At 33.5% G+C, this 72089-nt stretch overlaps 3 protein-coding genes across 3 annotated transcripts; 2 read left to right on the forward strand and 1 right to left on the reverse strand.

Annotated features, from left to right (window-relative positions):
* Nucleotides 1-13553: 13553 nt before the first annotated feature.
* On the forward strand, nt 13554-28501 carry LOC145037694 (calmodulin calcium-dependent NAD kinase-like). Its single transcript, XM_078986402.1, has 9 exons — nt 13554-13768; nt 13854-14018; nt 15262-15485; nt 16176-16234; nt 23853-24095; nt 24532-24661; nt 25923-26242; nt 26854-26998; nt 28050-28501. Exons 1-9 carry the CDS (start codon nt 13759-13761, stop codon nt 28305-28307), a joined length of 1554 nt encoding a protein of 517 aa, XP_078842528.1. The 5' UTR covers nt 13554-13758; the 3' UTR covers nt 28308-28501.
* A 15211-nt stretch (nt 28502-43712) lies between these two features.
* LOC145037696 (small ribosomal subunit protein uS19x) lies at nt 43713-44990 on the forward strand. Its single transcript, XM_078986403.1, has 4 exons — nt 43713-43837; nt 43941-44089; nt 44180-44237; nt 44567-44990. The coding sequence occupies exons 1-4, from the start codon at nt 43835-43837 to the stop codon at nt 44813-44815; spliced, it is 459 nt and encodes a 152-aa protein (XP_078842529.1). The 5' UTR covers nt 43713-43834; the 3' UTR covers nt 44816-44990.
* A 3223-nt stretch (nt 44991-48213) lies between these two features.
* LOC145037697 (CRM-domain containing factor CFM3A, chloroplastic/mitochondrial-like) lies at nt 48214-56668 on the reverse strand. The gene is made up of 9 exons (XM_078986404.1): nt 55749-56668; nt 54633-55053; nt 53655-53785; nt 52832-53185; nt 51350-51506; nt 50030-50322; nt 48962-49021; nt 48770-48859; nt 48214-48460 (listed from the first exon to the last, which is right to left on the reverse strand). The coding sequence occupies exons 1-9, from the start codon at nt 56604-56606 to the stop codon at nt 48344-48346; spliced, it is 2481 nt and encodes an 826-aa protein (XP_078842530.1). The 5' UTR covers nt 56607-56668; the 3' UTR covers nt 48214-48343.
* Between the last annotated feature and the right edge of the window lie 15421 nt (nt 56669-72089).

Raw genomic sequence — 72089 nt, forward strand, 5'->3', positions numbered from 1 at the left:
TTGTTGTAACTGCCGAACTTGATGCATTGAAAGCTAAATTTAATGATGTTGAATTTACATTTAATAAATTCGATGTATCAAGTGAGGGAGTTGTGTCTATGATGGAACATAATATGAAATTTAAAGATAATCAAACAAAGGGTCTAGGGTATGAAGGTGTCCCTACTCCCTATAATCACAACTACACTTGTAAACCTTTGACTCAGGAATAGATTGACCGAGAACCATTTATGGTATACGGTAAACCAGTTGTTGAACATGCAAATGAGGGTGTTGAGTTGAACGATATTAATGATTCTACTTCTTGTGCAGGTAAAGTAGTAGATGATGAGAACAAGGAGAAAGCTATTGAATAATCCAATGACTCCTTGAACTCTAAATTTGTTGCTTCTAACTCAGTTACTCCTAAGAAACCTGTTGTTGAGAAGTACAAGCCACCAAATCAAGTGAAACAACCGACGGCTTGTTACATGTATCCGTGTGGGAACAATCAGACACAATGCATGGATACGCCACCAGGGGCAGGAAGAAATAACTTCACAGTGAAGAAAAAGACTTGTTTTCACTGTGGAACACCTGGTCACATTGCCAGAAATTGTCATAATCGCGCATACGTTCCCTACTATGCACAAGGCTGGCAAAACGCGCCAAGTGGGAGATACTCCAAAAGAAATCTCTCAAGGTCACGTTCAGACAATGGTGACTGGAATGCACAGAAGGCCAAGAATCAAACCCACGAGGCTAAGAAATCAAATCCCAAGGTCAATGATAGTTTCATTTTTATTACTTCTTTTTATAGTTTATTTTTAGTTAAAAACACCTCATTTTAGTTAATCTTCATGCATATTTTCTCTTTTGTTATTTTTCTCCTTTATCGGGTGCTTTCTAGTCTTTTGAGCTTATTTGCAGGATTTACCGAAGACTATTTGTTATTGGAGGTTTGGAAGGAGTGCGGGACGATTGGAGGCTTGCAATTTGTTCATGGACTTGAAGTGGTGCAATTGGGTTTGGTGTCAATATAAGCAAGAAGCGCGTCAGACTTAAATTTCGGGCAGGACGAAGAGAATTCGAGCTATAGAAGATTAAAGGAGAATTGGAGCATCTTGGAAGAGTTTGGAATACATAATTAGGCTATCAAGAACTTGCACAAACGGACTGGACAATGGATAAGAAGAGTAATCTAGAAGGCCAATCAAATGGGCCAAAAAGCCCATTCAGCAGAATCCACGCGGTCCGCGTGGATTTACAAATGGTTTGCGTGGATCGCACTGTGAAGAACCCGAATTTTAGCCTTTTGTCTCTATATGGGATAGTTGGTGGAATACTTTAGGGCAACTTTTGGATCCGATTTTGACCACTTTTACTAAAGTTCTGAGAGGATTTTTCATTATGAAGACTTGAAGAAACAAACACTTTTTCTCTCTAGAAGATTAAAAGATTTGTGGATTTCCTTCATCTTTCATCTTGAACAATGTTTGGTATCTCTAATTTCTCTTGTTTTTGTTTAATCATAGCCATGCTAGGCTAGATTTATCAATGGTTGACTTGGATGTAATTGCTTGAATGTTTCGGTTATTTTGAAGAACTCCTTGAACTTGTGTTGAATATCTATGATTATATTTTCTATAAAAACTTCCTTGATGTTTATATATCTCTAGTCATGAATATTGATATGTGAATATTATTTTTGTTGGTTAAATTCTTGGCTAAGTAATGGGTCTTCAATTTAACAAGCAACAATTAGTTTAAATGTTTGTTTTCATTTCATTTAGACTAAGAAAATATTTTCTTCATAGTGGTAATGAAAGCAATAGATTACTCTTTGGATTTGGTGACTCTTAAAACCTAATGCTAATTGATTTTCACGTAATTACATGCTTCATTAGTTTTGTGACATTGATTTAGGAAATGGGTTATGAGCTTCTCTAGTCATTTTAATACAAAAGAAGAGTTGAGGCAAGTTATGCTTATAAATTGCTATAGCCAAATTAGATTATAAACACAAGTATTGCACCTTGGTATTCTCATGATTATTTAACCAAATGTTCAAGTAATGAAAGTCTAAAGTCAACCATCTTTATCTTATTGATTTTACATCAAACTTTTCTTTTGTTGAATTGTGTTTTAAATGTTAATGTAATTCTAGTTTTATTTTAAACATCTTAAAAGATCAAAATCCCCCAATTTTATTTTATTTTAGTTTTACAAGTGTTTGTACACCAAGATTATCATAGAAGTAACAAATTGAACCAATCTTCGTGGATACGATCCCTTTACCACTATACACTATTTTAGTGTAAAAGATTTCGGGATATTTATTTTGTTGGCCTTGACAACCACCAGTCAAGAAGGGAATACCGGCCAAGAAGCCAAATCCAAGGGATGCTCCCGTGAAGCCAAAATCAAAGTCATCTCAACGGCCAGCTTCAAATTCAAAATCAAGTGTCGAGGCACCCATCCTCTCGAAAAAGAAATGGGTTAAACACAACTTCAGATGGGTTCCAAAGGTTCAATCTCCCAAATCACCTAATGACTCTAACGTTTCCATATCTTTTGTTTGTGATAAGCAGGAGATGTCATGGGAGAGAGTACCCTGCAAAGATAACAAAGGTCAACCCAGTTTCAAAATGGACTAGGTTCCAAAGACCAATTGATCCTGCTCGGTGTCGGAACAGCTATGGAGGCATATCATCAGACTTTGGTTTGTTGATAGTGGTTGTTCCAAGCACTTGATAGGAGGCGTCTCTCAACTGTGCAACACTCAAAACTTTGTTTGAGAGCATGTGTCCTTTTGCAGGAAAGGAGGAAAGGAAGAGATCACAAATGGGGTTAGTGCTTAATGGCACGAAGAATTTTCAGATTTGTTCTGAGATTACGTGTGTTGTTCTCAGACCTTCTGGATGCAAATTCAATCGGTGAATTATGGTTTGCGTTTTCTTCTCTATACTCCTAAGTTTATCTTACTCTGATTCGTTTTAAAGATATAGTTATTTGTTTGTAAGTATTATTGGGAAGTGATATCAAGAAAGTGATAACAGGCAGTTTAAAACATGTGTAAGGGACTAAATCTGAATTGTCTAGACTCTATGTTCAATGTGTTGGTAGGCATGAAGGATTTGACAATGTGGATTTAGATAGAATTGTTTGGACTGACCATACGACGCTCGGGTAGATTAAGTAGAGAGATAAACACGGGAACCCACCAGATACACTAAATTAATACGCATCTAGAACAGTGGTTCAACTTTTCTTTGATGTACGGACTTATGTCCTTAATTCTGGTTCTGATAGGGAGACTGGAGGGTTCTGATAAAGTAGGTATGTAGAAATTATTTTCTTGCTTTCTATCTGTTAGTCATATGTTGCTTCCTCTGTGTGATTGGAAGAGATCCGACCTGGAATGTAGCATATGCAACTCTATTTCTACGCAACTTCTTATCTGTGAAATTCTTTCTATCTGTCAGGCATATGATGTCTCCTCTGTGTGATTGAAACATATCCGACCTGGAACACAGCATATGCACCATTCTACCTCTCAATCCCTCTATCTCTGTTAGCCATATGTTGTTCCCTTTGCGTGATTGACATATATCCGAACTGGGACACAACATATGCACCTATTTCTAAATCTAACTTCCTCCTTAATAATTATTTACTCACCTAAAGTAAGGAGTCCTTAGGAAGTTCTTGATAACCTGGGTATATCGGGAAATGGGGAACACGTTCTAGTGCAACTAAATTGAACCATTTAAGAGGTTGTCTGTAGATCTCGCTGCTTAATTTAAGTGGACAACAATACCCGCGGTCGTCGTCAGCTAAATGGTTTATTTAGAAAAGTTTGTCGATATCCTTCGTGTTTAAGTGGACCACAATACCGGCAATTGACCAGATCTAATCATGAAGGTGAAGGTACTGATAAACAAGTTCAGGCTATCTCAGAACTTTGATCCCAAATATTTTTGTTTTTTGTTAAATTTGTTCATAGTTTTCCTCTATGCACAAATTTAGGGGGAGAATTAAAATTAAAAATTAAAAAAAAAAATCAAACAAAAGTTGAAAATTTGAAAAAAAAACAAAAAAATTCAAAAATCAAACAAAATTCAGAAAATCAAAAATCCAAAAATATTTTTTTGTGTGCTAATTTTTCATTTAGTTTTGTTTTGTCTTGAAAAGTGATTTCAGGCGTAGATGAGACTCGTGGAGACTGTATCGAGATTTTTGAGCCACAGCTTCATCCATGATCATCGAAGAATTCTCATTCGAAGGAGCAAGAAATGAAGATGATTCTTTCGACATTCAATCCTTCAACCCCAGAAGCAAGGTGAAGCTGACTTCAAGATTATGTGACGGTTGTTGTAACGCCCGTAGATCCGGGCTAGTTAATTAGAGATGTTAAGCGTCAAAAAAATGACTTTTTGATGGAAGATTATTTTGAAGGAATAATCTTAATTAAGTTATAGTATATGTTACAAGGTTTCCGTGCATATAAAGAACGCCAAAATCCGAGGTATAACGAAGAAGTTATGACCTGTCGAAGTTTCGCGACAAAACCGACACGACACAGCGCGATGTAAAAAGTGAATTTACGTTAAAGCGATATTTAGCCTTAGTGATCTAAATGAAAGTCGTAGAATACGTTAAACCATGAGCGTGCATAAAAAGAACGTCCAAATCTGACTTCGTATGAGGAAGTTATGATTTTTCTAAGTTTCGACTTAGCGGTATGCAGCCCGAATACTCGATTTGAGATCGAGCGGTTTTTAGTCGAAACAATTTAAATGAGAATCGAAGGTCTCGTTAATAGGAGTAAAACGATAAAAAGATAGGCGAAAACAGACGTCGGATAAAGAAGTTATGAATTTATAACGAAATTTTCTGTCCCGGCCTACTAAAAATAAATAATAAAAATAAAGTCAAAATTAGCCGACAGAGTCTAAACGAAAGTTGTAGAGCGTAGTCTCACCTTCGTTTGGATATAAAGAGCGTCGAAAACGGAGTTCGTATGAAGAAGATATGAATTTCCGAAGTTTATTAAATAATTTGTATTTAAATTTAATCTTTAATTCCGGCCTTATCCGAAGGGGAGTCACTGATCTGATCCGAGGTACGCCCCGCGTACTTGTGTATTCCCTGCGTACGCCGAGAAGTGTCGACACTTCGGATGACGAACGCCATGACGACTTCGGAGCAGTACGCCCCGCGTACTGGGAGGCTCCAGCCTCCTATAAATAGGATGCGAGGCTGCCGAGTTCCTTTGCTATTTTTCTCCCTTCTCTCTCCGCTTTTGCATCGTTTTTCGTGCAAGAAATATCCCGAAGCCCCGGTATCATTCCCGAGCCCCGAAGATCCCGAGAAGTGCGATTCCCGAGCCGAAGCTCTGCCCGCGAGGAGTCCGGTTTTTGTAAAGATCTTCCAGATCTGCCGAAGAATACTACTTCTACAAGTCGTAGTGCTGTCCGATCATCTTCTAATCAAGTGAGTCTGTGGTTACTTTTTTCTAACGCATAATTATCAAGTATTTAATATAAAATACGTGTTATGTGTATATTTTGTTGTTATATGCGTGAATGTATATTCACTTTCTTCTATCTCATAGATCTGATTTATTCTCTATGAAATACGTGTTATGTGGGTATGCCTCATCTGTTATGTGGAATAGGTATTGAATGAGAAAGCTATACAGGTTTTAAACTATGTATAAAAATATATATTTATATCTACAAATATGTTGGGTAGAACATGGGTAGATGAGATAGTTGGTGTGTGATAAAAGGATGAGTTGGATAATGAGATCAAGAGGCTAGTTTTAGATCCGGGAGTATGGATTAGACCAAGAGGTAAATTTTAGATCCGGGAGTATGGATCAGGTAAAGAGATAAAACTTGTTATTAGTCCGGGAGTATGGATTAAGACTAAGTTCATTGTCCCTAGTCCAGGAGTATGGATTAGGTACAGTTATTGATCCGGGAGTATAGATCAGATCAGGATTAAGGTATAGTTAATTGTCCCTAGTCCGGGAGTATGGATTGGGCACAGTTATTGATCCGGGAGTATGGATCATATCAGGTTAAGGTATAGTTAATTATCCTTATTCCGGGAGTACGGATTGGGTACAATTATTGATCCGGGAGTATGGATCAGATCAGGATGTTAGTTTTAGATCCGTGGGTATGGATCAGGGGAAAAGGTTAGTTTTAGATCCGTGAGTATGGATGAGGTGAAAAGGTTAGTTTTAGATCCGTGAGTATGGATCGGGTGAAGATAATAGTTTTAGATCCGTGAGTAGGGATCAGGTAAAGAGGAAAATTTTAGATACGAGAGTTTAGATCGTGTCGTTGTGAGGATCGATGGGGGTGGGATAAGAGTTGCCTTTATATGGTGAAATTGTACAAGTTTGAATGTTCTATATTTATAAATATATGATATAACATTGTGGGATGAAAACCCTATATGCTCACCAGGCTCCCAAGCCTGACCCACTCAGTTTTCTTTGTATCACATGTATTAATACGAAGACATATTTCACAGAGAGATTTAAAGGAGATATAAATCAATTGTGTAATTAAATGTAAGTTCTATTTATGCTTATATGTCTGTATCGGAACATGACATCCCGAGGTTTTATTATTAAATGAAAATACATTCTCTTCGACAAATGTTTTGATAAGTTATTATCATATCTTGTTTTGGGAACAAATTCCGCAATCGTTTTCTTTAAAAGATTACTCTGATTTTATAAAACAAAGCATAAACAAATCGGTCTTTTCTGGCCGAGAAATTGGGGATGTCACAGTTGATATCAGATCATTAATTTAAGCGAACTAGGAATTTGTAGGAAATTTCTAGACTTAAACTTAGAATGCTAAGTAATGATTGTGAGGAGTGTGTCTAAAATATGTTAGGTAGTACACCTAAATTGACAAAAGCACTAGTTTGTCTTAGGAATGATGCCTAAAAAGCTTTTATGTGCTAAATGTTTTGTGTGATAGCTATATTGATGATATTATTTGTTCGGATCTATGGTCTGTTGCCGACCGGATCTGGAAACCTTATGTGTTTAGGATTCTAAGCGTATGGCTACGATATTAGAACTAGCATGTAAACGTTTCGGGGTGATAAGGAGATTTATACGTTTATCGTAATTAAAGCTTTCTTATCTTAAAATTCTCGCTTGGTACACCGAATGTCTGCTTGGATGTACAAGGGATCATGGTGAAGACTCGTAGAGCAATTGAGTAAATGGAGGAAATGAAGAAGGCTTATGATAGTGGATGACACCTATCAGAAGATATCGTAAGAGTGGTATCTTGCCTTTAGAGTATGTATTATGAAATAAAAGTACGTTTAGAGGAGTACGGTACGTCTAAAGTACACCTTCGATTGGCAGGATGATGGAACGATTGGTGAAATTCTTGAAGTTGTCTCATCGTCTGATATTTTCGTCACTAATCGAGTTGAAGTAGAGTTGATGATTGAAGATTGAGCAATGAAGAAGTCCTAGTAGAGTCTAGGGAAATTGTTTATGATTACTTGGACACATTCGTATGTGTTAAACTGTTTTGTGATTTTCTTGTATGGTGACTTGGTCGACTGCGGGACAATACTTGGGACGAGTATGAGTAGGGATGAAAGATAGTAGATGCATATACTACCGGAAGCACAGGACTCGCACTTGGATCAGGGAAAGTCACAAGGTTACCAAGAAGCTAGTAATTGATTCCACTTTATTCTGGTATGTCATTACCATTGTTTCGGTAATGACTAGTAAGATGGTTCTTGTTCCGACCCTAGTGGTCATGTTTAAATTTGAGTTCGACTACAAGGAGAATGTTACATGGTCTAGAGGACCAAGTTTGATGTAACATCTGACTTAAGTCAGAAAGTTGAAGTTAATGCGATTGATAGTGTCACGCTTATTGTTAAAAGAAGTTTGCAGGTAGAAATGCTACATGCTGAAATAGGATTATATCACATTAGAATATGAAGAAAGGTATATTCCATCCTGGAATTTAACTTCATTAAAGATCGAGTCTAAGCGTCGCATCGTGCGATGAGAGGTCAATAGAGCACGACCCATCGATTTGTTACAATAGATAAATGAAAGTAATTATCCTGAGAAAAAGAAGGAGTCCACAATAAGGACTTATTTGGTAACTTGAAGATTACGATTGAAAGTACAACATAGTACGATAAGCAGATGCAAGATTGGGCATCTTTTGCGATCAAGAAAGCCATAGAGTTAAATACTCTTTCGAGGAAACATAGAAGTTACGGTTATTACCTAGGATGAGTAAAAAACGTGTGGAATCATTATGCAAGTCCTATTTCGTTGATGATTCCGGGACGTAATCATCCTAAGGGGGAGATAATTGTAACGCCCGTAGATCCGGGCTAGTCAATTAGAGACGTTAAGCGTCAAAAAAATGAGTTTTTTATGGAAGATTATCTTGAAGGAATAATCTTAATTAAGTTATAGTATATGTTACAAGGTTTCCGTGCATATAAAGAACGCCGAAATCCGAGTTATAACGAAGAAGTTATGACCTTTCGAAGTTTCGCGACAGAACCGACACGACACAGCGCGACGTAAAAAGTGAATTTACGTTAGAGCGATATTTAGCCTTAGAGATCTAAATGAAAGTCATAGAATATGTTAAACCATGAGCGTGCATAAAAAGAACATCCAAATCTGACTTCGTATGAGGAAGTTATGATTTTTCTAAGTTTCGACTTAGCGGTATGCAGCCCGAATACTCGATTTGAGATCGAGCGGTTTTTAGTCGAAACAATTTAAATGAGAATCGAAGGTCTCGTTAATAGGAGTAAAACGATAAAAAGATAGGCGAAAACAGACGTCGGATAATGAAGTTATGAATTTATAACGAAATTTTCTGTCCCGGCCTACTAAAAATAAATAATAAAAATAAAGTCAAAATTAGCCGACAGAGTCTAAACGAAAGTTGTAGAGCGTAGTCTCACCTTCGTTTGGATATAAAGAGCGTCGAAAACGGAGTTTGTATGAAAAAGATATGAATTTCCGAAGTTTATTAAATAATTTGTATTTAAATTTAATCTTTAATTTCGGCCTTATCCGAAGGGGAGTCGCTGATCTGATCCGAGGTACGCCCCGCGTACTCGTGTACGCCCTGCGTACGCCGAGAAGTGTCGACACTTCGGATGACGAACGCCATGACGACTTCGGAGCAGTACGCCCCGCGTACTGGGAGGCTCCAGCCTCATATAAATAGGATGCGAGGCTGCCGAGTTCCTTTGCTATTTTTCTCCCTTCTCTCTCCGGTTTTGCATCGTTTTTCGTGCAAGAAATATCCCGAAGCCCCGGTATCATTCCCGAGCCCTGAAGATCCCGAGAAGTGCGATTCCCGAGCCGAAGCTCTGCCCGCGAGGAGTCCGGTTTTTGTAAAGATCTTCCAGATCTGCCGAAGAATACTACTTCTACAAGTCGTAGTGCTGTCCGATCATCTTCTAATCAAGTGAGTCTGTGGTTACTTTTTTCTAACGCATAATTATCAAGTATTTAATATAAAATACGTGTTATGTGTATATTTTGTTGTTATATGCGTGAATGTATATTCACTTTCTTCTATCTCATAGATCTGATTTATTCTCTACGAAATACGTGTTATGTGGGTATGCCTCATCTGTTATGTGGAATAGGTATTGAATGAGAAAGCTATACAGGTTTTAAACTATGTATAAAAATATATATTTATATCTACAAATATGTTGGGTAGAACATGGGTAGATGAGATAGTTGGTGTGTGATAAAAGGATGAGTTGGATAATGAGATCAAGAGGCTAGTTTTAGATCCGGGAGTATGGATTAGACCAAGAGGTAAATTTTAGATCCGGGAGTATGGATCAGGTAAAGAGATAAAACTTGTTATTAGTCCGGGAGTATGGATTAAGACTAAGTTCATTGTCCCTAGTCCAGGAGTATGGATTAGGTACAGTTATTGATCCGGGAGTATAGATCAGATCAGGATTAAGGTATAGTTAATTGTCCCTAGTCCGGGAGTATGGATTGGGCACAGTTATTGATCCGGGAGTATGGATCATATCAGGTTAAGGTATAGTTAATTATCCTTATTCTGGGAGTATGGATTGGGTACAATTATTGATCCGGGAGTATGGATCAGATCAGGATGTTAGTTTTAGATCCGTGGGTATGGATCAGGGGAAAAGGTTAGTTTTAGATCCGTGAGTATGGATGAGGTGAAAAGGTTAGTTTTAGATCCGTGAGTATGGATCGGGTGAAGATAATAGTTTTAGATCCGTGAGTAGGGATCAGGTAAAGAGGAAAATTTTAGATACGAGAGTTTAGATCGTGTCGTTGTGAGGATCGATGGGGGTGGGATAAGAGTTGCCTTTATATGGTGAAATTGTACAAGTTTGAATGTTCTATATTTATAAATATATGATATAACATTGTGGGATGAAAACCCTATATGCTCACCAGGCTCCCAAGCCTGACCCACTCAGTTTTCTTTGTATCACATGTATTAATACGAAGACATATTTCACAGAGAGATTTAAAGGAGATATAAATCAATTGTGTAATTAAATGTAAGTTCTATTTATGCTTATATGTCTGTATCGGAACATGACATCCCGAGGTTTTATTATTAAATGAAAATACATTCTCTTCGACAAATGTTTTGATAAGTTATTATCATATCTTGTTTTGGGAACAAATTCCGCAATCGTTTTCTTTAAAAGATTACTCTGATTTTATAAAACAAAGCATAAACAAATCGGTCTTTTCTGGCCGAGAAATTGGGGATGTCACAGTTGCATTGAAGCCTCCTCAATCAGCCTGTTGCTATCTTGTACCTGCTGAAGTGATCTAGAAGATTATTTCTCTCCGTTGTTCTCTCTGAAGATTCTCAAGCTGAAAGTGCTATCTTTCAAGAATCTTTTCATCAAACCTCCTCACCCAATGTGCGTTTAGAGTCAAATCTTGAAGAAATGTCCAACTGCTCAAGATGAAGTCATTCATGGAAGATTCATATGTTCATCTTGATGTTGTGAAGAAATCGAAGATAAACGCTGAAGCCAATCTCCAACTGAAGATTAACAAGAAAAGTCAGCTACTTTTTAGGGGGAGCTTGTTGGGTCAATTAGAAAAGAAAGTTATAAACCAATGGGGGAGATTGTTGGGTCAAAAATATGGTTTATACTTTGCTTTTCTAAGCATTTATTGTTTTAATTATTTGGGCCCAAAAATAATATAGGATTAATTGTAGCTTGGACCGAAAACCCACGTGTTTTCATTCTAGCATTGGATTATTTATATTTTGGGCTTGGCCTTAGGTGTGTGTGTGTGTCTATATATATATATATATATATATATATATATATATATATATATATATATATATATATATATATATATATATATATATATATATATATATATATATATAGGGTGAGGAGTGCATGTGAGGGACATAGCCAAGGAGCTTAAGTGTGTGTATTTTAAGGTGTGAGAGAAACAAGAGAGAAGAGTGTGTGTGAACTATGTGTATGGAGCATCAATCATTTCATTAATACATCATAGATTCATATTCTTCTTTTTCTCCTTCTCTTCTATTTTGATTTGACATCATCCAATTGATTGGGATTCCACACCATCAATTGGATCTGATTGATACACAAGCAGATTTGGGGACTTACAAGTTTCTATACAAAAATGAATAATTATGAATTAAATACATACTAAGAACCAGACGTTACATATTCGCTCATCCACATGTAAAGGGTTGCTTGTTGGTATTAGTCTTACACACACCATGCTTCTAACTTACCATACCTTTGACTTGTGTAAGAGCATGAGATTGAGATCTAGTGTGGAAGTATTTAAAGGAAAGATAAAGCTCACAAAAGTTGTTATTTTTCTCTTCTTCTCTTGCTAGGGCCGAGAGCTTTTTTCCTCTTTTTTGTTCCTATCTTTTTGAAGTGTTTTGATGAGTTTGGTGCTTTAGAAATGTTTCTCCTTTAAGGCTTAATTGTGATAAGTGCTCAAAGGCTTAAGAAGTATTTCGTGCAAGATGAGAACTATCATTCTTGATGACATATACTTGTTGGTGGATACATTATAGAGAAACTCTTTCTTGAGTTTTTTCCATCTTCATCAACTCTCCAAATTCAAGTGGGATCAAAGTCTTCAAAGATTGTATTCTTAACATTATATGGTTATCATAATATTTCTAATATAATGTAAATGGATCCTTGGTGGTTTTGTTAAAATGGTCTAAAATAATAGTCATTTTTAATATTTTTTGTTGTCACTTAAATTTATTTTATAAATAAAAAATGATCATTTTTAGCTTTCCAAAACCCATGAGTAAGTCCCTTCGGGGCAAAATAGCTGGAGGAAGCGAGAGTTCTGGGTTTCTGGATTATGGAGCATACTCAAGTCAAGATAGAGATTACTAAATGTGATTTGAGAATTATCGACCCGAATGAATATCGACCCGCCCCGAGCAAAGTGAAGAAACCCAACACCAAATAACAACATGATAAGTGTTTGTTGTGTGCGGTTGAAGGTCGTTAGCTAGACCCAACCATGTTCTAGTTAGGGTTTATGTTTGTACTTTGTTTATATATAACAACTCATAGTTGGGGTTTCAATTGTGTCGTGCTATTGTTTTCAAGCTCATGAATAAGAATACGAATACTTTCTTCTATAATGTAGATGTAGATCATATTAACCGAACCATATTAGCTATTATATATATGTGTTTGTGTGATTTTCTCTTTATTCTTAACAAGTTTAAACAAAAACAACTTGCATAATGCAACAGGAGTTAACAAGTTAACCAGGTAAATTGTCAACGAATTAGAAAAAAACAATAAAACGAATCTTTTATTCCAAAACAAAAATTAAGGTAAAGTATATGTCCTTTGCCATATTCCCTTAAAAGTTGAAAACTATACTTTTGTTGCTATATACTATGAGTGAAATAAACAAAAAAAAAATCCACTCCGGTTCAATCCAAACCGATCCGATTGTTTACAAACCCTTTTAAAAGTACCAACATTATGTGGTATATTGGATTTTACTAGTTATACTAGGTGTAAAACCCGTATATTACACGGGTTAATTAAAAAAGAAAATAAATATTAAAATATAAATATAAATAATTTTTAAAATAAAATTTTGAAATAATAAATAAAGAAATATATTAATTGTAATTTAATATCATGTTTAATCATTTACATATATAAATATATAAATATTATGTGATTTTTTAATTTTAAAATTTGAAAAACCTAACCATTGATATGTGGATATTATTTATTTTAAAAATATGACAAAATGATATGTATCAAAACTCATAAGAAATTCACATGTGGCAAAATATATATTCATTTATTAGAGTTCATTGATTGATGATTGATATTTTATATGGGAAGTTGAAAGATAGATCTAATAAAAAAAAATTAATTACTGAATATATATAACCTTATAGATGGTAAATAGTAAGGACGTCCTGTCCTATTTCTATATTATATGTTCAAGACTTTCTTTTCTGGCGTCTTAACACTTAATGACATATGAACGTTCTTCTCTCCAACTAAAATATTTACATGATGGATTGTTGACTTTCAGATGTTTATAAGACACACCAAGGAGACACCTCAATTGAATACCACTTATATCTCCGGCAACTCTTTTTTCATTTTCCGGCCACTCCTTTATCCTTTTCCGGCGTCTCTTCTTTTACCAACTCCGTCATGCGTAGAGGTCCTCTCTCTCTCTCTCTCTCTCTCTCTCTCTCTCTCTCTCTCTCTCTCTCTCTCTCTCTCTCTAACATCAGAATTTTGCGCAGATGGATACGGCAAGCTAGTGGTGGCGCTCTTCCTTGCCGCAACCACCACCGGGGCCGTGTTGGCCGCCATTAAACGTCGTCGCCGGAAAAACTCAAGGTCATTGAAGCCTGAAATTGTCGGATCCAGCCATGTTAGAAGGGTTGAAAAGTTTTCCAACTATGTTGGTAGGTTTATTACAGTTCTTCCTTTTCTCTTCTGTACAACTTTCAATGCATAAAGCACAATATTATAACACAAATACTATTAATATATTCTCGTACATTCTAGTATTCTACTACTTAGATTTTTGAAGCTTCGGATTGTTAGTTGTTCCAAGTAGTACATTGTGCATCTAAAACTTGTACTTTGGCATTTCTTTGTGGGACTGGAGTTGTACTATGCAAAGTACATTTCTAGTCGGTATAATTTTTGAGATTTATGAAAAAAGAAAATTATATTATTGGAATTTTTTTTGACCTTACCACATCACATAGCAGTGTTTTTTTGTTTGTTGAATTGCTGCTTAGAGCATAATATTTTTTATATATTTTATATTAAGTACATTATTTATATTATAGGAATTATAACAATGTCATCATATTATATAACAAGATTTATATGATTGGATAAAAATTCCAAAACATATTCTTTTGAATTCTAATAGGAATACTAATTTAAAATATAGTATAATTTGGTAGCTTTCAGAGGGGTTAATGTCAAAGATAACAAACTATTTAAAATGTTTTAAATGAACTAAAAAGATCGTATCAAAAGGTAAATTATTGGCGTTTTTGTTTAAAATATTTAATAATGACCTCTTGTAACTCATTTTAACTGGTAACTGAAATTTTGAGGTCATTAATGAATTAAAAACCATTTAAATTGTTCAAAAAATACATTGATGTTTCAAACACCATTTCACCACCACCACCGTATTTTTTGAACGGGTTATATGAGGTAATCATATGTATTCTTTGAACAAAAATACAAGTAACTTAATAGTTTTTTTACCTTCTGATAATAACTTTTTATTTCAGGGTGTTTTTTTGTACAATTTAAATTTTGCATTACCAGATTTTGACAATATCCCAATTTTAAAAATACAAAAAAAACAATTGAGAGTTCAATGTCATAAAAGAAAGAAATAAAAGCATGATACTATAAGATATAAATAAAACGAAAATATGTTGTTATTTCTTACATTTACTCCATAATTTTCGTTCCATCATGCAAGTTGTGTTATGAATTATGATTGATTTATCAAAATGGAATGCTCAAAATAGTTAATAAATCATCATATGTGATGTTTTTCACTTATAATCATACCAAATGATTTTTATACATTTTGAGACTATCAATGAATTAGTGAGTAAACTCCAATTTTTGCATTTCTTAAGAGACTTGATTTCATGATATGTGAATTTCCAGCAAGGCAACTTGGATTCGAAGATGGAACCAAGTGTCCCGAATTATGTAAATTGACTTCGGATTATGTGAGAGGCTCAAAAGGGTTTAAAGATGGCCTTTACGTGTATTTTTCAAACGAAAAGGATGTAGACTCACTTTGTGAAAAACTTGAAGAAGAACTTGAAAGATGCGTTCTTGGCTATTTTGCTTTCAATTGGAGCCAAACTTCTGTTGTGATCAATCAGGTAACATTAAAGAAAAAAACCATCGGTTTTAATACTTTTAATGTCGTTTTCATAGTTTCATGTAACTTTAAGAACGATTATATAAACACAAAAGGAACTAGCGTCATTCACATTCCATAATACATTCAATTTTATAAAGGTTAATGAATTGTTACATAAGTATTTCATTTTCAATACAACTTTAACCTTTAATTCTTACAATCCATTGAATTATACAAAGTTTAATGGAACAAATTTAAAAACTAAAAGTTTCATTTTTCCCATTCTACAAATTATTGAACTTCAAATTTATTACTATATGTCAATTAGCCATTTCACAAGCATCAACAATGCATTAAACTCTATTAATAGATTACCAAATCATCATTCTATTTTTCCATACGATTCTACTGAGTTTTTTTTTTCCACAATGCATTGACTTTATAAAAGTTCGATGAAATTTTTATTTTTAACTTCAAATTTTTTTGAACTCCATATTCATTGAACGTCAAATAACATCCCATTAAATTTGAATTTAATCCATTGAATTCCAAATATATATATATATATATATATATATATATATATATATATATATATATATATATATATATATATATATATATATATATATATATATATATATATATATATGGTCCATTCCATTTATGGTTGGGCATCAATATAATAAGTTATATTTATGGGTGGAAGGTGCTGAGCGATGGATCTGATGAGAGGAAGCTTAAAAACATGGTGTTGACAGCAACGAGGTGACTTTTCTTATCTCTTATTTATTTATATTATGAATATCGGAATATTGTTACGTACTTCAAATATATAAATGGCATAAGACTCTATGAATTAGTTTTTTTTAAATGAATTGGAATCGTTGAGGTAATAAAGTGGTATAGAAATAAAGAAAGTTGTATAAAGATTTTTTTTAATTGGCGTTAACACTGAATTTATAAAAGAGATAAAAGAAAAAGAAGAAAAAAATTATTATTATATTCATGTTCTCGTGAGTGAAATACACCAAAGAGAAAATTGATAATATTAACTCAAGATTTTAAATTTCCAGATAACTATTATTTTCCATGTTATATGTCTTTTTTAAAACGGTTAAAGATTTCATTCAAGTTTATATGTAATGACAAATTATGACTTTATTTCTAGATAGTACACAGTATAAAAATATCACAAAAGAATTTATTAAAATATGTGGACTATATATCTTATTGCGATATATCCTTACAATTTTTATATTCTTTAATAATATTTAAAGGATAGTGGGTGGAGTGGGATGTTTTCCCTGTATAAAAAATCGAACAAGTTGGGTAAACATGAGACGTGGAATAATTCAACTTGGATAATGTCACGAATATTAAATGGTTAATAGTTGGTACATCTAAAATTTTAATCATTGAAAAAAATAAAATCATTACATTCAAATTTGTCAAACATCATAAAACTAATTATTATAACTTAACGCACTAAACGTCTTAACCCCACAAATACAACTATACAAAATAGCATCCATAATAAAATAGGTTTTTAACAGGTTTATTTGTTATAATGATATTAACTTAACAAACCAAAAAATTCAAGATATCGAAAAAAACAATTGATAAACAGATAAAAATTATAAACACAAGAATTAAAAGAATTAACTCTTATTGTAATCCATAAAATAACTCAAAACTTGATTACAATCTTTCCTCTCTTGCTCTCTATGATAATCGAAACCCACATGTTTGATATCTATATATACCTATTATAGCATCCTAGCTTCTATCTAACTAGAAGACTAATTGCCTTATAAATGACTTGCTTGATACCTAAGCAATCCTATTTGCTTGAACCCTAAGCACCCTCTTAGAATTCCTTATTGCCCAATGAATGTTCCTTCCTACACCTCATTGTGTATGGAAGGGGTATTATCGGAAATTACTAATAACCACTCCTTAATTTCCAAATGGAAGTTGTGAGGTCTTCAACTCCTGTAGCTTTCGCATTTCAACAAACTTTATCTTAGCTAACATCTTTGTCGAAACGTCAGCTCTTTGTTCATCTCCACTGACATGCTCGATTGCGATCTCCTTGTCTTCAACTCGTTCTCCTATGTAGTGGAAATGAGATTTGATGTGCTTGCTCCGGCCATAAAAAACTAGATTTTTTATTAATGCAATTGCGGATATGTTGTCAATTTTAATTACCACTTCTTGAACTTGAGAACCGGTTATTTCTCCAAAAAGATCTCGTAACCAAACTGCTTGACAACTTGCTGCAGAACCAGCCAAATGCTCAGCTTCACAAGATGATAATGCCAGTGTTTCTTGCTTTTGACCACATCATGTGATTGGTGATTTATCAAAAGAAAAAAAAAGTTTATAAAAAGGAAAAAAAAAACATATCTGGTGGTACTTTTTCCATCATCTTGATCATTGTTGTGACCGCTATCACAATAACCAACTAGACTTGTTAAATTATTGCAACTATATGGAATCCCATCACCGATAGTACCTTTCACATATCATAATATGTGTTTTATAGCAACCATGTGTAGCTTCTTTGGAGTTTGCATATAACGACTTGCAATGCCAACCAAGTAAGCTAGATCAGCCCTTGTTGGAAGCAAGTATCTCAATCTTCATACTAGGCTTCGATATTTTGTTGCATATGTGTCTTCCTCGCCATCTCCTCTCGAGAATCTCGCATTTGAATCCAATGGAACTAGAGTAGGATTGCATTCATACATCCTGCATCCTTGAGCACCTTTTTTTGCATACCTTTCTTGCATGATTAGTATGTTATCATTCTTTTGATACACATATATTCTTAGTTCTTAGGTAATATCGCAATATTCCAAGATCACTTATGTCAAAGTTTGTTGCCATTACTTGCTTAAACTTGTTTATGATTGACACACTTGTTCCTGTAACGACCAAATCATCAACATACACTCCAACATGGATTAGATCAGATTCTATTTTCCTTCGGTATACTGCTTGTTCTTGCACGCACCTTTGGAGCTTCAGAATCCCGTCCAACTTCATGTTCCATGATTGAGGAGCTTGACGTAGACCATATAACGCGTTTATGAGCTTGAACACATAATTCTTCCTATCTTTTTCCTTTTTTTTGAAACCTTCAGGTTGTTCTACATTTACTTCCTCTTAATCCGCCATGTAGAAATATGGATTTTACATTGAGATGATGTAACTCCCATCCTTTTAAAGCAATTAGTGGTATGAAAATTCTGACAATTTCAATTTGTGATATCGGTGCAAACACTTATTTAAAATCAATATTTTGTTGTTTGGAGATATTTGTTTTCCTACAACTCTAGCCTTGTACTTGCTAATGATCCACTTACATCTCTTTTTATTTTATAGACCCATTTTAAACCAATGATGGTTGTGTTGTTTGGTCTTTTTACAAGCTTCAAAGTTCCGTTCTTCTCAATTAAGTCAATTTCTTCTTTCATTGCTTTTACACATAAAGGATTCAACTATGCTTCATTGTGATTTGTTGGTTTATCTTAATTGAGTACGAAAAGTAGCTCGTGATTCTCAATGTAGACCTCAACTTTGAAATCATCATATCTTCGTGGAAGTTGTGTATTGCGACTCGACCTTCATAATTATGGAGCTTCATCTTGTATAGCCATCGGAGGTGACATCGGTTATGATCTTGACTCACTTTCTTCACCATGCTCGGTTTCGTTTGTGACTCTGTGTGCTTCACTCGCTACCGGTCCACTGCCACGTCAACGAACTTCGACCAATGAACCCAAAACATCTCGGGTTTTCGTGTAGTCTCGTCTTCTTTTTCCTAACTCCAACTTGTGTTTTCATCAAATATGACATCCCATGACACTGTGATTCTTTGCAGCTTTGGATCATATAAACGATAAGCTTTGGAACCAGATTCAAACCCAAACTACACCATTTTTTGGATCGATCATCTAACTTCTTTTGGTGAGGAGTTGTGATTTTTACATAAGTTAGTGACCCAAAAATTCGTAAGTGTTCAATGTCATGTTTGGGACGATAGAATTTTTCATATGGAGTCAAATTCTTTAGAGCTTTTGTTGGTGACCTATTTATAGTATAGAATGCATATCGAATTGCTTCTCCCTAAAGAATTTTTGGGACATTTTTGGCTTTTAGCAAGCTCCTTGTCATCCTGAGGTTTTTACAATTTCTTCTCTCTACCACCCCGTTTTGTTGTGGTATGTAAAGATTTGTGAGGTATCGTATCATACATTCATCTTCACAAAGTTTGTTGAATTCCTGTGAAGTAAACTCTCATTCTCTGTCTGTGCGAAAAACCTTAATAGAGTTTTCGCATTCTTTTTCAACTAATGTCTTGAACTTCTTGAAATAAATTATGGCCTCGCTTTTTTCTTTCATTAGATAACTCCACATAAACCTTTAGTAATCATCAATAAGAACAAAGTTATACGTGTTTCCGGAAATAGTTGATGGTGATATCGGCCCGCAAAGATCTCCATACACGAGTTCTAGGGCATTCTCGGCTCGATATGAAGCCTTTTTCGAAAAATTGTTTCGTGTTTGTTTTCCAACTAAGCATGACTCATAAAGTTGGATTGATTTGGTGGAGGGTAGTCCTTTGACAAGTTCTTTTTTCGATATTTCTGAAATATTATCAAAGTTGGTATGCCCTAATCTAGCATGTCATAGCCATGATTGTAGGGATGTCAAAAAGTCCCGTGGGGCCCCGATCCCGAATGGGGAATATTTGTTTAAAAAATCGAGGACGGGGGCGGGGGCGGGGGCAATATTAACCCCCGTTTTAGTTTCGGGGGCGGGGGCGGGGGTGGATAGTCCCGTCCCGAACCCCCAATGGGGACCCCGTTAATATATTATTTATATTAATAAATATTAATTATAAAAATATAATAAATAATAGCAATGATTTTGAACTTTCAAAATTAAATTAAATATCATGTTTTTAAGCTTATAGTATAACATTTTTAAGATGTTATAATATGTTTATTTTAAATATATAATCTTATGCTATAAATAACTATTTTGCTCAAAAAATAACTTCTTTTAGCATAAAATACACCTTTGTGCGCCCAAAAAAAAATCAACCCAAACGGGGGTGGGAGCGGGGTAATCCTAGGATTCGGGGGTGGGGGCGGGGATGGGGAGGCTAGAGATTTCGGGGGCGGGGGAACAGAAAAATTTCGGGGGTGGGAGCGGGGGATGCTATCCCCGCCCCGTTTGCCCCGTTGACATCCCTACATGATTGCTCACTGAGATGTGTGTGTAAGAAAATTGGTTTTCACATTTTGATTTTCGTTTTGTAGAGACGGTTCGTAGAACAATTTACTTTAAATAGAAGAACAGCTATCATAAAGGTGTAGATAATCGCCCCTCATTGACACATCACACCCAATTTCGGTTGCTTGTTCTAAACTGATAATACTAGTTCTAAGCAAGGTTGTAAAAATCGTTGGACGGTAGCTCGGCGGTCAACCGACGTTAAGCGATTAATCGGACTAGGCGGGGATTTTAATCGGAGACCCTATAGATTATTTATAAATTTAATTAAAAATTCAATATATCCTAAAAAAATAAATATTTGAAAATTTAAAATTTTAAAAATTAAAAATTTTAGTGTGGTATTTCAAATTTTGAAAGCTTAAAACTTTGGTGTAATATTTGAAAATTAAAATTTTGAATTTTTTAAATATTTCCCGCATGTGACCGCCGAGGGCCACCAAGCCTGAGTTTAACCGATTTTGACCAATTTCCGCCAAGCACCCTAATAGTAATCGGTTCATGGCCGCCAAGCGATTAATCGACTGCCAAGGTTGATTTTTGCAACACCGGATCTAAGTTTTGAAATGTAATATATATATATATATATATATATATATATATATATATATATATATATATATATATATATATATATATATATATATATATATATATATATATATATATATATATATATATATCAGTTAATAACTTCTGAATTCCTCATTCACCCTCGAACAAAATAGAACATTTTCCATGTATCTCAACAAAAGAGTCATCACCAAATTTTACTCTACCTTCAATTCTTTCATTAAGTTTGATAAAGAACAATAGATTATCTTTCATATGATTACTTACACTGTTGTCCAAGTACCAACTATCGTTGCTTTCTTTATTCTCAAACTTTCTTGGTATGACACCTTCTTCGTTTAAGAATATTGTCTCGTAGATGGTTTGAACCATAATACGATGTCAATCATCATCTTCAACTTCAGATACATGCGCTTATTATTTCTTGGCTTTTCTTTCTAGACATTGTGATGCAAAGTGACCAAACTTGTCACACCTATAACATTGTCCTTTGGAGCGATCTTTTTTCTTTCCTTTTAGCTTTTCAGACTCTTTGTTATTTGAGGTCGTGGTTCAATTTTTTTGATAGTAATTGTTGTAATGACCTCCACGTCCTCCACATCCACCACCACGGCTCGATTCACCACCTCGAAAAGAAGTCTCAGTTTTGTTGAACAAGAGTTTGTTGTGTTCGTTTGTTGGATCACTTTCTCGAATGCGTTCTTCGTAAGCTTTCAAGCGTCCGACCACGTCTTCAAATCCACTCGTCTTTAGATCTAGGACTTATTCAGTTGAAGCAACAATATAGATAAACCTTCTTGGTAAACTTGTAAGAAATTTCTTAACAAGTTTACTTTCAGATATTGTTTCGCCAAGAGAACTAGACTTTGATGAGACGACGGATAGTTGACTTGCAAACTCGTCGATTATACCTAATTCCTTCATCTTCAAGTTATCAAATTCATTTATTAGGGTTCGTAAACGAGCTTCTTTTACCCTGCACCAAGGTGGCGAATTTTGATGGCTTCCCAAATCTCCTATGTTGTACTCATCATGCCAACTTGCAAGACTAAGTCTTTAGGGATTGCTTGGAATAAAACTGCACTTGCTACATTGTTTCTCTTGACATCCGTCGTTCCTGTATCAACAATGTCCCACACTTGGTGAACATTGAATATTACTTTCCTACGGATTGCCCAGACAATGTAGTTTTTCGTCGTGAGCATTAGAACGTGGAACGAGAATGATCTTCGTTCCAGACTGGATCTACCGCACATGTCATGCTTGGTGGATCAGATTTCTGCTTCTAACTCTGATACCAATTGAAAGAAGCAATTAATAAACAAATAAAAATCATAAACACGAGAATGAAAGGAATCAACTCTTATTGCAATCCAGAAAATAACTCAAAAGTTGATTACAATCTCTCCTCCCTTGCTCTCTCTGATAATCGAAATTCACATGCTCAATATCTATATATATATATATATATATATATATATATATATATATATATATATATATATATATATATATATATATATATATATATATATATATATATATATATCGGTTATAGCGTCCTAGTTTCTATCTAACTAGAAGACTATTTGTCATATAAATGACTTGCTTGATCCCTAAGCAATCTGGTTTGCTTGAACCCTAAGTACCTTCTTAGAATTCCTTATTGCCCAAGGAATGTTCCTTCCCGGGGTATTATCGAAAATTACTAATAATCGCTATTATCATTAAGTTTTTTCATAAAGGTTCTAAAACTTTATTTATTTAAAAATGAAAAGATGGAACAGGAAAACATAAGCATAATGATTTAAAATTAAAATACCCTTAGGTTATGTTTAGCGCGTCACAACTAGCTGGTAAGCTAGCTTATTTTTTGAGCTTTTTTATATTGTCGTGTTTGGTAAGCCAAAAAGTAGCTTATAATCTAACTTTTTGAAATGCTACTTAGACTAGCTTTTTAGGAGTTTTTTTTTAAAATTTCCAAATACACCCCTAAATTAATTATAGAAACACATATTTTTACATGTTCTTTTATGTAATTTTATATATTTCAGCTAATTTTACCAAACGTTATTTTTTATCAGCTAGCTTTTTAGCTATCAGTTAGCTTTTTATTTAACAGTTAGCTATCAGCTAGCTTTTCAGCTAACAGCCAGCTTTTCAGCTATTACGCCAAACATAACCTTAGTCTAGAAAGCTTTGTAAAAAAAAAAAAAAAAAAAAAAAATCTCACAATAGCTTGTTAGATTTTAAAATTTATTTTGCCAAAAAAACTATCCAATAAGCTCCTATTATGGAGACTGCTAAAATAACTTTTTGCATTTTTTTGTATATAAAAAAATATATGTAGTGATCAGGTGGTGTGTTTTCACAATTTTTCCAAAACTATTGTTGCATTTGATAAATACTTAAAATCATTAAAATCTTTCACGTCATAAAACACAACCACTCATCAACGATTTTACTTGAAGATGTTTTATGATAATAATCATATTGTTATATGCAGAAAACAAAGATTTGAAAAAATTACAAAGGACTTGAGAGTAACAAGAGCATTCTCAACAATCATGGAGGAAATGAAAGTGATCGGAACTAAAACCCCAAAAAAGGGCGATGGCAGCAATGATGCCTTTGCCTCCACGGAGATGAATGGGCCGGAGGCTCACGGAGTCAGAACGCCGGTGATTCTTTTCATGGGCGGTGGAATGGGTGCCGGAAAAAGCACTGTTCTCAAAGAAATTCTTAAAGAGTAAGTGATAATGTTAAGAACTTAAGATTTTGTTTTGTTGGGATTTTTTATTTTGTGTTATTTCATTAATTATATATTGTTAAGTTGTTAAAAAAAAAGTGATTTACTAAAAGTATTACTATTCAAGGAAAATATATGTTTATTATTTTGTATTCAACAAATTGGTAAGTATATATTTATTATTTTATATCAATCAATGTTAACTCTAAAGTATATGGAAAACAATGTCATTTTGGGGTTGTGGGATGGTTTGGTTTTTTTCAACAAAATTAAAATGCCACGTAAGCCAAATTATGAGAGGGTATAATTGAATCTGTATAAATAAAATATATATATATATATATATATATATATATATATATATATATATATATATATATATATATATATATATATATATATATATATATATATTTGATATTGGAATATATTGCAGAGGATTTTGGTCGGAGGCAGCAACAAATGCGGTGGTGGTGGAGGCCGATGCCTTCAAGGAGAGGGACGTAATTTACAAAGCCCTTAACTTAAAGGGTCATCACAATGACATGCTTCCAACTGCTGAATTGGTATAATCTCCCATTAATTTTCTAGTATAAACATATCGGATCATGTCAAATAGGGGTGTTCGTTTGGATGGATCAGTTTGATCCGATCCAATCAAGTGAATCCGAATAGATTTCGGTTTTCAAAACATTGATCCGAATAGTCCAAACTAAATTTAAATCTGATCTAATCCAACCAAATTACAATTCGGTTAGATCGGTTTTACAATTCGATTTTCAGGAGGCAATGCATTTTGAAAAATATAAAAACTTGAATATTAGCAAAATCTATAAAGAAACTATTTTTTATTTTTTTTATAAATTATAATTTATGAACAAATACTAAGATTATATATTATAGTTAATATTTCGTTGATAAAAAACTTTTGATAAGAAGTAAATTTAAAGTAATATATTTGATGAAATTTTTTAATAACTAAAAATAATAATTTAGTAAATTTATAAATAGTTAAAGATACATATGAAAATAGATAATAAGTTGTTATTCGGTTTTTTTTACTATTCGGTCCTTAGTTCATAATCAAATCAATCCGAAATCCAAAATAATAATTTAGTTTTGCTGAAAACCAATACAAAAACATCCGAACCAAATAGTCCGATCCAAATTGTCCAATTGGATAATTCGGTTTTATCTAAATAGTGAACAGCCCTAATGTCAAATTAGAACCAACAAAATTTGACACATCCCGCTAACTCAAAATTAGTAGGTAGTGTTTGAGATTTTCAGTTGGTATAATTAAATCGGTCAAATCGTTTAGTCAACACCGATTTAATTAAATATGTTAGGTTAGAATTGAAAACTCTAAGATGATAACATTTCAACCCTTTAATATATTTTTTACATTTTGTTTAATCTTGTAAAATAGAAAAAAAAAAAAAATACAAAAACAAAATCCTGATCTTATTTGGAAAATTAAGTTGTAGTTTTGTTTCTTTTAATCTAAATAGTTATTTGGCGTTTGTAACATATGACTTGTGTAGGTTCAATCTTCTATTTCATTCAAATGTTGAAATGTAAATGGGTCAGGGTTGAATTCGTTTTATCTAGGTTGTTGGTTTTTTTTATCTAATATGTCAGATTGTGACCGATAATTTCAACTCATTTAATTAAAAATGTTATATTGGTTGAAAATCACAACTCATTTAAGTAAATATGTCACGATGAACCCACCTAATTGTTGGGATGTCAACCATATAGGCTTGTTCCATGATGAGGATTTATATAATTTGAACTTAACATCTATAACTGCAATATTTTATATAGGTGCATCAAATGTCCACAGACGCAGCTTCGTCAGTGTTAGTAACAGCATTAAACGATGGGAGAGATGTGATCATGGATGGGACATTGGCATGGGAACCATTTTTTGAGCAAACAGTTGCTATGGTAAGAGACATTCATAATCATCGTTATCGAATGGGTATCGGCTACAAGGTCTCAGAAGATGGAACAATTAACGAAAATTATTGGGAAAAAGTCAAAGATGATGATGAAGAAGAAGAATTAATACCGAAGAATCCATATAGAATTGAGTTGGTTGGTGTGGTTTGTGATCCTTTTCTAGCAGTCACAAGAGGCATTAGGTAAGATCACAAACACTTTGCTATTTAAAGGGGTCGATTTGTTATACTGGTAACTTGAAGGGTGCTAAGTATAACCTCTCAAATCTTTGCAATAACAATAGTAAAACTTATTTTATCAATTTTTTTTTTTTTTGTTGTTACCAACTCAACAAACTAAAAGTTCAAGAAAAGTAAAACTTTTTTATGGATCTTATAAAAAAAACTATGTAAATGAATTTCATACTATTAGAATTGTGAAAAATCTCTATATAAAACCTTGTAAATTTACAAACAAAGTAAGAATACTTTGGTATGAAAAAATATGTCAAAGTAATTTTTTTGACTTTCAAAAACTTATTTGCCAAAATAAGTTCCCCATTAAGCTTTATTGGGGATGCTCTCAAGATTAACTAATGAACATGTAACCCCCAAAGTGTACCTTTTTCAAACCTTCCCGGTGTATTGTTGACTGTTCCCTTTAAGGGGTTGACTGTTGTATTTGTAACTAAAGGGATGCAAAGTGTAACTTCCAAATACTATTGAGTACTGACTATATCAAATATTTAAAATAACCATCAATATGATAAATAGAAGTGATCCTTGTTTTAATTTGTAATTTGTAACAAATACAGGAGGGCAATATCAGTGAAAAGAGCAGTGAGGGTAAATTCACAACTGAAATCACACAAGAGATTTGCAAATGCATTTCCAAAGTATTGCAATCTTGTGGACAGTGCAAAGCTCTATTGCACCAATGGAATTGGAGCGCCTCCAAAGGTTAGTTCATATTTTACTTATTTTTTTTATTGTTATTTTTAAAATTCTTTTTCACAATTAAAAACAAGTTCATGATATATTTTGGAACTCTACCATAGATTAAAATAATTCAATTTTATAATATTTAATCCTAAACAAAATGGTATAATAATTTACATTTTATGCATGAAATGTTGTATAGTATATAACTTCTAAACTTTGTTATCTAGTTTTGCAAAAAAAAAAAAAAAAACAAGTTTGAAGTAACAATTTTTTTTTGTCATCACGAGTCATTTCCATTTTAACTTAATGTATATAACAATATTTTTCATGCATAATCATTTATATTTAATAAAATTGTACAGTACAATATTTTAAAATATAATCTACTCCGATAAATAAAGTTTTTTTTATCACATGTCACACTCTCATTCAATTTATCAAATGTTATTTTGTGGTTATTTTTAATTAATTTTTTTTCCACATGTCATTTTATGAGTTTTTTATTTTATTAAATTCTACATAACAATTTTATGTAATAACCGGAAGAAATATTATAATAAATTGATATCATATTCATTAGTGAACTTACCTTTTAATTTCAAATTTTTCAAATTAAAGTTAATTAGTTTGTTTTGTTTATTTATTTAAATTATTTGTTTAAATTTAAAAGATAAAAAACATTCTAATTATAATAATTTATTATTTTTTTTTATTTTCTTATAAATTCAAAGTTTCCAATATTTTGATATTTATATTTAACTTTTTTTTAAAATTAACTCATGTAATACATGGGTCTCACAACTAATTGTTATATATAAAAAAAATTATTATGCACGAATTAGCTTCGTGTATAATTGAATAGTAAGTTTCGGACAAGATTTAGAATTAATAATTTAATGATAAGTTTTGGACATGATGACACTATAACTAACTTGTATTAAGTAATTTAATCCAAACTGACAAAAATGATATTATTAATTAGATAACACCATAAGTATGTGATTTATTTTATGCTAAATTTTAAATGCTATTTAGGCATTTTACCTTTTAGTTTTTGCTTAAATTTTAGCCGATCGAATGGAAAGGTGTCGATTGCAATCTAATGGAGGATGATCCTGATCAAATTCAATGTTTGAATTGTTTGAACATATTAAAAGACATTAATGATGAAGCAGATTCCATCAACGAGCTTTATGCAGACCCTAAAATGTTAACAAATCCGGATTCGGTATGGAATAAACTTGTCATGATACCGAAAAGAACAAATCTTCAACGTGATTTGAAAATTGTGATAGAGAGAATTGAAATGTCAAAATCATGGCTTTAATGCATGAGGCGATAATGTAGATTTCCTTGTATTTTATTATGAAGATTTGTGTTTGTTTTGAATATTGCATGTTAAATTCTTTTATTTCTTTTTTCTTTTTTAAATGTAAAATTACCTCATATTCGGAGAATAACGATACAAATTCTGTAATATTTTGTGTGATTACAATAAAGGCATGATGAGTTTAACAATCATCTCTAGTCCACTGCAACGAACTAGATTAAAATCGATAATCCTATATAAATGTAATCTTCTAGTGTACATCTAGAAACGATAAGGTTTTTAAAATTTGGATTGCGTGATTGCAACATCCAATACGTCTTTAACTTGTATTATTTTTAATATTTTTTATTACGTCTTTAACTTGTATTATTTTTAATATTTTTTATTAGCATCCAAATAGCTTGTGTTCCTTACATACTCCCTCCAGACAAAAAATACACAGATTAAGAAAATCAATCATCAGTTTTGTCTTTTTGAATAAAATGATCATCTTGCCCTTTTCTAAAAACAATGATAAATGTACATTTGAAATTATTCAAGTTTACTTTATTAAATGTTAGAGTAATATGGTAAAAGTGTATATCTACTTTTGGTAGTGAACAATAATTTTGGGACAAACTAAAATAGTAAGGTGGATAATAATTTTGGAACGGAGGAAGTATGAATTTCGTTCGAAAAAAAACATCTACCTATACCAAAAAAATATATATTATCTAAGATTATCTTTGTAGTGTACATGACACTTGGTTTATAAATTTATTTCATCAAATAAATACATACCACCGTTGGATGAATAATAGGTTATGAAAACATGTAAACAAATATCTAATCTTTTGTTGAAAAACATACTTAAGTGAAAAACATATTAAATTAATAATTATATTATCTTAAAAATAATAACCGAAAAAAAATATTATGATTGATATAAACCGGTCCTGATGAGTTAAATATTCTCAAAGGCCTAGGACAAACAAGAAAAAATGACCATTATCGTTATTATATAAAAATATGTAATAAAAAAAATTTAGGTCCTGTGTAGTTGCCCACCTCACCCCCCCCCCCCCCCCCCCAACTCCCCCATGTCGATTAGGATTAGTTCATAATATGATAGCTCACAATCCAATCGTTTGTGATTATCATTATTTGAATTCTAGATAATGCTTATATGTAATGTTTGGACGTGTTGTATATATATATATATATATATATATATATATATATATATATATATATATATATATATATATATATATATATATATATATATATATATATATATATATATATATACCCATTGTCTATCAATAAAGAAGTAGATTGGTGTATAACCTTTATGGTATTAAAGCTTGCAGGTTGATTGATTGCATTCTTCTTTCTAAAGCCACCATGCCTAGAGCTGATGATATCCCCAAAGCACCAGAAACCCCCCCAAATTCTCTGGTGATTCGTCTCAAAAATCAGCATTCCATCCTGCCTTCGTTGTCACCAACATAAAGAATGTTGCCCCACCTATCTTCAATCAAACTAATGATCTATTTGTATCCTGGGTTGAGATCTTTACCATCGTCGTCACAGCCAATGATGTACTCGACCACATCGATCCTAAAGCTCCTCATGACGAAACCCTTATCGAATCTACACGGAACTGATTGGATGCTCTAGTCAAACTAGGGATGAGAATTTGGCCTGGAAACCCGAACCGAATCAAAACATGATCCAAACCAAACCGAACCGAATTAGGCCCGAATTAGCTATTCAATTCAGGTTTTTGGTATCTATATTATGCTTATTCGGTTCTCTAGTTATTCAGTCCGGGTTATCCAAATAAGAGCTTATTAAGTTCTAAATACCCGACCTGAATAAGCATTCATCATCCCCCTTCTCTGATTGACATAAATCAAAATCACGATTCCCACTTCTGTCATTGTCGTTCATAACAGAAAAAAAAAAAAAAAAAAAAAAAAAAAAAAAAAAAAAACCTTACACTCGTTCTCGTCGTTTCAAATCAACCAATCTTCTCAACTATTTCCAAAGTCGAAATCAGTTCTATCGATCATTAATCTTGTTTCAGACATTCAAAAATCGACCCTTCCTATTGTCTCTAAGGATTTACGAATTCCTAGTTTGTCTAGTCATGGCAAATTGGGCTCCAACTCAAGAAACTCAAGCAAGAAATTAATTCCCATTATGTTAATCTACTATGTAAATGATATACTTTCAATGTATTATTGTGTTATGTTAGTCTTTGAATATTTTATGTTGATGTATAAATGTACATTGTTATTCTATTATTCGATTATTCGGGTTATAGAGTCCTAATACAGTTTATTCAGTTTTTTTCGGTTATATTAGGTCCTTAATCATCTTGTACATGTTATTCGGGTAATAACCGAACCGAACCGATTAATACCCGAACCAGACCGAACTTGTATTGGTTAATCGGTTTGGTTTTCGGTTCATGTAATTACCTTTATTCGGTTTTCGGGATATTCAGGTTCGGTCCAGTTCCAACCTGAATAACATCCATAGGTCAAACAATGGATCTACAACACCATAACACGAGACCTTCTTTAGGCGATCATGCAACTTGGCACTACTGCTATGCAATTATGGGACTGTCTCCAGGACATCTTCTAAGACAATTGTGCCACCAGGTCTGTCTATCTTGAAGAATAGTTCAGCACCACCAGATTGGAAGCTTTCTCCAATTTTCACCGAGTACTATGCACGCCTAAAAACTCTCTCCGGTCAACTAGCGAATGTAGGAAATCCTGTATCGGAGACGAAGATGGTTTTACAATTAATCTCAGGTCTTACTCGAGGCGATTTTGATACTATCACCACTCTCACCCAGCAATCTAACCCTCTACCGACCTTTAACAAAGCAAGGTCTCAGCTGTTCCTGGAAGAAACTTGACGCCTCAAACAGGATCAACACAACTAATACGACCTCGTTACCCAACGTCCAGACTCGTCTCAATCTCAAATCGATTTGACTCAATCTCACGAAAATTCTTCTTCAGGACGCGAATTACTGTGGTGGCGGGCGGGGTGGACATGGAAATAACCGAGGAGGAATGGGGAGATGAGGAGGTAGAGGCAAAAGACAACAGTCGCAACAGTCGACCCAAAATTAGGGAAACTATGCACAGTATGGGTGATATCCATTGATGATGTGAGCATTGTTAACTCAGTGAACCCATGTGGATTACTTGTCCCAAGGCCCACCTCACGACAACAATTGTCTGTCCAACAATAACAAGCCCATATTGTTGTCGATCCAGCTCACGGCTCAACAATGACTCCAACAAAACTCGATAATGTCTTCCATACGATGCACATGCATTCTCCCGATAACTCGTGGTACATGGCAATCGGGTTAACTACTCATGTCACTGACGACTTCGGTAAATTTTCTAAGTATTTTACTTTAAACAAGCCACATTATATCATAGGCAATGGCAATCAACTTTCGATTTTGGGTCATGACACAACAATCTTTACAACTTCGTATTTTCCCTACAAACTCATTTATGTGTCTCGCATCCCTTTTATCATTAAAAACTTAGTCTTTGTTCTAAAATTTAGTCGTGACAATCTTATAGCCATAGAATTTGACCCATTTGGTTTTACTGTGAAGGAACTGTTCAGTGGGAAGCTCATCACACGATGTAATAGCTCGGGGGACCTCTATCATATCACACAAACTTTTAACATCAAGTCACCACCATATGCTCTCCACTAGCATCATCCACAACTTGGCATAATCGTTTATGACATCCTAATTTTTCTGTTTTTCAATCTTTATGTAATAGACATTTTATTCCTGGTTTTAAATGTAATAAAGACTCATTATGCCATGCTTGTTCTTTTGGACAACATGTTCATTTACCTTTTCTTTCTTCACAATTAGTTACATATAAACCATTTGGTATTATTCATGCGGATTTATTGACTTCACCCACTACTAGTAAACTTCGTCACAATTATTATCTTATGCTTCTAGATGATTTCTCTTATTTTCTGTGGACATTCCCAATTAAAACCAAATCACAAGTCTTCTCTATATTTCTCCAATTTCAAAGACACATCAAAACCCAATTTCAAATTCAAATCAAGTCTTTTCAATGTGGTAACAGTCGAGAGTTTAATAACTCATCATTTCATACTTATGCTCAAAATGGCATGCGATTTTGCATCACTTGCCCCTAAGCCTCCTCTCAAAACGGGAAATCCAAGTGAATCATATGCACTATAAATAACATGATTCGCACTCACCTAATTCAAGCATCCCTCCCTCCATTTTTTGGAATTATGCTCTCAATATCTCCATTTATTTGTTAAACATCACACCCTCCACAACTATCCATAACTACACTCCCACCGAAATTTTTTGTAACGCCCGATGGTTCCAAGGTATTATTTAATTGTTTAATATTGCAAGGTATACATATCTGTTTTCCTTAGGCCTCACCTGTCTCTGGGCCCCGTCCGCTAAACGCATACAAACATATAACCATAACACATAACACATAAACTGAACATAGCCAACTGCATTACTGTCCTAAGGCCTTGCCTGTCTTGGGCCTCGCCCCTGTCCTACTACTATTGAGCCATGGAACCCCGTCCAAGCTCCTGTTGTTAGTGAGATACGGGCCCCCTCCCACACTCACCTTCTTCATATCTCGGGCCTCACCCCTGATTTGCTACTAATGAAAAATGGAACCCTGTCCACACTCTGCTAATGGAGGGATTCAGTACCTCGTGCACACCCACCTCCCTACTAGGTGCATACAAGTATCACACAGACAACAAGTATAAGCTATCATGCAAACATTCCTTCGGCTCCCGCCCGCATCAGACCTTAGTCCGGAATAACATACTAGCATACGATGCCTACGGCTAACCCCCGGGTCTTCCTACTCATAAACTACATGGGTCAGCATTGTGGCCTTAGACCCATTCACACAGAGGGAAACTCACCTCGCACTGCTGAAACCCTGCTGATACACTTCTGGCTGCTATCTGAAAATCCCCGCACTACTGCTCCTCTAGCTCCCCGAACTATCAATACCACAATAATACTTAGCCCAATATAATAATCCTTCATAGGGTAGAATGACCATTCTAACCCTCCTAGTCCAACTTGATACATATTCAAGGTCCAACACTAGGTAAGCTTCCCAAGCTCACTAGTGACCCACTAATGGCCCAATTTGCTACATTGGGCCCAATCTGTTAATGGGCCTTACCCTAAGCCCAATTATATATTCCTTTACCCATATTAACTGACTCTTGATGGCCTACTATGGCCCACAGGCCTAAAATCCAAAACACAACCCACACCGAGGCCCAATACGCACAAAGCCCAACTCTGCTGAGTACGCTGAGCGTAATGACCTGCTAGTGAGTACGTTGGGCGCACCTGCACGTACGCTCAGCATAATCCTCATGTTAAGACACTTTTCCATTAAGTGCTTAATATGCTACTCCAGAAGCTACAAACACAGATCCAAGTCCTTTTCCATGTCCCAATCCATAAAGTCACTGACTTGGTAACTTTACATGACCCAAACAAACCCAAACTCCCAAAATGACATTCCACTTCCATAAAAAGGGCTAGATCTCATGCATGAACACAAATGGACCATCAAGGTGGCCACTTTCTGCCTTAAGGACTCATTTAGAACTGAAAATGGCAACTCAAGGTCTAACAAAACGAATTGAGTCATAAAGATCCAATCTTGGGACCTAAAAGATCCAAAAACTCCATTCTAGAAGATTTAAACACTCAAGAGACAAGTTCAAGACTTTATACCTCAAGAAGGTCTGGAATGAAGCAATAACCTTAGATCTATATCTTCTCCTTTGATCTACCACCTTGCTTTGCTCCTTCCTTACTTGGAAAATGGTTCTATAACACCAAAATGCTCAATAATGGCCACCAAAGCTTTAAGACCACACAAGGGAGGATTAGGGTTTCTTGATGGCTGTTCAAGGGTGAAATGGAGGCTGACCCTTGAGGCTTATCATTCTTTTTTATAGTGGCATGCACTAAACTTTATGAATAAATGATATGTAAATATAATTATAAAGGCTATATAGTTTAGTGGTATAAAAAAGGAGAATAATTTGGTTAATATTTTTTTTGTCAAATTATTTAACTTAGTTATGAATATGTTTAAGGCGTATTGTGAAATTACTATTCAAGAATGAACTATGTGTATTGTTGTGTAATTATCGATGGAAAAAAGTCTAACCACATTTATTATTAAAGATTTATTGGTTCAACTGTGTAGTACACAATCATAAACTAACAAAACATTACATAACCATTCTATTTAACTTTAAGCAAAAAAATGTTGTCTTCGTGGTTGATTATCTATGATTTTTTCCTTAATTTTCTCAATTTTATATTTCATAATACAATATAATCATTTTATTATTAATCTAGACAAAACAAATATTTCTCATATCTTCAAAACATATTTTAAAAATAATTTAAATTAACAGTTATAATTGTTTGCAACTATCTTATTAATTATAATGTCTACTGGTAGTTCGAATTTATATTGCATTATACAAATCATGATTTTATCAAATATTTACACATACAGAGTGTCGATCGAATATTCAAACCAGTGTATATATTAAATTTAACTAATGATTAAAAACTTATACATAAAACACAATAACCTAACTATATATATATATATATATATATATATATATATATATATATATATATATATATATATATAGATAGAGAGAGAGAGAGAGAAAAAAAAAGAGAGAAAGAGAGACAGAGATTCAAGTATTTTAACTAATTATTGTGTGGATGTAAGAATGATTATGAACCAATTATTTCAAAAACCTAAATAAATGTTAAATTGTAATTTTAACCATTAAATAATTTTGCTAATTAATAAATATTTAATTACCCTAAAATGTTGGATTTACTTTCCTTAAATCATGTGTGCGTCCCATTCAAAAACACGATTTGCCTTAATCTCGATTCTTCGCCTCCAATTCAATCCAAGCAGCCTCATCTTGGCTGCCGACCACCTCTACCATCATCTCCATCGCCGACCACTAATTGTCGATTAGAAAGGTCGGGTTTGTTGAAGCTGATTCCGGCGGTGAACTTAGTGAAAGAAGTAGAGGCAGTGTCGAATCCAACTTCACCTCCAAGAAGTATATCACTGTCGCCGCCAGATTTAGAACCAGAGAAGGGTTCCAGCCGATACTGGAATCAATGGCAACTCGTGGACGAAGGTAGTGCACATCAAGCTGAGAATACAAGTAGAAACAAATTATGTTAGTTTATTTTGTAGAAATATATATATATATATTAACCTTCCCGGATTTATGATCAGGTACATCAAAGCCTAATATTGCTTTTGTACTTGACATCACTTCATGAACAGCTACTTTTGTTGAGACCTATAAAATGGAAAAACAATAATTATATTGTTGCAATTTTTTTAGAAACCTTTTCATCATATTTTTTGATTTTTATTGATTATTAAAATGTTCGTTTGTGTTATCTGGAAGCACTCCTCGCGGCCTGCGACAATCATTATTTTACAATTTTTAAGTTTGATGTTTTTCTTTTCTTAACTTTGGCAGTAGCATCGTTAAACAATAATTTTGATATATTTTTTTAATAGGGATAATGATCTGAAAGGGTAACAAACTTCCGACTTTTGTCACATTTAGTCATTAAACTTTTTTTCGTTATCTATTTGCCATTGAACTATTAAAATTGTTCACATTTTACCCTTATGACCGGCAGTCGGTCATAAGGGTAAAATGTGAACAGTTTTAATAGTTCAATGACAAACAGATAATGAAAAAAAATTTAGTGACTAAATATGAACAAAATCAAAAGTTCTTTTCCCTCAAAAAAGTTCAATGACTAAATGTGAACAAACCTCCTATTGTATTATGTTTTAGCAAATTATTTATTTTTGTTAAATTGTAGTAACATTTGTTGATGAAGAAATCTATGAAAAAAAAAACAAAACAAAACCCTGAAAATATATTTAAAAAAAAAACCAAAACCGAAATAAAAAACCAATGGTTTGACATTTTCCAAAATAAAAAATCAAAATTTCCAATCTGATTTTGGTTTTACAAAAAAATGAACCATTCTCACTGATGTAAATTATGACCATTACATTTGTTAATGAAGAAATCTATGGAAAAAAAAAAACCCTGAAAATATATTTAAAAAAAAAACAAAAAACCAAAACCGATATAAAAAACCAATGGTTTGATATTTTCCAAAATAAAAAATCAAAATTTCCAATCTGATTTTGGTTTTACAAAAAAATGAATCATTCTCACTGATGTGAATTATGACCATTGGTTTGGCATGCGAAATTTGTGACATCCCATGAATATGTAGTTACAACATCGTCTGAAATCGTAATTCATAAAAAGGGGTTAGAGTATCACCACATGAATATGTAGTTACAACATCGCATGAACTCATAATTCATCACCTACAGGTTATGGGTATGCTGGTGTTTCCACTGGGTTGTCTTGAATAGTCCATGGTTGTCATCTATACTCTGGTAGATGACTACATCGCCACATTGCTGGTAAAGGTTATGATATATCCTTTCATCCTACATCACATATTCATCATCATCTATTTACCTAATTATCACCACCTTTCTATCATCACCTATCTCTCATCATTTTATTTCATCACACACCAACTATTTCACCTACCCATGTTTCATCCGCAACATATTTGTAGATATAAAATAAATATACCGTTTAAATCTTTTAAAACATGTATAATATCATTCATCCAGTATAGACAGCAAGTATTCAAATTATATACACACATAGCACGTAATTTATATAAAATACTCCATATCTATGTGTAAGATGAAAGTAACTATATATACCATAAATGCTTCCTAACTTTGAACCCCAAGGTTTACTCTACTAAAGCTTTATATTCTCAGCTCTCTGAACCTAGAAGGGTCCAGATTTATCACACCAAAAAGCTCAAGATAGCTCTTCCTCTCACTCTACACACTCAAGCTCGCTAGGGTTCTCACTTATGGGAAATGTAGTCGCAATTGAAGGCCATAAATGCCTTTAAATATGGCTCGAGCCCAAAGATTTAGGGTTTCTGCCAACAGCGTGAACTCGTCGAGTCGCCTCACCAACTCGTCGAGTCCATTCATTAATCCGAGTCATCAGTCGCGACCTTACTCGACGAGTTGAGGCGTCAACTCGTCGAGTCTCTCTTCTTAACTCAAAAGAAAAATACTTAAATGATGATACCTGGAAATCCGGATGTTACATTTTGTTTTTTTATTTCATAGATTTCTTCATCAACAAATGTTACTACAATTAAACAAAAATAAATAATTTTGCTAAAACATAATACAATAGGAAGTTTGTTTACATTTAGTCATTGAACTTTTTAGAGGGAAATGAACTTTCGATTTTGTTCACATTTAGTCACTAAACTTTTTTTCATTATCTATTTGCCACTAAACTATTGAAACTGTTCACATTTACCCTTATGACCGGTAACAGCCGATCATAAGGGTGAAATGTGAACAGTTTCAATAGTTCAATGGCAAATAGATAACGAAAAAAAGTTTAGTGACTAAATGTGACAAAAGTCGAAAGTTCGTTACCCTTTCAAGTCATTATCCCTTTTTAATAAATATAGTTAAACATCAATCTTACATAATGAGCTGAAACTTATGATTTATGCTAATATTTTAGAGCAATGGTTATTTATAAGGTGTTGTAAAATGATGGGATTTTAGCTTGTTTTTCTCACAACAGTCATTCTGATAGAATCTAATTTCATGAAAGTTATTCTCAAACATTGTTATGCTCAAGGGCATGAAGGTAATGTAGACAAAATGATGCTTTAATCTGTTGATTGGATTGTGGAATGATATCCATTTTTAATTTGAAAATGATGATTACGTATGCTATTTCTTAAATAAAAAAATTAAAAATTAAAAATTAAAAAAAAAAAAAAAAACTTCTAGTGAACATTTGTAGCTAACATTGAATTAGTTTTTGCTTAACATGATTTTTTTTTGGTGTTTTCTTATTTATCAGCACCACTAGTCAAAAGAAAGAAGAAATGGACAAAGTCATGAGTTACTCGCTTATATGTTACTATTTGTCGGGAAGGTGGTAATTATGTCAGAATTGAATGTGTGTTCTAAGTTTCCAATTTACATTCATATATAACAATGGAGTAATTATGTCAGAATTGAATCTTGAATTTCAATTGTTTAGGAATGGAATCTCCAATTCTGATTCTATCGTAATTGAATCTCGATATTCACTCTGTGATTTGTGCTTTTTCTATAACTCTTGGCTATTAGTTTTGGTGCAGTTCACAAGTATTCAGATTTGTACAAAGGACTTTAGTGGTTTCTTTTTCATTTAGAAATGAACTATTCTTTCAGAATGGCTTGAAGAAGGAATCAATGATAGATCAACAATAGAAAGACTTGGAATTGAGTTCAATAACAAGTTACACCGAAGAAGATTAAGTGTGATTGTTTGGACCATTGAAGAAGATTAAGTATATTTGTTCAATAATTGTATATTTTAGAATGTTATTTTTAATAATTTTATTTATTTTGATAACATTCTATTAGAATATATACAATTATGTTAAAATGTATCGGTATGTAAGAATATTTATGAATTTGTATTTAAGTTCAGATGTGTATGAATACAACATAATGTTCTTATTATGCAAGTTAGGTTCAAGAATTTTATTATTATTTATTAATATTCTAATGGAAAACAGTCTAACAAAACAATATCATAGAATTTCATTATAACGGAATTACATTTGGACAAAATTAAAATAGAATTAATTAAAAAAATCATAATTCAAAATTAAGATAATAAAAAATAACTTAAAATCCGAAAATTTCATTTTTAAAATTTGTGTTTCCTAATTTGAAACTAATGGAAATGTACCTTTTTACCTTTCTGTTAATTAAATGGTATTTTTCTATTTTTTTTAAAGTTAATAATAAGGATAAATGTATTTCTTGAAATAACTAAAATGATTGGTCTACAATCATTTCTATATCCATACAATAATTAGTTAGAATACAATATAACAAGCACACACACACACACACACACACACACATATATATATATATATATATATATATATATATATATTGTTGCAACATCGATTCCTCGAAGCATAAGTTAATTTTGTTGAGCCATCAGAGGTAGCTCTACAGAATCTATGTCTATAAGTGAAAAATGTCATTTTCTTGTCTATTTTTTGTAATCTACCACCAAAAAATGCTTATATGCATCCATTTCCCCAAAGAATCCACATACATTTTTATTCAATATACACACAAAAATGAGCCATAAAGCAAATGAATTTGGAACATTTATATTTTCTTCCATGTAAATAGAACCCATTAAAAGCCAATCATGATCTTATTTTTTTTCTTTCAAAAATACACTTCAAACACATTAACGTTCATAGTGTCTTCATGTACTTGTTTCATTAATACAAAGAGAATTCATCAAAATACAATTTTTTTAAACACACTTCAGAAACATCAAAAGTCACAACACTTTTCTTAGTTTTAAATGTACAACATTCACTTAGAAAAGTTCTCGTTGTTTCTATTTTTTTCTTTCACAAACACACTTTCAGTACATAACACATTAGAATTGACAACACTTTTCTTTTGACTCTAAAAATACAACCTTGAGACACTTATTCATCATCTCGAAATATCAAAAATTTTGGACTGACTCTTGTACACAACAAACTTTTTATGTAATTTTAAGAAAATATAAGGAAACAAGTGTTGAAAGAAGAAAACAACCATATTTGAAACTTCTTTCATTCTCATCACTCTAGGGGCGTGTTCAGCAAAACTAGTTGCTAACGAGTAGCAGATAGCTTGTATCTTGTAGCGTTTTGTTAAACGCTACATGAAATAGCATTTGGATTTGGAGCGTTTTGTTTAAACTAAACGTTAAAAGCTTGTAGTGCCAAACGAGGCTTTCTCTTCAAAACGGAATGTTTTGTTAAACGCTAGAAGTTAGAAGCTCTCAAACGCTTTATATCGAACACGCCCTAGATAATGAAATTGAAAAGAAAAGATAAAACGAAATGAAAAGAAAAGAGAAACAAGTGTTTCTTATACAGACAAAATATTCGAATTAAATAATGAGAAATCTTCGGAAAAGTCCTAATAAACTAAAATTGGCTTATGAAAAAGTCCTAATTACCAGAAAAAATGACGATTTGACCATTTCTTTCTGGTTTATCGGTTTCAATACTTACCCGGTTTCATTAAAGTCTCATTATTTTATCATAACTTTCACTAAAGTCTTATTATTTTACCATAATTTGGGACTTATTTGTAAATTTTGGTAAAATAATGGGACTTTATTAAAACTGTGTAAGTAATGAAACTGGTAAACCGGAAAAAATGGGCAAAATCGTCATTTTTACTGGTAATTGTGACTTTTTCGTAAACGAATTTTAGTTTGGGATTTTTTTCGTAAATTAGGATAAAATATTTGGGTTTTTTCCGGAGATTTCCCTTAAATAATCATGATAAGGTGAATAATTTACGAGTTTTGTGATTAAAAATAGGGATAATGACTTGATAGGGTAAGATACTTTTTGAAATGTACACATTTAGTCCTTATTTTTTTTTTCTTGTAAAATAAACCCTTATACTTTATTTTTTTGTAACAATGCAATCTTTGTGATCGGCTATACCCGATATACCGGTCATATACGAATTTTCTTTTAGGGAAAATGACTTGATAGGGTAAGATACTTTTTGAAATGTACACATTTAGTCCTTATTCTTTTTTTTTTTTGTAAAATAAACCCTTATACTTTATTAATATGTACACATCAGGTCCTTTTCACCGGATTTTACAGGTTTTGCTGATGTGGAAGCACAAGTGACACTAAATAACAATTATTTAGCTTAGTCACCGGAGGCGGGTGATCCTCTAGCAACAAGAAAAGGGCGACGACCCTTCCCTTTCTCGTCTCTCTTCCTTCCAGTCGAACAACAACAACCAAACACCCTATACCTGTTGTGTTTCTCCGATCTGTCTCTCTTTGTCTCCATCTTTGAGATATGTTGCCAGAAAAAGAAGAAAGAATCGACGAGGGGGCTACCAGTGCAGCTCCTTGCAGCCAACTACCGTCTCTACTTCCTCCTGCCTCCCCTTCGACCTTGTTGTTTTTGCCATCATTTCTCCTTGCTACCAGTGATGTGTAGGAACACACAAAGGAGTCGTCGGGGTTCTCCCTCTTTTTCATGATGAATAAAAGTTGGAAAAATCTCGTTGTGGATATGTGGATGCCACATGGGTATTTCATTTCAACAAAATAAAAGAAAGGGAAAATGACTTGATAGGGTAAGATACTTTTTGAAATGTACACATTTAGTCCTTATTTTTATTTTTACTTTTTGTAAAATAAACTCTTATACTTTATTAATATATACACATTAGATCCTTTTCACCGGATTCTATAGGTTTTGCTGATGTGGAAGCACAAGTGACACTAAATAGCAATTACTTAGCTTAGTCATCGGAGGTGGGTGATCCTCCAGCAACAAGAAAAGGGTGGCGACCCTTCTCTTTCTCGTCTCTCTTCCTTCCGGTCGAACAACAACAGCCAAACACCCTTTACCTATTGTGTTTCTCCGATCTGTCTCTCTTTGCCTCCATCTTTGAGATATGTTGCTAGAAAAAGAAGAAAGAATCGACGAGGGGGCTACCAGAGCAGCTCCTCGCAGCCAACTACCGTCTCTACTTCCTCCTACCTTCCCGTTCGAACTTGTTGTTTTTGTCATCATTCCTCCTTGCTACAAGTGATGTGTAGGAACACACAAAGGAGTCGCCGAAGATCGGGGTTCTCCCTATTTTTCATGATGAATAAAAGTTTGAAAAATCTCGTAGTGGATATGTGGATGCCACCTGGGTATTTCATTTCAACAAAATAAAAGAAAGGGAAAATGACTTGATAGGGTAAGATACTTTTTGAAATGTACACATTTAGTCCTAATTTATTATTATTTTTTTTTTGTAAAATAAACCCTTCCACGTGAGCAAAACTTGTAGAATCCGGTGAAAATGACCTAATGTGTACATATTAATAAAGTATAAAAGTTTATTTTACAAGAAAAAAAGAAAGACTGAATGTGTACATTTCAAAAAGTATCTTACCCTATCAAGTCATTATCCCTTAAAAAATAAATAACTTATTTTAAACCATATATGTTCCGGTTTGCAAATATTAATCAAATTAGCCCTATCAAAAATACCCGTTACCTGTATTACCCACCCGATTTTTTCGGGTAACGGGTAAATCGGGTCGGGTAAATTGGGTATCGGGTTAATATTTTCGGGTAAGTGGGTAACCCAAATTTTTTTCGGGTCGGGTAAAGGGTAAGTTGTTTGGGTTTCGGGTATACCCGATTACCCGAAATATATATAAGAAATAATGTCCCTTTATGAGTTTATCTAACCCTCCCAATTCCCAAATCTCAATTTTCCACGTTGAGTCTCGTTCTATTTTTCCCCACGTCAAAAAACTCTCGTACCTCGTCCGCTCTTTGTTGGTATTCGTCACCAATGGATGATTATATTTAAGTAGAAGATGAAACGATTGAAGTTGACAACTCAACCAATGATCAAGTTCCATAAGAAAGATAGAAAAAAAAAAAAACAATTCAACCCAAGATCGAAAGTTTGGAAAGAATACTTGATATCTCAAATATTATTGAGTAGGAAATCTCAATGTTTAAAGTTTAGCACGATATACTTATTTCATTACATTTATTTTTAGGTGTCATTAAAAAATAAAATAAAAAAATTAAAAATTAGGTAATACCCGAATTACCCTTACCCGACCCGTTAACCGAATTTAATTTGGGTAGAGTAACGGGTAAATTTTTTTATATGAAAACTCGAATTACCCGAAACCCAAAATTTTACCCGATTAACACCCCTAAATCAAATAGATAGAAATATATGAAACTTAAAACACCCAAAATATCCTCGATTTCTCGTGAAAAGATGTTTGCAAGTATTAATCAATAACATGTTAGAATCATATTTGACATTGTGGATTTTAATTACTTTTTTTTTTTTGTTACCTTAAAGAAAAAGTAACCTTCGGCTAACACTTGGGATACAAAACCTACCATGAAAAAATCAAAGATTGTAGCCCAATAAATCTAAAGTAGTAAATTATCATCATCCCAACTCAATTCAATTTTCAGGTCCATTTTTGCAAACCAACTACAACTCACATCAATTTGTCTGTATAATGTGGCCCACATAACTTACTAGTCCAAATTAACAAAATTTGGGCCCAAACCCTAAGCCTTATATAAGTTAACCATCAAACAAGATACTCAGTTGCAACCATCGAAAAACCCTAGTTTCCACTACCGGAGCAGCCGCAGAGTCCTTCTCAGCACAACAACATCTCGACAATGGTAATTCTCGATCTAATATCGGTTTCCTGTAATGAATTTTATGAACTATTTGTCACAATTTAATCGGATAATGATGTATCTCCGTTCATTAATGTTGTTGTAGGCGGAAGTGGAGGTTGATGTAGCGGCAGCCGGAGTGCCGAAGAAGAGGACGTTCAAGAAGTTCAGTTTCAGAGGAGTTGATTTGGATGCTTTGCTTGATATGTCCACTGATGAGCTTGTAAAGCTCTTCACTGCTCGTGCTCGCAGAAGGTATTCTATGTGTCCTACGTCTACGAATTTATCTAAAAATGTTAAAATCATTATTTATCTGTTGTTCTGAACGAATTTGTCGACTGATAGGTTTCAGAGAGGTTTGAAGAGGAAGCCCATGGCTTTGATTAAGAAGCTTCGCAAAGCTGTAAGCTTCTTATTCTTTCCTATAACAATGCTGTTTGATGCTTCAATTAGAATTAGGTTTATACAATATCATTTGATTAGATTACTTTAGCTCATCAGAATCCAATTACGTTAAGCATACACTTCGTCTCCATTGTTGATTTCAGATACTCCATTGTGAATTAGCACACAATGTCTTTTTTATATGCAAAACACACATTATCTCATTCAAAAACCCTTTTTGTTCGCTCTAATCATGAAGTTTCTCCTTATACACAAAAGAATCTTGAATTCGTTTAACAACTGTTGCAGAAATGATTGATTTAATAAGAAAATTTGACCTGTATACAGAAACGTGAGGCACCAGCTGGAGAAAAGCCAGAGCTTGTGAAAACCCATTTGAGGAACATGATCATTGTTCCAGAAATGATCGGAAGTGTTGTTGGTGTTTACAATGGAAAGACTTTCAATCAGATTGAAATTAAGCCTGAGATGATTGGACACTATCTTGCTGAATTCTCCATTTCATACAAACCAGTTAAGCATGGAAGACCAGGTATTGGTGCTACTCACTCTTCCAGGTTTATCCCATTGAAGTGAGGGGAAAGAAGAGGGGTATTCAATCAGTATTTTGGTTTCATGAACATTTATTATATGTTTTGTTATGTTTTTGTTTAAGTTTTGTGATACTTCGTTAATCTTTTAATTAAGTTTTGAAGGTAGATTGATACATTGAAAAAATGGCAATTTTATGAATCGTTTGGTTGTTGCTTTAGTATGTTTTATTTGAGGTTTTATGTTTTTACATATTTCAATTCAAAATTTTGACAAATATATGGTTTGTTAGTAAATGCAACTTAAGTGAATTAATATTTTGAATTTATGAAATAACTATGAATTTAATGTTTTTAATGTATACAATGCTTGAATATGGTTGGTGAAGTTTTAGAGTAAATTAGAAGAATATATGATGATGGTTGCATAAGAAATGAGACAAAAATGATAATACAATGCTGTTTTTTTAAGTAATGTGAAAAGAAGAAAGAGTTATAGCAATGTCCATAAATCAATTAAGTACGTCTTTGATAACAAGCATCGAGGTGAAACCCAAAATATATTGATATTTCTTGAAATTGTGGGGCAAAAGGAAAATGACATGAATGTTTTGATAACTTTGGAAAAAGCTTTGAATTCCAAGATTGTGAAACTTGGATGCTATATGTAGATATCACTTAAAAAGCCCCATATTATATGTCAACTATCCATTTACCTTATTTCATCAAAAAAAGATATACTATCCTTGGCATGTAATAACAAAAAACGATCTTCTCCACCTCCACCACCCACCTTCACTCCTACCTCTGCCACCACCACCACCACTACCACCTATGCTACCCACTCCTACCTCCCACACCACCACCAACCAATTTTTTATAGAAACTTTAAGGTTTAAAAAACAAATATTTTTATTCAAAAGATTAAAGATATGAAAAAAGATTTTTGGACCATATCTTGTTCTTTAGACATGAAACAAAAATGGAAGCCATTTTATATTTTCCAAAACAAATACCATCTAAAACTTTACAACAACCTTGTTAATCCGTCCACAAATATTTTTTAGGAAATCCAACACTAACAAACCCTACATTTATATAAAATGCGATAAGTTACCTTTCACCTAACGGAAGAATGACTATGTCCTTACTGCTTTCATGAAAACTAGTTTATAACTCGTGAAAACCACGATTATAAAATTAATTAAACTTTCATATTAAAAAATTAAAATTATTAATCAATTATTTTAAATAAATTATTATTTAAGAGATATTTTTTTTGTTATATAAAATTATAATCGTTGATTTAAATAAATACATGAAGTTATATCACCTTATAATTTGTATTATTTTTATTTTATTTTTTAATCTAATGTTATTAATTAATATAATTTAAGTGAAATATGTTGACAAATAGCATGATAAAGCAATATAATATTAATAAGAAGTTCTAATATGATAACACTTGTTAATAAAAAAAATTAACTTATTCATTTATTAGAATAGAGAGATTAATTTAAGAACCACTATCAAAATATTCTACATTTATCTTTTAATCTTTTAATCTTTTTTTTTTTTTTTTGCAAGTTTGTCGATTAACAAAATAATAATAATAATAATAATAATAATAATAATAATAATAATAATAATAAGTTCTCGTAATTCACAAGTTTACCAATTTGACTCCGTTTGAAAAAAAAAAAATAGGTTAACCTGATTTTGATTTTTTTTTTTTTTTAAAACACAACCTACTTTTACCATTTTTAGATATTATTTTTTATACATTTAGCAACCAAACTTTTATTTTAATAACCATGATAATATGATTCTTGAGTGGCTAAGGGGCTGTTTGGTAAGATCTGAATTTTTAAGAGGTTTGAATTTCTAAGAGGGTCTGAATTTTTAAGATCTTAATTTTTTATTTGTTGTTTGGTTGGAACCTCTTAGTTGATGAGCTAAATGATAAAAATGACCATTTTACCCTTATGTATTATCTTTTGCTGAATTCAATATTTCTGATTTATAAAAATAACTCAACCATCGCCTTGAATAATTAAAAAAATATATATAAACACCATAAAAAATCCAAATCAAACATAAATATTTTCAAATCCACCGAATAATACTATAATCCAAATAAAATACTACAAAATCCGAATCATAATAATATATTCTCAAATCCATGAAACCAATGGATAGTAGCCATTGACTCAATAACTTTTGTGACTGATTTTGTTGAACCGTTCTTCCAGAAACTGTGGCTGCTAATGTTGTTTTGAAGCTTGGATCTTTTGTCAACGAAAAATGTCTTTTGATCTACGAAAAACTCTTGCCAAAATCATTATATATGCACCTGTGACATACAAAAGGAAATCTGGAATCAAAGAAACAACAAAACATTTGAAAAGAAAATTTCCATATCATTCTATACAAGAAACTCAAGAACTTGTATCAATTAACAAAAAAGATTTCAAGCAAAAACACATACAGATTCAGATCTCAACATCAGATTTCAAACAAAAACACATACATATTCAGATTTCAATATCAAATTTCAAGCAAAAACATATACAGATTTTAGAAACTCAAGAACTTGCATCAATTACATATCATATTTCACAGCATCTCCAGGTCTGATTTTAAGAACTAGAAATACTAACATCAGCTACATAAATTTAAAACTCCAAATTACATATATAAAGTAACTCATCAGCAAGAATTTTTAATTGAACACACATCATAAGTATTGGGTACTGTATAAATCCAAAGTGAACACATAGGTTTCGGAAGCTAGATTGAAAAGTTAGGTTTTCCAGAACTCACCTTATAGATGAAACAATTCAATTGCAAATAGATGATTTCTCCCCCCCTTTCTGTTCTTTCTCGACCTTCCTTGACCGCAAAGTAAACAACACCACAAACTCAATTAACTCAATGGGTCGAAGCCAATATTGGGGTTAGCGACAAAAGAACGAATACTAGTGATAGCATCCACTTGCCGGCAACACAAACCCTAGGCTCGGGTGTGGTTGCAGATCGGAGAGGGATTGGAGTGAGAAGGTGGTGTGCGACCATGACATGCGATGGTGGTGCTGTGCGACGGCCGATGCCTATGTCCGACGAGATACAGGGGAGAGGATGGAGGCGGTTCTTCTTTGATGGCTTCAAGAAAAGAGAGAAGGGTGTGACGAGGGTATGATAGGAAAAAATACAAACGCGCGCCTTCCTTTTTCTTTTCAGATGCATAGTGAAGTCTGAAAAAATAAGAGGTTGTTATCGTATTAAGAGGCAAAAAATAAGACTCCACCAAACGGTATGAATCTGAACTTTTAAGAGCATGCCTCTTAATTTGTCAATTAAGAGGCTAACAAACAACCCCTAAGTCTGATAAAAAATGATTAAACCACAACATGCTTTTTCAAAACCAGATAATACTATAGAAAATAGTTAAAAGTGAATATATATATATATATAGATAAAAATACATCATATACCTTTCCCTATTTTTCCCAGAAATCACAATTATAATGAAATTTAGAGTCAATATACATAACTTTATCTACGTTCCAACTTATTACACAGCAAGTTGATGATCCACATAATCCTTTTCTTCAACTTCCAATCCACCATTTTCATCTTCTTCATCATCTTCACTCTCATATGAATCAAGATACACATCTTCTCCTTCCTCCTAAATAAAATATAAAAACACGTATTATTACATAATGAAACAAAGCATTTACAAAAAACAAAAAAAAAAAAAAAAAAAAAAAAAAAAAAAAAAAAAAAAACATAAATGGGTAGATTTTTATTTTAAACTACAATGTTGTAATATGAAGAAATGAAAGTAATATATCATGTTGTTATTTCTTGCATAGTTGCATTTAACCCTTATTATAATTAACACGATATTTTTATAATAAACTTTCAGTTTTTATCTTATTAAGTATTTGTACTTTAAAAAATATACCAAAAAAAAAAAAAAATACAAAATTTTTACCTCACTATCTTCATCTTCGGTGGAATAAGCCGCATCTAATTTGTCATATAACTCCTCATCTACTTTATCTTTAATAGTTGAAACATGTTCCTAAAATCATATTCATTGATAATAAAAATAAATAAAAAACTATTACAATAATGTAATGAAAATGAAAATAGGAAGATATAAATATTAAATAGAAGATCATACGATTTCAGATTGCAGTTTTCTCATTCTTGCATTCAAAGTTGAGATATGATTCATAAGAGCCTGTTTATCAAAGAATCAAAAACAGAAATTCAGCTTCATATTAAAACACAAATATAAAAACTCAATGAAAGGAAACTTTCCTGATAAAATAATAACTTTTCACAAATTTTCCTTTTTTTTTTTTCAAGTTAAATATAAGAAATAGCAATATACTTTCATTGATTTGTTTATTATAGCATCTTACTTCTCATTTTTTTTTTCTTCCTATTATTAGGAAGAAAAAAAGACCTTATATTTTGCGTGGTTTTTTTTTCTGGATTAAACTTTAAATTTATTTTTTTCCTGAAAAAGACCTTGTATTTTTTCATTTTTTCCGAAAAAACCCTCAACTTCATTTTTTTTTTTTTGAAAAAAACCCTCAGCCTTCTAACTATTTCTGAAAACCCCTCAACTTTTTTGGTTTTTCCCGAAAAAAACCTTCATGTTTTACAAGTTTTTTCGGGAAAAAAAATGACTGAAAGGGCCAGATCGAAAAAAATGCAAGGTCTTTTTCAAGAAAAAAAATAAAAATAAAGTATCGAGGTTGAATTAGGAAAAAACACAAAATAAAAGGTCTTTTATGAGATTAACCCTAGATTTTTCAATATATAATGTCCTAATAATCGTTACAAAAAAAAAAAAAATAGAATTTAAAAAAAAAAAAACAGAAAGTAAAATACTATAGTTAGGTAAAATTTTCAAAATACAATGTATTAACAATTAAAAAAAACTGAGTAAATTACTGAAATCATCCATATGGTTTGGTCAAAATTGCATGTTTGGTCCCTAATTTTACGTATGTAAGGGACGAAAAACTCAATAAAATCAAACCACAGGGACGATTCGAGTGCAAAAAAAAGTTAGGGACCAAACATGCAATTTTGACCAAACCATATGGACGATTTCAGTAATTTACTCAAAGAAAATTTAAGTATTCAATTTTTCCTTACTTGTCTTGAATTTTTCAAATACTTTTTAAACATCATTTATTCATACAAATAAAATAAAAAAAAAAAAAAAAAATGATACCTCACGTCTTTGAAGCTCAATAGAACGTGCCAAAGCTTTCCTTTTTGTTAACAAATTTTTGGGTCTTAATTTAGAAGGTCTTTTATAATCATTGCCCCTAAACACAATTATCGCATACCCTTTTGAAATTTTATCAACCGAAACCAATACGCCTCCACTTTCGGATTCAAGTGATAATGCTATATTTTTAACCTCTTCAAAATTTGTTTCTTTTATAATAATTTTAACCAATTCTCTATATTTCCAATGAAGATGCATATTTTCCACAGTTCCATCAAACACCCCACGCCTACCTACAATTACAAACAACAATCAAATCTTTTTCATTCGAATCAAAATACAAACGTATTTTACTTTTACTCTTTTTTTTTTTTTCACTTCTTGATTTGAGAAAGAGATAGAATGAACTACTATTTGAAAGGGAAAATTGCATAAATAGTATCATACTTTACTCTTTTTACCAATATATGCAGTGTACTATATTTTATTTTTCCTATTATAGCAATGTCCTTATATTTTTGTACCCATAATAGTATCTTAGTATTTACATTTCTTTACACATAATAGAACATATTTTTAAACCCATAATAACAAGGTACCTAACTACATTTTCTTACCCATAATAGCAATGTATATAACAAATAAAGTACATTGTTCATACTGAAAAGCAAAATTTAGGGTTAATCTCGTAAAAGACCTTATATTTTGTGTTTTTTTTTCTCGATTAAACCTCATTTTTATTTTTATTTTCCTGAAAAAGACCTTGCATTTTTTCATTTTTTCCTATCTGGCCCTTTTAGTCTTTTTTTTCTGAAAAAACTTGTAAAATGTGAAGGTTTTTTTGATGAAAAACTAAAAAAGTTGAGGGTTTATTTAAAAATAGTTAGAAGGTTGAGGGTTTTTTTTCCGGAAAAAAAAAGGGCAAAGTTGAGGGTTTTTACTTTTTTCGGAAAAAATGAAAAAAATACAAGGTCTTTTTCAGGAAAATAAAAATAAAAATGAGGTTTAATCCAGAAAAAAAAAAAACACAAAATATAAGGTCTTTTATTGAGATTAACCCGAAATTTTTTATTATGGAAAAAAAAAAAAAAAAAACTAAAGTACATTGCGTAGATTGGTAGCAACATACTTACATTTCTTTAACAATAACAACAATATCTAACAAATGAAAATATAATATGCAAGTATTTGTTGTTATTATTATGGTAAAAAAAAAATGCTATAATTAGTAAAGAAATGTAAGTAAGTTGGTATTTTGGGGAAATAAAAAAAAGTATGAAAATGAAGAAAAGGTTAAATTTAATTAGTAATTATTATTACCAAGGAGTAAGAAAGCTTTCATCCTTAAACCGAGTTTCCTGAACATAAATCTTTCCTCATCTGTGATACTATTTGGATCCGCGGGTCGATCCGCTGGATCCAGAAATGCTTCCACTTTTGATAACGCTTCTTCTGCTTTCATTAATTTTTTATCAGCCTGTAATAATAATAATAATAAAAAGAGTAAATTACTGAAATGGTCCCTATGGTTTGGTCAAAACTACACGTTTGGTCCCTAACTTTTTTTTGCACTCGGATCGTCCCTGTGGTTTGATTTTGTTGCGTTTTTCGTCCCTTACATACATAAGGTTAGGGACCAAACGTGCAATTTTGACCAAACCATAGGGACGAAAAACACAACAAAGTCAAACCACAGGGACAATCCGAGTGCAAAAAAAAAAAGTTAGGGACCAAACGTGCAATTTTGACCAAATCATAGGGACAAAAAACACAACAAAATCAAACCGCAGGGACGATCCGAGTGCAAAAAAAAATTAGGGACCAAACGTGCAATTTTGACCAAATCATAGGGACGATTTTTAGTAATTTCCTCTAATAAAAATATGGTCAATATGATTATAAAAAAAAATAACAATCCAATTCTTCAAATAAGTCAATTTAGAGGGTTGTAATTTGTTAATATACTATTTTTTGACAGTTTAAAAAAAAAAAAAACACAACTTTTTTCAGGTAATATGATTTTGGAAAAGGTTAAAAAAAGTTAAAAACACAAAGAACTTAGTTTCATCCTATTATAGATTTAGGCATTTAGCCACTGAACTTTTTTATGATTATTGTAATAAAAAAGTTCAATGGCTAAATCAATAAAAAGTAATGACTAAATCGATAAAAATGGTGAATTTATCGATTTGCCCATTGAACTATTTTCTATTGTGATTAATCCATTTATACTTTCTTTGACCTTTTAAAATCAATTTTCCTAGTTACCCAATTTGTTTTTAAACATTAAAAAAAAAAAAAGTATTAACGGTTTGATCACTACAAAATATAGTGATTGACTAAAATGGTGAAAGTATGTTTTGCTTTTTTGTATTTTGCCCTAAATTATAGGGTTAATCTCAGAAAGACCTTATATGTTGTGTTTTTTCCGGATTAAACCACAAATTTGTTTTTTGCGTGAAAAAGACCTTGTATTTTTTCATTTTCTCCGATCTGACCCTTTCAATCATTTTTTTTCCAAAAAAATTGTAAATGTGAGGGTTTTTTCAAGAAAACTAAAAAAGTTGAGGGTTTATTTGGAAGCATTTAAAGGGTTAAGGTTTTTTTGGGAGAAAAAAATACAAAGTTGATGGCTTTTTGGAAAAAATGAAAAAAATACAAGGTCTTTCTTTTTCAGGCAAAAAATAAATTTGAGGTTTAATCCGGAAAAAACACAAAATATAAAGTCTTTTTTGAGGTTAACCCAAAATTATATCAACCCAAAAGACAAATCATTACAAATCAAAGTTTCAAGAAACTCACAAATCGAAGCTTCCTTTCAAGCTTTCTAACAAGATCCTCTTGTCTAATTACTTCTGCTTCTTGAAGAACTTTTTTCTTATGATCATCATCAAGCTTTTTTGCCCATCGAGCATTTGCATCAAGACTTTCTCCAAGAGTCCCTGTAGATCCTCTTAAATGTTCATGTTTTTCAACTTTTGGTGTTATAAAAGTTGAAGCTCTTAATCTTGCTTCCTCTTCTTCATCTTGTAAAGATATTGCAAGTCTTTCTTTTTCTAATAAAACCTCTGAAACATCGGGTGACAAGAAATCTTTTCCTCTGTAAAACACCAAGAAATCTTTGTTTCTTGACAAAAGTATCCCTCCTGTCAATTTCTGCAAACAATAAACAAAACCACATTGTTGAAGATTGATAAATACATAGGTTTCACATAAGTGTATATAAGTAATTTTACTCTAACTTCGGATAATGTTTGGATGTGCCTTTGTTGTATAATCACATTTGATGGTGTTTGTTTGACAATTGTTTAGGAAATTAACAGATAAAATAAGGGTATATAAGTAATTTTACTCTAACTTCTGATAAACAACTTTAGTACCAAAATAACAGAATAAATAAAGGGTATATAAGTAACTTCACAAAATTTGTTGTGGCTAGTATGTAGTATCACAATAACAGATAAAATAGGGTATATAAGTAATTTTACTCTATCGTTGCATAAACAAGTGATAAAACTCAAAAAAGAATGATGAGATAATCATAAGCAGAAGTAGCCAAAAAGTTGCAAAATTTTCATCATATTTATATTTTTGTAATAATTTTATTAAGGTATTCTTTGAGTACCTTGATATCTTCAGCCATTCTCTCACTTGTAGTTAGTTGAACACCACGTTTTAGTGCAACTTTTGCAATTGAACTCCTTTCCCATAACTTAATTATTGCAGCTGCTAAACCTTGATGTTGTCTGCTTCTACCTATTTATATATATATACATATAATCAAATATATTATAAAATTCTTAATATGTTTTATAAGCTACTTTCTATTTATTTGATCACAAAAATTCAAAATTTGGTACTCAAAAGCACCATGCTTTTCAAAAAGGGTGATATAAAAGGAAAATTAGCGTACTTTTCTTGATTTGTTTATACTTTATAGCAACAGTATACTTTCATTTCTTTCTATTAGAGCATTCTATTTTGAAGATCTACCCAAATGTAGTAAATGTCATCCAATTACAAAGCAATTTTCATTGCTACAATTGAACATGTTATTTCAAAGTACACATAATTCGGTAGATTTTTCAAGGGAAATCTCCAATAAAGTCCCAATATTTTCGGTCAGTTTACGATTTAATCCCAACTTTTATTTTTTGAACCCGATTATTTTATTTTTGTGCAAATTAATGAAAAAGTCCTTATTTTGTTCAACTAAGAATGACAGATTATGGTATAAAATTAGATAATCGAGACTTTTCTGTTTAAAAAATAAATGTTGGGTGTAAACCATAAACTGACCCAAAATGTTGGGACTTTATCGGAGATTTGCCATTTTTCAAAGTACAACATGTTAACAAGGAAAAAAAAAATTGAAAATATGGTGTTGTAATAGAAAGAAATGAAACTAGGATTAGCTAATACACCAAGAAATGAAAGCCCATTGGTATTTATGGCACTGAGTCCTTTCAAAACTAATTATTAAGGGAAACATGTGGGACCCATAAAACGCTTATGTGGACAAATTTGTTTTCAAAAGTCGGATAATTTTAGCAACAAGTTTCAAAGTACAATGATCAAATTAAAAAAGTGGCATAATACATACCTAAAGCAAAATGTGGAGGAAGAACTCTTGCAAGCCTTCTTAAAGTAGTAGCTTCTTTTCCAACAAGTGTAGCTTTGACTCCATATGGAAGTATTCTAAAAGGTGGTTTATACCCATCAAGGGTCCCTGGTAACAAATCCGCATCCACAGGTAGTGGATCACACCCTGGCCAATCAGTGTACCTCGGGCCCAATCCTTCTAGAAGCTTGTCCACTTCCTTTTCATACGAATTGTCCGATTCTTGGACTTGTGAATCTTCTTCTTCTTCCATTGAAGTAGTGTTAGAAAAAGACGATTTTTGTGAAAGTTGTTTGTTGTATTCGTGTTTTTGTTGTTTTAAAGAAGGGTCTTTGTATTCTACGCCTCTATACAGAGCAATTGTGCTTCCGGATCTCCAAATCACTAATCCTCCGGTTCTCATCTAATATTAGTTCAAGATTTTATATTAGTAATATTGGTAAATAGCAAGTAGATGTAGGTATTGAGTCAAAGAATTGAATTTGTGAAAGTTGATAAGGTTGAATGCTTGTTTTTATGCAAAAAGAAAGTGTTTGTTAGATGAAATATGCATAAGTGAGAAATATTGTTGCATAAGTAAGAAACATGGATATGCATATTTTGTCAAAAAAACAATTTTGTTATGTAAAATAAGAAGAAGATGAAATATTGTTGTATAAACAAGCATCTAATCCAAAAATTGAATCAATTTTTTTTCAAAATACAATGTTGTAATAGAAAGAAATGAAAGCACATTACTATTTATTGCATTATCCTATGTGTATATGCATGTATGTATGTATGCATATGAACAAAAGGATCATATATCTTTAATATTCTAGAATTATTGAATCTCAATAACTACATGTAATGTGTTTGTATCCATGAAACATATAATTCTAGGTTCTTTCACAAAAATTGCTTTAATCTTGAAACTTTTCAAAGATATATATATATATATATATATATATATATATATATATATATATATATATATATGACTTTAAAGTTCTATCCCATCAATTCTCATTCCTTATCATGTAATAATTTAAAATTTCTTTTCAGATAAGATTAATCCATTACTAATACAAAGATCTAAAAAAGTTGCAAGAAACTTACTTCTAATATCTCATGCATGCGCCTCATATTAAGTGCACCAGATCCTTCAATTTTGAGCTTCACAACTTCTGCTGATTTCCACTTATCTTTAATCAAAGCCACCATTTCTCTAGTAACACCAGCACCTGTGATTCTTGTCTTGTTCTTCAATTTAAAAGCTAAGTTCCTCAACCTCCTCAATTCCGACTCTGGAATCGTCAATTCCGCCACACAAGTCTTACTCTTTTGCCTCACGGAATTCCTATTCGCATCTTCCTCTGAAGGTTTCTCCCATGGGAATCGCACTTTCCCGTTACTACCCCTAAACACGTCTTCAACTCCAAGAGGTGATTCCGGTGAAAACCCACCTCTGGAATTCGGTAAAATCCCTTCCTCAACGTAGAATATGTCCTCGATTGACCCCTTCTCGATTTCCTTCTCTTTCTTTTCTTTAACGTCATCGACATACCCGAATTTCTTTAGCTTCTCCACGATTTTGTCCATCGTACTACCAGTACTACGGTGTACACCGCCATCATCACTATCGGAATCGTCCCCATATCGATAATTTAAAACTGGTTCAGCCTTTTTAGGCCAATTTTGCTTGTGGGTATCATCCCATTTCTCTAACCAACCACCACTAGTGTTACTTTTTGACTGCAAAATCGGTGATTCTGCGATGGAACCCGCTTCATTGTTCTTATTTCGAAGAACGATTTTGGATTTTTTATGGGGGGTTGGGTTTAAATTTGTCGAATTACTCTCATAAGTAGCAATGACTTTGTGTTTCTTGAAAGGATTATAAGAGCAGTACCTGAAGAAATGGAGCTTGTAGACTGAGCTGTGAAACGAGTCTAGACGAGTGGGCACCAGAGCCATGTTTTCATGAAGGTCTCCTAGTAGAAGATAGATACTCTACCATCGAATGACCTAACTGAAAGAAACAAAAATGAAGTTGGAAATTTATATTTTTCTCCCCAAGCTTGTTGACTATTATAAGTTATAGTCCTCCAACTTTGTTTCTTTCGATTTTAGGTTCATAAATTGATGGAGGAACAAACTTCAAGGGGAAAATAATATGCATTTGTATCCCTTAACTTACTATAAGAATAGTCCTTCAAGTTATCTTAGTTTGAAAATCTTTTTTAAGAAGCATTGTTTTTATTAATTTCTCAATTTGGTTTGGTTTATTAAATTTGTCATGTGTGATGCAAGCTTATTATCTTTTATTTGAGTTTACAAAAATTTCTTAAGAATCATTGTTTCTATCAATTTCCTAATTTGGTTTGATTTATTAAGTTTGTCATGTGTGATGAAGTTTATTATCACTTATTTGAGTTTGGAAAACTTTCTTAAGAAGCACTTTTCTATCAATTTCCCAATCTGGGTTGGTTTATTAAGTTTGTCATGTGTGATGCAAGTTTATTATCTCTTATTTGAGTTTGAAAAAAAAGTTTCTTAAGAAGCATTGTTTCTATCAATTTTTCAATTTGGTTTGGTTTATTAAGTTTGTCATCTGTGACGCAAACGACTCTTTTATAAGAGACGTAAAAATGTTAAAATAGTCAAAGTAAATATTTTTTTAAAAGTTCCTCATAACCAAAAAAAAATGTTAAATATTTATTACTGTCACACCTTCGGTCAGTGGCGAAAAAGTCGGGCAGTGCAAACATGAAGAAATTGGATCGATGCGTACAGATGTATATCTAGAACATTACATAAAAGTATATCACAAACATTACTTTTATTTATTGTAAACTATTTTGGATTACGTTGTTTAAAAGTCAAACACACATCCTCGACATTACTAGAAATGATAAATAGACGAAACTAAACTCCTGCAAGCTTTCTTGAAAACCTTTTTCTTTGTACGAATATCCTCTATACTTATCTCCCTGAGAATACATGTATTTTTTAAAACGTCAACATAATGTTGGTGATTGCACAAGTTTTTATAGTTTTATTTAGTTGTATTAAAATTAAGAATCATTTTTTTAGAAAAAACATTTCTTAAAGCATTTTATCAGCCTTAACTTACTATCTTTTGAGGATATCTAACGATCCTATCTTATTACCTTCTAGGATATTTTATTAATCATAATTTACTATCTTTATATGATATCTAACTATCATATTTTATTATCTTTTAAGATGTTTTATTAATCTTAATTTACTATTTTTGTAGGATATCTAATTATTCCTAACATATTTTATTTACCATTCTAAGGCGTCCCTAATGGTAGTCTGAGCTCTAAGGTGTTTGTAATGTATTACCATGAGCCCCCATAACTGACGTTGTTTGACTAGTGATTTCCCTGCCACGTTGTTCTATCGACCGTCGAATAATGATTAATAAAAAAGTTATCATGTCGGGATTGTAGTATAACATCCCAAAAATTAAGACTAAAAATCTTAATTTTTTTTTTAAATTAATGAAACCATCATCCAAAACAACATCATGGAAAACATAAACAATTAGAGTATATCAAATAACATCCAAAAACATATGAGTCGTGTAAAATGCAGAAGAATATGGTGTGTATACTGCAATCATCTCGGACTCTTCCCTTTAGAACCATAAGTACCTGAAACATAAACTGAAAACCGTAAGCACAAAGCTTAGTGAGTTCCCCAAAATACCACATACCGTACATATCATACATATAATGGGCCCCAACCATCCATGGGTCTCGCCCAGTATTGAGGCCCACTCGGAATAGATTTGTCAGTCATTAGGCTCCGCCTGACATTGGGCCCCACGCGGTATATATACAAACATATAAACACATGCAAAAATAACAAAGATAAATAGCATACAATATAATCATCAGGCTTTACTGGTATACATATAAACACATAAAACTTGCAAGAGTCAGCAGACAACTAGCACCTTAAACATAATAAACCATGGGCCGGCATTGGTGCCTTCGACCCGCTAAACACAGTGAGGAAACTCACATCTAGCTGTTGAATCTCTTAAATAAAATCTCGGTCTGTTGGTCCAGAAAATCCCTACGTTATCATGATCAAATAATATCCAATTAATGATTGGATTTTAACCTAGAATAAAAAATCCAAATCACTTGTCCAACATCCAGGGTAAAAGACTATTTTATCATTTTCTTACTTGGCCCAAAACCAAGGCCCAATCTATTTACTCAAAAGGCCCATATTCCTAAATGGCATCCTAAGGCCCATTATGGCCCATCAAACTAATTGGGCCCAAAATCATCATGGACCTAATTCCAAGAAAGCCCCTAGTTTATCCATGGCCTAAAGTCAGAAGTCCAACGGCCCAACAAGGCCCAAACCCAAAATGTCACACCCTAAAACCAAGATGGCGGAATCGTTCCGGGGTGGGGGGACGTCATGTTTAGCATCACAACCATTGTACAATAGCAATCATATAGTAACACAACCATTACAATGAATATATATATATATATATATGAAAATGTTTACATCAGTCAGAAACTTGTTTTAATTACACCATAAGTATGTAGAATATAACAACATGACTCTTATTGCTCCGGCTCCCCTAAATCCAAGAAGTACCTGTCTACCAATTTCCTGAGAATACAAGCAATTTGAAAGAATATTAGCATAAAGCTGGTGAGTTCACAAACATTTAATTTTAGTGGAAAAACGATTCTTTGATTCTTTTGAAAAGTGTTCCTCTAGAAAATCCCATATTTTCTTATGAAATGTAGTGTTGAAAGAGTATTTATTAGTAACAAATCAACCATCCGTTTTAGAAATGTCAGCGTTATCCTAGGAAAAATCCCATATTTTCCCTAAAAACAGGTTAACCGTACTAGAGGTAGAGATGCAAGTTTAGAAATCCCTGATTATTATCAGTATATATAAACATTTTTATTACTTAAAATAAAATAAATGAAGAGTAGAATCCATAAACCAAAGTTAGTTTATACTTATTTGTGAGCCGTATAACCATGTTTGATATGACCGAGAGACCTTTATAACGTTCTTCAGGCGTTAAGCTAAATGACCTTTGTTAACCCCATGCATGTCTGCCTAACTGTAGCTAGCAGTTCAGGTGTGGGATTGTCAGTCCCAAATAGATCTATTTACAAATCCCACGCTCTCCCTCCAGGAGACTCTGGTTATACTGAGATAGGATTTAGCACTGTACTCCTCAGGGTACAGTATCGAAGTAGAGCCTCACAATTCTGTATAATCTAGTTTACTAGCTAGAGACAGTATAAAAACAATGAATATCCTTGAATAATAGTACTTTATACTCGTGAGAAAATATATAACATAAACTAAATATGCCATAGTTTATTCATATTCATCCATGAAATCTGATTTGGTAGAAATTGCCTAGAGGGTTATCCCAAACTATATCCATTATATTTTATTATAGTTGATTTGGAAAATGCTTTGTAAAAACCTTTCTGAAAGCTATGTAGTTAGATTTCCAAAAATAAATGTTTCCCTTATGCTCAACATATTAAAAAAGGGGATAAAACATCCGAATATGTTATTAAATGTGGAATTCGTTAGACTGTATTAATAAGTTTAAAACTTTATAAAATACTTTGAATTTGGCCTGTATTCCCCCCCCCCCCCCCTAAAAACATTAAAACCACGGAAATGTAGGGGTATGAACTCACCTTGAGCGAGTGGTTTGATTGAAGGATCGATACGGAAAGTTGGATGTTCATGTGAAGCCTTGAACACAATTTGATCCTAATTAACACGTAATGACACATAAATGAGTCAAATGAGGGTATTTCACTACTAGATGTGATGGAGAACCACTCTCGAGACTTGGGACTACTTGCACTAAGTGTTAGGACCTTAAAGGATTGCATGAGGGAGGTGTATGGCCACCTTAAAGGTGTGTGCGACCATGGGTGTGCGGCCCAAGTGGTGTGCGGCCGCACACTCATGATGAGTGGTGCCTTTGCGGTGTTTTCAAGGTCCATACTTGCATCTAGGAGGTGTTCTGGGTCTATACTCGCTGGGAGTGCAAGTTAAGGGTCCTAGAATTGGGTTTATGGTCCTAGGGTGTGTGTGTAGTCGCACACGGGAGTGTGCTGCCGCACAAGGGTGTGTGAGGCCATACACAGGTGCGTGCAGTCGTACACCCCACAAGATGATGTCCAAATTTTCCATTCCAAGGTGCAACAAGGCTAGGGCCATGTCTATCTCGAATATGGAAGTTAAACTCTCACTTTGGAGGGTGTTTTGTGACAACTCGAAATTTCCATTCTGTACAAACCATATCAAGTCAATAGAAGATAGAACAGTTACAGTTAACTTCCAAACTCTTGGGGTATAAGTTTGACAGTTTTTCAGGATTTACACTTAAGGAGATATCAGAAGAGTGGATGCACTAGGGTTTTGTGCAACACGGTTATTCCAAAACTCTATGATATTAGAGTTCATTACGGGAATAAAATATTTTCTGCCAAAAATCCCAGGACTATATATAGAAATCTGAGCCATATTTATTCATTAGTCACATTTCCAAATAGAGAAAAGCCATTTTCTCTCTCACGGATCTTCGGGTTTTCATCCCAAATCGTGAGTACTTCTATCTAGTTGTAATATATAGCTTAGATTATGCCTATTAACATCAAAATCGGATCAAACCCCCAAGATTTGAGAGTTTACCGCCCAAGAACACTTGGACAGTAAACTCTTTTATAAGGGCCAAAGTGTGCCCAATGACCCTCCAAACCTTGGAAATGAACCTTGAGACTACTCATAACTGTTTAGGCATCCAAAACATTAAGAATCAAGGGTTGAAAGTGAGTTCACGGCCAAGGAAGTTCTTGGGCCGTGAACTCCATTTTTAGGTGCTAAAATGCCCTAAATGCCTTCATTGAACCAAGAGACTAGCATAGCACATTACCTTGATGTGTCTAGGATCCAAAACAATCAAAATACCAACACTCATAGCTGTTCACGACCGCAAACACATGACCAAATGGTACATGGGTCGAAAACTCAAGTTAGGGGTGTTTTGATGCCACAAACACTTCCTAAGGCTTAGGCTTGAATTTAGACATATACCCTAATGAGTTTAGGACTAGAAAACACCATTAGAACACCAAGAGTAAGGTGTTCATGACCCAAGAAGTTCCAGGGCCGTGAACTCCAAACAATAGTGCCGAATGGTGCTATAAACTCTTCTAAATCCTTGTATACTAGCATAGTTTAGTTCCTAGTTAAATTAGGGACTTGAAAACACCACAAACACCCTCCCAAGGGAGATTATGGTTGTAATCTCCATGCGATTTGGTCCATGGGCCGTGAACTCCTCAAAGGAGTTAAAAGGAAGTCCTAACACTTGTTTAAGCCTAGAAGCACTTCACCACTTAACTTGTAATAGATTTGAGCTTCATTTAGAGCCCCAATGGAGAGTTTACGGTCAGGAGTTTACTCCCCTGGGCCGTAAACTCCAACACACATGGTCTTTAGACCATAAACTTCCGTATGAGGTCTTGCACTCCTTTGTTGCAACCCATTAGCCTCTTAGCACTTGACCAAATTGTTTTCCTCGCATTAGGATGTTTATACATGTTTAATTGGTGTTATAATCACTAATTGTTTGTTTACATATGTCTTCATATGTAATTAGGACCATTGTGTGTGTCTAAAGTCTTCACTTGACACCTAGCAGTCATACCTCTTCAGTTCATCTGTATCACCTACAACAGTTGAGTTCATACCCCTTAATCAATGTTTTAAATGTTGTTAAATGTGTTAGGGGGGGAAGTAGAATCATGCTAGTTATTATATCAAATCACATGTGATTAATAAGCAGCTTTCAAATGATTTACTACACATTAGTTGTTTTACCAAACAGTTGTTATTCAAAGGATTTTCATATACGTTTTATATGTTTAAAACTCCTGATTTAATTGTTCATTATACATTGTATGTTTCAATTCAAACTCATTTACAATTGTGTTTCAAAAAAAATGTTTCTTTGTATTTAAAACTATTTTGTTAGATAAATACCTCCAACCCGTTTTATAGATTGACATCAAGTCGATCTTTTCTTAGATAGTAATCATGTTCAAAAGGTTTTACAAAACTTATTTTATGCTTTTATAATATAAATTGCATGCATATATATATGTATAGTTATATAAGAAATGTTTAAAAGACTTAGGAAGGCTATCCGCCCTATTTCCTTTTTCGCGCTTGAGATGTGGTCTGGTGGGATATTGGGTGCCCGTCCGAAGGTCATTTAAATATTAGTTATATATCATGTGTACATATATAGTCATAAAGTTTCTTCCAGTTCATTCAATACCCTTGGGTGGCAAGGGTATACATCCATGTTCATACGTACCAGTTACATTACTAGTAAGCTACCATAGGGGTAGTTCAGGAAAATACTAGAACTATTACTAGTACACGGCATTATACAATGAGTCAGTTCATTCATGAGTCAATACTTGCTAGAGAGAGAGAGAACATACATTATAGATAGTACACACAGTACATTACTATACATGCTAGATATAGAGAACATACATCACAGCTAGTACACACAGTACATTACTATACATGCTAGAAAGAGAGAACATACATTACAGCTAGCACAGGCAGAACATTTCAGTACATACAGGCTAGACAGAGAAAGATTACACTTTCAGTTAGCACATTCATTACATATACATTTATGCAGTTATGTGAACCATTGGGCGGGTCATGGCACTTCCTGCCATGACCGCTCTTGTATCCCGAATCTCCTTAATTGGGGAGCGTATGAGTTTGCGTATAGATCTATATTGGATTGGCTATCCTACACCTTGCTGCTCGCTACAGTGGGACTTGCAAGTCTACGGGTGCCAAATGTCAAGTCTTACGACGTCTTACATCGTCGTTTTACTAGAGTCAGTAGCAGGATACAGGTCGATCACATGTTATATTGAATCCCTTTTTGTTTTAAGGTAGTTAGTACAACGGTAGTCACTTATTACAAATACTACAGTACTTTCAAGATTTCAATAGAGTTAAGGTAGTTAGTACACCATAGTACTATTTCATTTTCCCATTACATTCACTCCATGAACCTTCACACGACGCACGGTAATGTAGAAACTATATTTTTGGTTAATGATAGTCAGATTTGGGAAAATAAACACTCTTACAAGGGACACACACATGGATACTAGATGCCTTGGTAGAAGGATACAGTTAATAGGAAACATAGGGTTTTCTAGGATGTTCATTTACATACAAATATTTACAGTTCATTTACATACAAATACTTACAGTTCATTCATACAAATACTTACATTTCAAATACATACAAGTACTTACATACATACTAAGACACTAAAATGCTTATGGTGTCACTAATACTCGCTTTCAAAATAACTTGTATACTCAGGTCAACCATAGATAGGTACCGATGCAAGGTTTAGAGAAGATGGTGCTCGTTCAAGACTCATCTTTCATTTTGATTTATACTTTAGTGTCTATTATAATTTGATAGAACACACTTGTATTAAAATTATATTATTAATGCAATGGATGATGTTGTTGCTTGTTTACTACTTTTCATTGTTGTGATACTGTACATGACGTCCTCCGCCCCATAACTTTTCCGTCATTCATGGTTTTGGGGTGTGACATGTTTTAAGGATATACGGCCACCTTAAGGGGGTGTGCGGCCGCACTCCTTCAAAGAGATGAAGAACATGTCGATTATTTCACACTTAAGGCTTAGATAGAGTGGTCTTTCATGGTTTTCAAGTTAGAGGATGAAGTACTTACGTTCTTGAAGCTTTGAAGGGTTTAAGGTTGTAGAAAATTATGTGCTACCAATGTGTTAAAGGAATGAAAGGAAAAGGGGGCTACCCTTTATATAGGGGCAAGTATGCTACCTAAAAGAGAGTGTGCAGCCAAAAGGTGAGTGTGCGGCCGCACACCCATGTGTACGGCCGTACACTCCCCTTAAGGGTGTGTATGGCCCGATTTGACACTATACGACTTGCCGACTCATTCCTAAACCCAACCTTTGTCATACTCAAGCTTAGAACACTTAAATGAACCCTTAAACAACACAAAAAGTCAACAAAACAAGTTTAACGTTGATTGAAACTGACATAGTGTAGAAGATACAAGTTTCGGGTTGTCACACAAAAATCCTAAAATAACCCCGAGTCCAAAAGGCCTAAACGAAGAAATCCCATTGCACCGAGTACGCTCGGCGTACGATTGTTGACTCGGAAGCGGGCGGCTAACCCAGTACGCACAACATACTAGGGATTACGCCTCACATACTGGCTAAAGTCCCTTTTGGCCAACTTTGTCTTAATCACTCAGGCTCTTGATATTAAAACCTCCGATCTACTTCATTTCAAGTCATTAATTCATAAATTTTCCAACTTTATCATCTTCAATGTCTTAATGGGACCCTAAAACCCGATTTGTCCATTAAGACCCGCAATAAGGCTCTAACTCATACATACACCAATATGATTCATCAAGATGGCACCTGTTTACACAAGAAACATCATAGGGGTTAAAAATTAGCATCCTAGCTCATGGAGGGACTCAAACTCCCAAAGAGAACCAAAAGACCATAATACGCTAAAAAATAAGCCCTAATCTCAATCTAACACAAAGTGGTTTCAAGATAAGAACCTTATACCTTTTGGAGCTAGCAAACTTCATGAAGATTTTGGATCTACAACCTTAAGTCCAACCAAAGCTTGGTCACCAAGCACCACCTTCTTCAATGCACACAAAACAACATAAAATTACTTCTAAATCTCAAAAGCACACTATAGGAGGCTAGGGTTTCGATCTTAAGGTATAGGGGAGTTGAGGTTGACCAAATGATACAAACAAGGCAACATAAGTTGCTTAAATAGGATACAATCCTAAAAATTAAGGTTTGCCCCTGCCTTGCGTAAGCCATATGTACTCCCACGTATGCCCAGCGTACATGGGTTCATGCACGATCCAAAAACGGGCTACTACACTAAGCGTACTCATAGAGTACCCCCCGCGTACTAGCTAGGGACTGAAATGAGATTTTTTTTTCATTTAGGGTTTAAAAGGATACATACAAAGTATCGAATGTTACAATTCTCCCCCACTTGAATCAGACTTCGTCCTCAAAGTTCGTTGCCCCAAATAACTCTGGGTAGTGCTCGCTTATCTCGTCCTTCGGCTCCCACGTCCATTCTGAACCCTTGCGGTGCTGCCACTGAACTTTCACCAACTCAACAACCTTGTTCCTCAAGGTTTTTGTTTCTTGCCAAGAATCGCCGCTGGTCTCTCGATATAAATCAGACGATCATCCACCTGAATATCCTCCAATGGAACCACCACAGAATCATCCGATAAACATTTCCACAACTAAGAGAAATGAAACATGTTATGGATCTGACTAAGATCCTTAGGAAGATCCAAGCGATAAGCAACCCATCCCACCTGGGCCAAAATCTTAAAAGGACTGATGTACTTGGGGTCCAACTTGCCCCTCTTCCTGAATCAAATGACACCTTTCCAAGGTGACACCTTCATGATAACCATATCCCAACCTGGAAATCTGGATCTGGTTGGCGCTTGTTTGCATAGCTCTTCTACTAACTCTGAGTTGTCTAGAGTCTACCCAAACCTGATGAATCAACTCGGTAGTCTTGAGTACCACTTCAATATCCCCATAACTCGTTGACCGACCTCACCCCAATATATCGGGGTCTTGCATTTCCTCCCGTATAGCATCTCAAAAGGAGGTCGAACAATGTTGGCATGATAACTGTTGTTATACGAAAATTCCGCTTATAGAAGATATATATCCTAACTCCCACCGAAATCCAAATCACACACCCGAAGCATATCCTCCAAGGTTAGAATCTTCCATTCACTCTGTCCATCAGCCTCCGAGTGGAAAACCATGCTGAAATGTAGACGATTACCCAACTCCTCATGGAACCTCTTCCAAAACTTGGAAGTAAACGGTACGTCCCTGTCTGAAACCACAGAAACTGACACCCCATGTCGTGGAACAACCTCTTTGATGTGTGTGTGTGTGTGTGTATATATATAGGCCAACTTCTCCGCATAGATACTCTCCTGAATCGGAATAAAATACGCACTCGTCGTTAATCGATCTGCGGTGACCCAAATTGAATCCACTTCGCATGTAGTTTGATGCAACTCGTAATGAAATCCGTAGTGATCTCCTCCAATTTCCAAACGAGAATGCCTAACGACTGCATCTTTCCATGAGGCCACTGATGCTCGACCTTGACTTTCCTACAAGTCAATCACCTCTCCGCATACCAAGATATATCTCGCTTCATACAGGGCCACTAATAATTAGGACGAATATCGCTATACATCTTCATCTCCTCAGGATGAATGAAGAATCTCTATTTATGTGCCTCCTCCATTAGAGCCTGACGCACACCACCCCAATAAGGAACCCACACTTTTTGATGGAGAGAAAATAACCCCCAGCTATCATAATCGAAAGAAGCCACCTGACCCACTATGTGCTCACTCTTTCGGTGCTCTTCATTCGTAGCCTCAACCTAAGCCTCTCGAATATGCTCCAAGAGCGGAGTAATCACTTGCATCCTCATACAAATATCCCTGATCAGAGTAACGATCGCCTTGTGACTGAGAGCATTGGCCACCACATTGGCCTTCCCTGGATGGTAAATGATCTTACAATCATTATCATTCATCACATCCAACCACCAACACTGTCTCATGTTCAGATTTGGCTGATCCATCAAATTGATGGGTTTCGAGCAATACATCATTCCTATGGTGTACATACAAACCCTAATAGCTTTTGGATCTAGTTTGTCTAATAAACATGCAATTGAATATCTAAAGCTATAAACCCTAGATCTAGCATACAATTAATCACATTAACATAAAATAGGGGCTAGATCTAACATTTGATTGTTATATAGCAATAACAATCAATTCCTTGGCTTCAGAAAGCTTAGTGCCTCAAGTGTTGCACCTCTAATGGAGTCACAAACACCACTAAACAACAAAAATGAAGAGGGAATAGAGGGGAGGCACCAAGAATGGTTGGAAACCCTAATCCAAGTGTTCACCACGTTTTTGGGGCCATAAGGGTTCCTTATATATGATGGCTATTAGGGTTTACAACTAGGAAACCCTAATCTGACTGCTTAGGCCTTAAGCAGTCCAATGGACCATTCCAGAAAGCCCTTGGACGATTTCTTTATGGACCTCCATATAGAATTTGTCCATTGCCATCTAGTGGATCCTAAGCCCAAGTTTGTAACTATCTTATATTTACAATATCAGTCCCCTTAATTTAATTAATCTCTTTTAGCCACAAAATTAATTCTTGACTAATATTAATTAAACATTATGATTTCTCCTTAAATATATTATTCTTATAATATATTAATAAATCATAATTAAACCTCTCTCTCCTTAATTCATCCTACATATTGCTATGGTGAAGGCAACCCAAAAGGACCATGCTCATAATTGGGTCAAGTACACACCAAAATAGTTATGGACTTAGACACTAATTCAACAGTCTCCCACTTGGATAAGTCTAATAACTATTTTGCATGATTTCAGAACCTGATCAACAATCGTAGCTTTCAAAAGCTGCTGTCAACTCTTATCTTATCAGAAGTGCGTGTCCTTTAGATAAGGGATTATATATTCCTCCATTCTCAAGATATCGTAGAGACACGAGACATGAATTTTAATCATTCTCTTTATATTGTTTCTTGACATTCTATTTATGACGACTGACAACGTACTACAATGGAACACATCAACTTAGTCTCGGCTTGGCCAAGCGCTTAGGTGTCATCACTAAATCATCGATGGGCCCAAATATATTGCTTTTATCCCACTTTGGGTAAAAGGAATGGATAAACCTCGACTCAAATGCTCGCTTGCACTTACTCATTAAATCACACACAACAATAAGTTTTATAACACCAAGTTACTGATGCGTTTACTTATCATTAATGTGCAACTGACCAACAAATAACAACTCACACGTCTCAGTTTCTAGAATATACAATATTATCGTCTCACAATCACTCATGACAAAAACCATGAAGTTATTCAAGTGAGCGTGGGTTTAATCCAATACTCTAATCTTATTAAAGCACTCATGAACTCTGCAGCAAACTTGTGCTATGTCTAAACACTTTAGACAATCTACAGACAAATTCATGACAATTTTCCTTCATACCTACTTCCAACGTATTACCGACTGTGGAGGTTAGAATAACCAAATTATTCTGGAAGTCAAAACATGCAGATTGAAACACAATAATAATATTTAATCCTATATGGACCCAAACCATTTGAGCGTAAATAAAACACTTTCATTTAAACACCATATTGTTTACTCATTATTCATTATTTACCATTTCAGAAAATCAACTTATTACTTGAATTACAACAATAGATGTCCCATGATCCGAGCATGCACACTATGTTTCCTATGGTCCATGCTTTGTGAAATAGATTAATTGAAAACTTTTCCAATGATGCTCATTTCACAATTTCTAATGCTAAACGATAGTGTAAGAATACTAGGTTCTTGCCACTATTAGAATATGTTATATTCTAATATTTTATGCAACGATCCTTTCTTAAAGTCAGAGCACAAAATTCACCAAGACTTGGCCAATGAAAATACAAGGTTCTCTATCAGAAATTGTTACAAAACAATTCTATAGACGTGATGTCTCTCACTCAAAGTAGATTCCTTTGAACATCCTTTTTGTATAAAATTTTCTAATCTAGACATAAATTATTAATTTCCAACTCCTAATATGGAAATATTTCCATATTTTCCATACGAAAACTCATTCCTAATAGAATCTTATCTATCCACAATAATGTCGATATGGTCTGTAACGCTCGTAGATCCGGGCTAGTCAATTTAGAGGCGATAGACATCAAAAATGGATTTTTGATGAAAGATTATTTAGAATGAATAGTTTTAACTAATTTAAGGTATATGTTACAAGGTTTCCGTGCATATAAAGAACGCCAAAATCCGAGTTATAACGAAGAAGTTATGACCTGTCGAAGTTTCGCGACAGAACCGGCACGACGCAGAATGACGTAAAAAGTGAATTTACGTTAGAGTGATATTTATCCTAAGCAATCTAAATGAAAGTCGTAGAGTTTGTTAAACCATGAGCGTGCATAAAAAGAACGTCCAAATCTGACTTCGTATGAGGAAGTTATGATTTTTCGAAGTTTCGACTTAGCGGTATGCAGCCCGAATGCTCGATTTGAGACCGAGCGGTTTTTAGCCGAAACAATCTAAATGAGAATCGAAGGTCTCATTAATAGGAGTAAAACGATAAAAAAGATAGGCGAAAACGGACGTCGGATAAAGAAGTTATGATTTTATAACGGAGTTTTCCTGTCCCGGCCTACTAAAAATAAATAATAAAAAATAAAGTCAAAATTAGCCGACGGAGTCTAAACGAAAGTTGTAGAGCATAGTCTCACCTACGCGGGGATATAAAGAACGTCGAAAACAGAGTCCGTATGAGGAAGATATGATTTTTTGAAGTTTATTAAATATTTTCGATATTTAATTTATATATATATATATATATATATATATATATATATATATATATATATATATATATATATATATATATATTCCGATATTATCTGAAAGGGAGGGGGGGGGGGGGAGTCAGCGATCTTATCACCATTACACCCAGCGTAATTCGTGTTTCAGCCCCCTATAAAAGGGTGTCGAGGGCAACCGACTTCTTTGCTCATTTCATCCCGTTTTCTCGCGTTTTTGCATCGTTTTTCGTGCAAGAAATATCCCGAAGCCCCGGTATCATTCCCGAGCCCCGAAGCAAGTCCCGAGGCCCCGAAGATCCCGAGAAGTGCGATTCCCGAGCCGAAGCTCTGCCCGCGAGGAGCCCAGTTTTTGTGAAGATCTTCCAGATCTACCGAAGAATACTACTTCTACAAGTCATAGTGCTGTCCGATCATCTTCTAATCAAGTGAGTGTGTGGTTACTTTCTTCTAACGCATAATTATGAAGTATTTTATACAAAATACGTTTTCTGTGTATAATTTTGTTGTTATGTGTGTGAATGTATATTCACTTTCTTCTATGTCATAGATCTGATTTATTCTCTATGAAATACGTGTTATGTGGGTGTGCCTCATCTGTTATGTGGAATAGGTATTGAATGAGAATGCTATACAGGTTTTAAACTATGTATAAAAATATATATTTTTATCTACTAATATGTTGGATAGAACATGGGTAGATAGTTGATGTGTGATAAACAGATGAGAGGCCCCGATGTTGTTGTTGTTGATCTAGTTATTCAGCGAGTATGGATTAGACCAAGAGGTTAGTTTTAGATTCAGGAGTATGGATTAGGTAAAGAGATAAAACTTTTTATTAGTCCGGGAGTATGGATTAAGACTAAGTTAATTGTCCCTAGTCCGGGAGTATGGATTGGGTACAGTTATTGATCCGGGAGTATGGATCAGATTAGGATTAGGGTATAGTTAATTGTCCTTATTCCGGGAGTATGGATTGGGTACAATTATTGATCCGGGAGTATGGATCAGATGTAACGCCCGCAGATCCGGGCTAGTCAATTTAAAGACAATAGGGGTCAAAAACGACTTTTCGACAAAAAGATTATTTAGAATAAATAATCTTAACCAAGTTGTAGAATATGTCACAAGGTTTCCGTACATATAAAGAACGCCGAAATCCGAGTTATAACGAAGAAGTTATGACCCGTCGAAGTTTCGTGTCGGAACCGGCACGACGCCGGGAAGCGTAAATAGTAAATTTATGATAGAGAGAGATTTAGCCTTAGCGCTCTAAACGAAAGTCGTAGAATATGTTAAACTAAGAACATCGATAAAAAGAACGCCCAAATCTGACTTCGTATGCAGAAGTTATGATTTTTCGAAGTTTCGGATTAGCGGTGTACAGCCCGAAATTCGAATTTTAGATCGATTGATTTTTAGCCGACACAACCTAAACAAGAATCGAAGATCTCATTATTAGTAGCGTAACGATAAAAAGACAGACGAAAATGGACATCGGATAAAGAAGTTATGAGATTTTAACGGACCAATCCTGTCCCGGCCTGTTAAAAATATAACTTTAAAAATAAAGTCAAAATTAGCCGACGGAGTCTAAACGAAAGTTGTAGAGTACGTCTCCACCTACGCGTGGATATAAAGAACGTCAAAAACGGAGTTCGTATGAACGAGTTACAAATTATAATAGCATATTTACGTATTAAAATAAAGTATAAATCATGTATACGTACACATATATATACATATGTATATATCATTAGAAAGGTATCGACGATGCGG

This window comes from Lactuca saligna, chromosome 3 (genome assembly GCF_052625555.1).
Source record: "Lactuca saligna cultivar CGN05327 chromosome 3, ASM5262555v1, whole genome shotgun sequence".
Classification (NCBI taxonomy): domain Eukaryota; kingdom Viridiplantae; phylum Streptophyta; class Magnoliopsida; order Asterales; family Asteraceae; genus Lactuca; species Lactuca saligna.

What these genes read in the sequence shown, in the direction of transcription:
- LOC145037697 (XM_078986404.1), bottom strand. Translation starts at nt 56,606, where the DNA reads ATGGCTCTGGTGCCCACTCGTCTAGACTCGTTTCACAGCTCAGTCTAC. An exon ending in TCCTCCACATTTTGCTTTAG is followed by an intron (nt 53,786 to 54,632) that starts GTATGTATTATG and finishes ATATATAAATAG; the next exon opens with GTAGAAGCAGACAACATCAA. An exon ending in TTGAAAGGAAGCTTCGATTT is followed by an intron (nt 51,507 to 52,831) that starts GTGAGTTTCTTG and finishes TTATTATTACAG; the next exon opens with GCTGATAAAAAATTAATGAA.
- LOC145037694 (XM_078986402.1), top strand. An exon ending in CTTCTGTTGTGATCAATCAG is followed by an intron (nt 15,486 to 16,175) that starts GTAACATTAAAG and finishes TATGGGTGGAAG; the next exon opens with GTGCTGAGCGATGGATCTGA. An exon ending in ATGGTGTTGACAGCAACGAG is followed by an intron (nt 16,235 to 23,852) that starts GTGACTTTTCTT and finishes TGTTATATGCAG; the next exon opens with AAAACAAAGATTTGAAAAAA.
- LOC145037696 (XM_078986403.1), top strand. An exon ending in ACTGCTCGTGCTCGCAGAAG is followed by an intron (nt 44,090 to 44,179) that starts GTATTCTATGTG and finishes GTCGACTGATAG; the next exon opens with GTTTCAGAGAGGTTTGAAGA. An exon ending in TTAAGAAGCTTCGCAAAGCT is followed by an intron (nt 44,238 to 44,566) that starts GTAAGCTTCTTA and finishes ACCTGTATACAG; the next exon opens with AAACGTGAGGCACCAGCTGG.